This window comes from Oncorhynchus mykiss, chromosome 30, assembly GCF_013265735.2.
Source record: "Oncorhynchus mykiss isolate Arlee chromosome 30, USDA_OmykA_1.1, whole genome shotgun sequence".
Taxonomy (NCBI): domain Eukaryota; kingdom Metazoa; phylum Chordata; class Actinopteri; order Salmoniformes; family Salmonidae; genus Oncorhynchus; species Oncorhynchus mykiss.
The window spans coordinates 19,477,176-19,538,378 of NC_050570.1; the positions used below are offsets into that span (position 1 = coordinate 19,477,176).

Sequence of the window (61,203 nt, forward strand, 5' to 3'; positions counted from 1 at the left end):
TTCATCAAAACAACATTGACAGTAAACACTATGGTATAGTTATTGAAGGGAAATATTCTGATCACCTTCATGAGTCACAAATACCAGTAAACTGCCAATGAGGGCAACCTGTAGTAGTACAATTAGGAAAGTGTGGGAGTTAAAAGGCTGAACGGAAAAGCGTCAACATCTAGGCCCATGTGGGGAGAGAAAAAAAATCTATGAACGGGTTAAATTTCAGTCATACGAAGCTTTGAGAAGTAGAAAATATGTGAAAATTCCTCCGCCGCGGCGACAGAGAAAAATAAAAGTCGAAAAGTGGAATTCTAAAACAGTTCCACAAGTACAAACACAAAAATATCTCAGTAATCAATTTGTAATGCGATGTTGGTTTGGTGAGTGTCAAAGTGTACTTTCAAATGTGCCGACACTCATATATATATACTGCTCAGATAGATCCTCCTCTGTAACTTCTGCGGATGAATAGATTTTCCTCTGAGTGACTTCAGCGACGAGGTGAGGAGTGAAGAAACGGAATACAGTCTTTTATAGTAAAATAGAAACAAAAACGAAGATTTTAAAGTAAAAACAGACGGGGACGAAACAAGGGGAACGGGGCCTTTATTATTTTAACTCCGTAATAATATTGTTCTTGACGACACATTTAGAAGTTTAGTTCACCTAACTGGAGACAGAGCTCAGCCTCGCGCTGGCGACTCTATGTGGATTTTACAGAAAATATGGGCCAATTACCCGTTTTCTCTTCGGGCAAAGTATTAGTCATCGTCGTCTGCTGTGTTCGTCTTTCTTTGGGTAAGTTACTGAGATAAGTTTTGCTTTTGATACATTTCTATGACCTAAATCGTATGCTCTCGCTAATTACTTAGCATCTGTGCTGGCATGGGGCGAAGCATCTGCACAAGCTTCTGCATAATAACAGGGGCTGATTAGGCGACTTTTGGATCCAAAGTAACACATATAGACGTTAATACTTTGTCACGTGCCTCTTAAGCATCAGTTTAGTAACTTTGTAACAAATAAAGTAGTCAGTAGCAGTTCGCGACAAGGTGAAGAATGGAAAAAAGTTACAGCACAGATGTACTGTTTTATTTGGCAGTTTATTATTTAGAGTACATTGTATACGTCTATCTTAAATCTAGTGTAACCGACAGTACACACACACACTATCAAGTAAGATTTGTGGATGGTGTTTAATTACAAATGATATTTAGTTGCCACAATTTAGTTATTGACACCTATGCTCGATGTCTCGCAGCGCTGCCCAGATGTTAGTTAACCAGCGCGCTCGCCCAATATATTTAGGGTGAAAGGAATTCAAAATGGTTTTGTTGTGTTAGCTACAAATAAATATATATTTTGTAATTTGAGTTTGATGGAGTATAGATTTGACGTTTTTGTTATTTTTTTGTTCGTTTTGGGCGTGTTTTTAATGCTTATTGCTGATTGGCTACTTTTGGCTCATATTTTTTTATGACAACATAACTCATATTGATGATAATCACAATTATCATATTATGATAATTGATAATCACAATTATCATAACTCTAATACAGTACTTTTAATCGTTACACAATGAATAATTGGGCTAATAGCAATGATACCATACTGAAATTGTTACTATTACTATCTGCTCAGCACTATTATTGTTCCTTTGTGATAGTTCGCAAATTCAACAAAGTACTGCTACAGACTCAAAGTCATAGCACAGAAATGGTGGTTAATAATAAAACACATTAATTCCAGCCAGGTAAGGGACATTAACATAAAAGTGATTACATGAGCCATGTTTCTGCCTCGACCTCATGTATGCATGTGACAATCATTTCTCACGTTTGGGACAGAGGCCTGACACAAAAGAACACAAGAAAACGTAAAGCTGCTGCATGCAGGAGAAGAAGTGGGTGGAATGTTCCTGTTGGTGTTTCACATTCCTCCCTCTTTCTCTCTCTCTCTGACCCTCTCATGCTTTCTCTCCCTCTCACACACACTCACTCACTCACCCAGCCACTCTTACAGCATAGAAATTGGCTTTTGCCTCCCTATTGTGTCAGGCAGATGATGTCCCTTGAGGATGAAGCTTCTGACTTTTTTTGTGGCACATGACTTGGTGCTGCCTGCCTGACTCCACTGCATGGGTCCATGGCTGCATGTATTTACTCAGTCCTGACAGCATGCCTGTGCAATGAAAAGCCCAGTGATTGTGCCTGTTACTGCATTGCTTGTTCTGCAGTCTGACCCATGCTGGAGCCTGGTGTGAAATGTGATTTATCTGTGACATGCTGCGCCCTCCACGTGGAACAGAAGCTTCTGTTTATTGACCTGCCTGCATTACTGAACTGCTGAGCACTGGCTCTCCACAATGCCGGTGGAGGGCACAGTGGTCGGAGCATCAGTTAATCCCAGCTCCGTCTGCCTCCAGACAATTTTAATATTGTTCTATGTTTGTTGATTCTTCTTCCTAACCCATTCTCCTCCTCCAGATAGGTTTTTAGTTGAGTAGAGCGGAGGCGATCTGATGGAAAGGGGGGTTTGGTGTGGTTAATGTGAGGTGCTGCTGTGAAGAGTGGGGGTGATTTACACAGGGTTGTGACTGCACTGTTGAGCAGATTAGCAAATGAACAGAGCATTAAGATGTCCTACATTCCTGCCCCAGCAGAGCTCAATAATCCTGGGGCCATGAGGGCAGAGCGCTGGTGCCCATGTCCACGGCGCTACACTACACCCCAGCACTGCAGTGTGAAGGCCACTCTGCCTGCAGAGGATGGCCCTCTGTATACACAGATTTAGATCAGGGGTGATAATTCTTCTTCCTAATTGTAACAGCAAAGTTATCATCAGGACTTTACTGTTGCGATTGGAACGGGGCAATTTGTAACGTCACCTTCCTTCGCTGTATGTGACATACTAGTCCAAGTACAAACCCAGCTTGTTGTTGATGCTGCTGTTTTTGTGGGCCACAGACATAAGTAACCCTCGGGCAAAGTCGTTTAGCTTAGTTTCTGTGCATGCTAAGTCAACTAGGAGTAGTACTGTTGACCAATCACCGACGAAGGGGCGTAGACTTCAGTTACCGAACTTCGACTTGCCTCAATATGTTTTTTTGTGTGCACAAACTGCTGAAAAACAACTGCCAAAGACAAAAATTAACCAAAATATCACACAATTTTGGCATAATATATATATATATATATATATGCGCAAACTGTTTCAATTTGGAAGCATACGGTAAGCTTTAGCCCCAAATATATTAGCCTATGATATTAGTGCACATAAAGACCAGGGAAGTTTCTATATTGATTTTTTTTTTTTAAACGTAAGGTTCTGCAACCCAATATTTATTTATTTATTTATTTATTTAACTTATTTTTTTGTACTTTTAACCTTTTCTTTCCCCAATTTTGTCCAACTTAAAGTTACATTCTTGTCCCATCGCTGAAACTCCCGTAAGGACTCGGGAGGCGAAGGTCAAGAGCCATGTGTCACACTGCTTCTTTGACACACTGCTCGCTTAACCCAGAAGCCAGCTGCACCAATGTGTTGGAGGAAACACCATACAACTGGCAACCGAAGTCAGCTTGCAGGTGCGGGCCCGCCACAAGGAATTGATAGAGCGTGATGGGACAAGGACATCCCGGCCGGCCAAACCCTCCTTAACCCGGACGACGCTGGGCTAATTGTGCGCCGCCTTATGGGTCTCCCGGTCACGGCCAGCTGTGACACAGCCTGGGATTGAACCCGGGTCTGTAGTGATGCCTCAAGCACTGCGATGCAGTATCTTTGACCGCTGTGCCACTCAGGAGACCCCTGCAACACTTTTTAACAATAAAATATAACAACAATAGCTTAATTGTCAACCCAACATGCATGACAATCACTGGATTGGTTGCACATGAGAATATTTAGAATCACAACATGAAAAGATGAAACAACTTATTTCTTGAATACCATCTCAGTAGACTATTTGTGCTTTTTAACAAATCACTGCGAATTATGTTATAAGATGATACTCATTTGTTCTATTTTGTGACGCTGTGGAAAAAAATTGGTGCAACCAAATCATGGGCTGGTGCCACGTACTGAAAAACTTAGTGCCATCAGGGGAAAATGTTAGTCTGGAGCCCTGCCATGGCAACTGTTTGCTTGTCGTCTGTTAGATATGGCTGCACTGTCGGAACTAGAAGAACATGCGTTTCGCTACACTCACAATAACATCTGCTAACCATGTGTATGTGACCAATAAAATTTGATTTGTTTTGCCAACGGATATGGGCTATAGCAATTCCAGGAAACTGGGTTACTTCCTCAGTTGGTGCGAACAACTTCCTGTCCTCTTCAATATGGGACTAGAGCCTGTGCTTGGGGACGCCCATTCTTGTGCACTCTTTGTCAGTCCGTCACTCATTCCCTCTCCGCAATCAGACTCAACTAACAGAGCCTCCCCTCCCCAGGGTTTTGTAGTGGTTTCAGTGACAAAGCAGTGGTGCGTGTTGAGGGAGGAACCAACGTGTGCCAGCCAGCTGTACAGCCAAATGCCAAGGCCCATGACCCTGACTAGACATACTCTTTGTTTGTATGTCCTTGATATGTTCTTAAAATTGATAGAGAACAACAAACATCCACAGAGACCAAACAAGAGAGAGGGAAAGAGAGCGAGCGAGAGATTCACTTCCATTTCTACGAATGTGGGGATTCCATTGTCTAGCCCACACAGTCTTGTCTGACCGCAGTCACACATGCTCCTGCTCACGCCACTACACGTGTGTGTCTGGCCTACTAGCCTGGCCTGAAGGACGATGAGTATGTTTTAGTCATCTCATCTGTGTGTTAAATACCATTTCCCCTTCCTCTTCAACCATCCCCAATTTCCCTGTTTTCCTTAGCCGCCGGGTTCTTATCATGTCTACAATCCCAAGAAAATTCCCCTAAACCAGCTTTCACTGATAGAATAGGAGAGCCTCCATTAGGGAGAAGAAAGAATGTCAGTTGTAGTTACAAATGGCTGGTAAAAGTTATTTGTCAGCGGGGTCTGTGACACGTGGTGGTATTGTTTGTTTGCTTGTTGGGTCTGTGTGTGAGCGGTGGGGCTGAGCTGCGATGGGGGGATCCTCTCCTCCCTCCCACCCCAGCCTCTCCCCCCACCCTCTCCCAGAGCCAGAGCCTGGGCTGGTGGCCTGCTTCAGAATGGAAATTGAGTAATTAGTGTTAGCCTGTCCCAAATCCTGTGAGATCATTACGCCTGGCGTTGTGACAGCGTGCGTGTATGTGGACTGGAGCTCGTCAAACCAGTCAGGGGAAAGAGATTTCTCCTCTGCTTACTCGCTCACTCTCTCACTATCTCCTTCTCACCCTTTCTCTCCCTGTTGCTCTTTTTAGCACTCCTCCTTATACGATTTGGATATCCTTATACTCAGTTGCTCATTGTCTACTGTCTTTATTTACCCCTGTATATTTTGCTTCCTCCTGCTTTCTGTCTATTTCTCTCCTTCGTGTCTAAAAAGTTAAATTGTGTCTGGCTGGAGCAGTTTTTTTTCTGAAGTATTTCCTATTTAATGAGCCAATGTCAGTAGAGAGAGAGTGAAACCCCAGATGCAAACTTCACTGTTCAATCATGTGCATATTTTTGGCACCTCTTTTTAACCACAGTGACCACCAATGAGACGGCATAGGAAAAGTATGTCTGCTTCTAGAGCTTCAAAATACATTTTAGGCCTAAGTACTGTATATATTTTCTTGACATGCATTTTCATGCAAATATCTCATTAATAATCAATGCATAGCCTATTTATGCCAAAAGGCTAAGCTATGTGCATTAACCGCATATCACAAGTTAGCCTTGAATGATATGGAGATGAAAGTGAAGGATCCAGACAGGGAGTGACCTCCGTATGATCTATGATGTCTTACTGTCTCGCAGCATGAGTAATGGGGGGTATTATGTTTGTGGTCAGTCATCATGCAAAGTCACACATGATATCACAGCCTAGCTGTATGCAGCACAGCAGTATATGGTGTGATATGTCAGCTGATATTTACTGGCCTTATGAGATGTGTCTTGCCTCAGGTCTTCCAGGCTCATTCTGTTGCTCTAAATTGTAGTGTGGTTGTGTTTAAAACCATTGTTCCTAAATTTGATTTTAACCAATATCCGCTATGATTGACTGAGTTTATATCTGTGATTCTTGAACCTTGGAGTCTGATTCCAACCAGCACTCGGTTGTTGAAATGACTAGGCTTGTCCTTTACAGTCAAAGTTACTCCAGATGTGTGTGTGTGTGTGTTCATGTACTTCTTCCTTTCAGAGTGGTGCATACAATATGCGACGGTCTTGTCACAGGAAGTAGTGTTAATGCTGAGCACACTTCCTGTGCATTGATGATGTGGCTGTCATGTGAGGATTGGCGTTGCTGTGAAGTCATTTGACCTGCCCTTTCTTCCAGGAAAGAGCGCTGTGTTTTGGGTTTCCCAAACTCGGTGCTGGGGCCCCCCCTGGTTGATTATGACAGTGAACCCCAGGCTAAGATTCAGACTAAGTTAAATCAAACATCAATGGAAAAAAGAGAACATTTATTTTGTTCTTAAAACAGGCTGGATTGAATGGGCCTTAGTTTACCCCCCCGCCCCCACACACACACCATTCTAGGAGCTAATGATTTTCACAAACACATGTTATTTTCCTTCCTGTTATTCATATATATATTGGAAGCCCATTGAACGTTTCTTACCGTAATGCTAACAAAATGTGCACAAACTAATAGCGAAATCACAAAGTCAACTAACAAACTAATTGCAAAGCCGTGCAAATCCAGCTCATAAAGTTGTACAAGCATAGCTAGTAGCTACCGAATGTTATTTTTAGTGAGTGTGGACATTTTACAAGTGAAAGTGAATGAGAAATTGTACAAATGAACAAGTTGTGATGCATGCTTTTCTGAAGGAATAGCAGCATGTGTACATGGAACAGAGGGGAGAAGAACGGAGGAGGGGGAGATAACGCTAGTAGGAATCACAAGAAAAAAATTTTTAGCTTTCCAGGCAACTCATCCAGAGCTCTTTGACTTCTGGCAGAAAGCCATTATAAGATTGCAAACATTTAGTAGTGAATTTTTTTATTTATTTTTATTTCACCTTTTTTAACCAGGTAGGCTAGTTGAGAACAAGTTCTAATTTACAACTGCGACCTGGCCAAGATAAAGCATAGCAGTGTGAACAGATAACAGAGTTACACATGAAGTAAACAAGTCAATAATACAGTAGAAAAAAAGAGTATCTATATTGTGTGCAAAAGGTATGAGGAGGTAGGCGAATAATGACAATTTAGCAGAGTAACACTGGAGTGATAAATGATCAGACGGTCATGTGCAGGTAGAGATACTGGTGTGCAAAAGATCAGAGAAGTAAATAAATAAAAACAGTATGGGGATGAGGTATGTGAATTGGGTGGGCTATTTACCGATGGGGATGAGGTAGGTGAGTTGGGTGGGCTATTTACCGATGGACTATGTACAGCTGCAGCGATCGGTTAGCTGCTCAGATAGCAGATGTTTAAAGTTGGTGAGGGAGATAAAAGTCTCCAACTTCAGCAATATTTGCAATTCGTTCCAGTCACAGGCAGCAGAGAACTGGAAGGAAAGGCGGCCAAATGAGGTGTTGGCTTTAGGGATGATCAGTGAGATACACCTGCTGGAGCGCGTGCTACGGGTGGGTCTGGCAACGAATATGTAGCGAGGGCCAGCCAACTAGAGCATACAGGTCGCAGTGGTGGGTGGTATAAGGTGCTTTAGTAACAAAACTGATGGCACTGTGATAAACTGCATCGAGTTTGCTGAGTAGAGTAATGGAAGCTATTTTGTAGATGACATCGCCGAAGTCGAGGATCGGTAGGATAGTCAGATTTACTAGGGTAAGTTTGGCAGCGTGAGTGAAGGAGGCTTTGTTGCGAATAGGAAGCCGATTCTAGATTTGATTTTAGATTGGAGATGTTTGATATGAGTCTGGAAGGAGAGTTTACAGTCTAGCCAGACACCTGGGTACCTATAGATGTCCACATATTCTAGGTTGGAACCATCCAGGGTGGTGATGCTAGTTGGTCGTGCGGGTGCAGGCAGCGAATGGTTGAAAAGCATGCATTTGGTTTTTACTGGTGTTTAAGAGCAGTTGGAGGCAGCGGAAGGAGTGTTGTATGGCATTGAAGCTCGTTTGGAGGTTAGATAGCACAGTGTCCAAGGACGGGCCAGAAGTATACAGAATGGTATTGTCTGCGTAGAGGTGGATCAGGGAATCGCCCGCAGAAAGTCCAACATTGTTATATACAGAGAAAAGAGTCGGCCCAAGAATTGAACCCTGTGGCACCCCCATAGAGATTGCCAGAGGACCAGACAACATGCCCTCCGATTTGACACACTGAACTCTGTCTGCAAAGTAGTTGTTGAACCAGGCGAGGCAGTCATTAGAAAAACCGAGGCTACTGAGTCTGCCGATAAGAATATGATGATTAACAGAGAAAAAAAGCCTTGGCCAGGTCGATGAAGACTGCTGCACAGTACTGTCTTTTATCGATGGCGGTTATGATATCGTTTAGTACCTTGAGCGTGGCTGAGGTGCACCCGTGACCGGCTCGGAAACCAGATTGCACAGCGGGAAAAGGTACGGTGGGATTCGCGATGGTCAGTGATCTGTTTGTTGACTAGGTTTTCGAAGACCTTAGATAGCAGGATGGATATAGGTCTGTAGCAGTTTGGGTCCAGGGTGTCTCCCCCTTTGAAGAGCGGGATGACCGCGGCAGCTTTCCAATCCTTGGGGATCTCAGACGATACGAAAGATCGGATGAACAGGCTGGTAATAGGGGTTGCGACAATGGCGTCGGATAGTTTCTGAAATAGAGGGTCCAGATTGTCAAACCCAGCTGATTTGTATGGGTCCAGGTTTTGCAGCTCTTTCAGAACATCTGCTAACTGGATTTGGGTAAAGGAGAAGCTGGGGAGGTAGCTGCGGGGAGGGGGGGGAGCTGTTGGCCGAGGTTCCTGTTAGAGCTACAGGAAAAAAGCTGAAAAAGCTGGCCTTTGCTTTCCTGACTGACTGCGTGTATTGGGTCCTGACTTCCCTGAACAGTTGCATATCGCGGGGACTATTTGATGCTATTGCAGTCCGCCACAGGATGTTTCTGTGCTGGTCGAGGGCAGTCAGGTCTGGAGTGAACCAAGGGCTATATCTGTTCTTAGTTCTGCATTTTTTTGAACGGAGCATGCTTATCTAAGATGGTGACGAAGTTACTTTTAAAGAATGACCAGGCATCCTCAACTGACGGGATGAGGTCAATATCCTTCCAGGATACCCGGGCCAGGTCGATTAGAAAGGCCTGCTCGCAGAAGTGTTTTAGGGAGCGATTGACAGTGATGAGGGGTGGTCGTTTGACCGCGGACCCGTAGCGGATACAGGCAATGAGGCAGTTATCGCTGAGATCCTGATTGAAGACAGAGGAGGTGTATTTGGAGGGCCAGTTGGTCAGGATAATGTCTATGAGGGTGACCATGTTTACAGATTTAGGGTTTTACCTGGTACGTTCATTTATGATTTGTGTGAGATTGAGGGCATCTAGCTTAGATTGTACGACTGCCGGGGTGTTAAGCATATCCCAGTTTAGGTCACCTAACAGAACAAACTCTGAAGCTAGATGGGGGGCGATCAATTCACAAATGGTGTCCAGGGCACAGCTGGGAGCTGAGGGGGGTCGGTAGCAGGCGGCAATAGTGAGAGACTTATTTCTGGAAAGATTCATTTTTAAAATTAGAAGTTCGAACTGTTTGGGTATGGACCTGGAAAGTATGACATTACTTTGCAGGCTATCTCTGCAGTAGACTGCAACTCCTCCCCCTTTGGCAATTCTATCTTGATGGAAAATGTTATAGTTGGGTATGGAAGTCTCAGAATTTTTGGTGGCCTTCCTAAGCCAGGATTCAGACACGGCAAGGACATCAGGGTTGGCAGAGTGTGCTAAAGCAGTGAGTAAAACAAACTTAGGGAGGAGGCTTCTGATGTTGACATGCATGAAACCAAGGCTTTTTCGATCACAGAAGTCAACAAATGAAGGTGCCTGGGGACATACAGGGCCTGTGTTTACCTCCAAATCACCCGAAATCACCCGTGGAACAGAGGAGGAGTAGGATGAGGGTGCGGCTAAAGGCTATCAAAACTGGTTGCCTAGAGCGTTGAGGACAAAGAATAAAAGGGGCAGATTTCTGGGCATGGTATAATATATTCAGGGCATAATGCGCAGACAGGGGTATGGTGGGGTGCGGGTAGAGCGGAGGTAAGCCCAGGCACTGGGTGATGATAAGAGAGGTTGTATCTCTGGACATGCTGGTTATAATGGGTGAGGTCACCGCATGTGTGGGAGGTGGGACAAAGGAGGTTTCAGAGGTATGAAGAGTGGAACTAGGGGCTCCATTGTAAACTAAAACAATGATAACTAACCTGAACAACAGTATACAAGGCATATTGACATTTGAGACATACAGCCAGGCATAAAGTAATCGCAGGTGTTGATTGGGAGAGGTTGCTAAAACAACAGGTGAGACAACAACAGTTAATCAGCTAACACAACAACAGCAGGTAAAATGGCGATGACTAGGTAGAGTGGGTCAGATTAACTACACACAGAGCCTGAGTTTGTGGCTGGGGCCGACAGATTAAATAAACAGAATGGAGTACCGTGATTAATGGACAGTCCAGCAGGCATCAGCTATGTAGCCAAGTGATCATAGTGTCCAGGGGGCAGCAGTAGATGGAACAGGGAAGCCACCACTACGCTATCACGCGGGCGACACAGTGTTTAAAGTTAGTAGCCCGGGGCTAGTAGGAGCGTCTGCTCAGACGGAGGACGGTTGAAGGCACAGCGGATGGAGTATTCGTCGGCAGACCAGTCGTGGTGGTGCGGCGGAGGGCCGTGTCGACAGATAATCCAAGCCAGATGGCGAAAGTTTGCTAGCCGGAAGATGCGCCTGGCTCACGGCTAACTGGTGCTAGCTTCGTGGCAGTGGCGTTAGCCACAATAGCCAATCGGTAGCAGCGGTGATCCGGTGCCAAGGTCCAGAGTTTACAATAAGGATCCGGTGGAGTATGTGACGGGTGAAATGAAGTACACAATCTGCTTTATCTCCTAATGTTCTCCACAAATTACTGCAGGTATTCATTAATAAAGTAGATACAAAAACTTAAAATAAATAGTTTTGACGGTATTAATAAAAACATCCCTGTGGCTTTTTTTATACGATATACCGCCCAAGCCTAACTACCACCTGGTATGCATCAGGAGCACTTGAGTGCCGTCTCTGGTTGCATCCTCCCCACACAATAGAGGAAGTGTTTATTTTTTGAATCATATTTTTCTTAACCTTTATTTTGACAGGGAAGTCACGCTGAGCCTGAGTGCCTGACTAGCAGCCCCCCCCCCCCCCGGGTGCACGTATATATTGTTTTTTGCCCTAGTACTACACAGCTGATTCAAATCATCAAAGCTTGATGAAGAGTTGGTTTGAATCAGCTGTGTAGTGCTAGGGAAAAGACCAAAAGGTGCAACCGGAGGGGCAGCACTGAGTTTGGGAAACCCTGACGTAGATGAGCATTGTGGTCTCTATCAAGGCTCACTGATGTCTCTGTCTGCTGCATGTTCACTGGCTGGCCAATGTGGCTCTTGTAGTTTCCTATATTAATATGATCACCTGGGGTTGGGTGGCAGGAGTGGTAAGATGTGCTTGGCATAAGACTGAAAATATATTAGGATTTTTTTTAAATGCATGTTTTCAAGAGGATTCTGAATAAACAGATTGATCAAGGCCTATTGGAAATAATCACTAAAGTCATCAGGTTGTGTGTTCTTGACTGATGTGTTGTATTCCTGTCTGTTGCAGCTCTCCAGTGTCTGGATGCTGTTAAGCCGTGTGTCAACAATGCTACATGTGCCACCTTCACCAACGGGACAGGATACTGCAGGTAAGACTGGCTTGGCCGAGGAGAAACCCCTCATATGGTTGTTGGGTCCAGTGCCAACCCAAGGATCACTGAGTAATAACAATACTGGCAGCCCCACCAAAGAATACTTCCACCTCCAAGCTGTTTTTTTGTAGACATTGCGGGGGATCTCCCAAGTCGTACATTTTCAAAGGGGTCTTAATCAAGGGGTCTTAATCAAATGAATCAAGACTCTTCCACTGTATTCAATGGCAATGGTTCACTGTCTAAATCCAGATTGGGTATAGCTTTTTAATGTTCTGTAAATGTCTGCCGTTATTTCGGTTTGTCATGATATATGCCTAGTGCTTTTGACAGTGCTTGTAATTATACTTAGCATAGAAAGAACGGACACTCCCAATCTATACATCAATTATAGAAACACACAGCTGGGTCATGAACCTATCACGTTGCATGTAATGGGGTGTGAGTCACACTCTGTTTCTGTTCCCAGACCTGTGGAATCTGAAAAGTTTGCTGCTTCCGAAATAAATAGAAAACATCTAGGCTATAGTCAATGTTTTCAATTCAACTATAAAGCAAATATGTTTCCCTACAGGTGTATGGAGTCCATTATTAGGGCCCTATAAAGTCTGCTTTATTTTTTTCCAAATTCTGTTGTATCCATTTTTGTTTTTCCAGGTTTCATTTTTTTTTGGGGGGGGGGGGTTCGCTCTCAAAATCACACCCTTTGGATGTTTTAAGTGCTTAAACTCCAACAGGAGACCGCTTTTGGGGTCTGGGAAAAATCTAATAAATGTAGATGCTCTTTAATTCAACTGAGCACCAGCAAGAGACTTGTTTGGTTAGCCGTGTTTCTGTACCACACATGTAATTGCAGAGTTTGCTAAATAAATCGGCACTGGATAATCACATTTTATTGGCTACATGGACCGAATACAGCAGTTGTAGACTTTACCGTGAAATGCTTACTTACCAGCTCATCCACAACAACACAGAGTTAAAAAGTAAGACAAATATTTGCTAAATAAAATCATAGTAACAAAATAAGTAATCAATGCACAGGCATTCCTGTGCGTTGCCTCTTCAGAAAGTTGAAGGAAATACGAATCACTGAATCATTTTTGAATGTCTTGGGCAAATGTAATACATGTTGTAGTAAGTTGAATACATTATTTGATTTCATACTAAGCTGAATACATTTTTGAATGTTTTTGAATTCCGTTTTAATGTCTAGATTCCGTGATTCCGTCTGCGTTCTCCGCTTTATGTATTTTATAGGATCCTACATTGTGTGTGCCTCTGGTGTAGAACAAGACACTGACCTAAGCTAGGCCTAGCTTTCACAGTCAGTGGTTGTAATGAGAGCGAGTAGGAGGACAAGTGAGCCCAAGACAAAGAACACTGAACAGACCGCTTGAGTCACACACTGGTTTTAACAGTGACTTGTGTAACTGGCTGACTGCCCCAGAAGGACGTTTCAACATTTGAGTTTGTCCCTCGTCTCTATTATCTATTTGAATTAATTTAGTCCTTTGTCCCATATCGGGCAGAGGGTTGCTCCTCTTGAAGAGAGGAGTCTTTCTCTCTCCCTCCTGCCCGCCCGCTGGCTGACCTTAAAAGAGTCATTGTGTGAAAATCCCATTGTGTTTATTAGACTTCCAACATATTAAGGCAAGCAGTGAAAAAACAGTGCCTGGTCCATCCCTCTCAAGACATGTGCAATTATGGACTGTGCAGCAACCCAGGGGTCAGAGTTAATTGTAAAGACTACTGTTGTGTTGATATTCTGTCTTTAGGACAATGCTGAACACTGCCGGGGGACAAGGGAGGCAGGCTGAAATGTGCTCCAAAACAGATTGATGTCTGCCTGTTGGCTTTTGTGCAAAGGGAACAGGAGGATACAGAGAAGGAATTAGGGGAACATTCAGCTGATGCTTAGTAATGCTTTTTTTGTGGAGGTGACACCCAAGCACTCATTTCTGTCTGTCTTTTTGCTTACTTTGAACCTAATGAGAGAATTATGAGTCTGGGAGGGAGAGGCTGGCTGGCAGAGCAGGGTGTGTTTAAGCTGTTGAACCGGTGGGACTACAAGCCTTCAGCCAGGGTGTGAGAACGAGGCGTGTGTCACCACTGTGTGTTTGTGTGTCACTGTCTGTTGAGCCTGGGCTTTCGTTAGTGCCCAAGTGTACTGGTAAGTCACAGCAAAGTGTGTTGATCTTTATTTATTATTTGACATATTTGATGTGATAAACCCACAGAGGGCCAGGGAGACACGTGTGATAATCTGAAGGACACAAAAGGGCCACTTGATGTCTTGAGAGAAATTACATCAAATCCTTGAGTTATCAAAATTCTAGTAGTTTACTGGTAAACTTAAAAGGTTTCCAATAAAACATTTATCTATCTATCTATCTCTCTCTTGCTCTCTCTCTCTCGCTCAGGATAGATTTAGAGTTGGGCCTAGTACCTCATCACAGCAACCCTAGGGCAAGAGTAATGACATCCAAACCTTTTTTTCCCCTGAACAAGATCCCTTTGTCTACTGCAGTGCCATGGTGCAAACTGATTAATTTTCTCTCTCTTGACTGAACAGAGAAGGGGAGAGAGAGTTTGGTGTGTAGTAGTTGGTTTGATCTGACAGAGAGAATTTAGCTTGGGGCAGAGAGAGGAAAAAAGAGGGAGTAAAGAAAGGAGGATGCCTCTTTAGCAGTAATTTGAGGAGAGTATCTCAGAGGTGACTTGTCACTGATGAGAGGTGTGGGAGGGGAGGAGAAAGGAGAGGGACAGAAATGACCTGTCACTGCTCCTTCCGCATCACTCTATCAATCATCCCTCATTCCGCCGAGCTAAATGCCTCTGGACACATCTCACCTGGCGTCTTAATCCTTCGCTCTCTCTCTTGCTCTCTCTCCCTCACTTTATCCCCCTTTTCATTATTTCCACCATCTCTTTCTCTTCATTTAAACCCTCCACCCTACTTTTAGTCTCTCAGACCCTCAAATCCTCTGTTACCCCTTGCCTTTGCCCCACTGACTTAACCTCACCCCCTTTCTACTCATGTCTATATGTCAGTTCTCTTTCATCATGAGCTTGCCCTACAGAGAGCCATAATGTGATTTCCTATCCCCATTGAGCCTCCCATAGCCTCAGGTGAAACAGGAGAGAACCAGAAACTCCAGCACAAGGGAGGAGGGAAAGCTGAGTGGAGAAGCACTGCGTTAGCTTAATCTCTCCCTCACTCCTTTCACTGTAACCACTCCGTCTCCTCTACTCCAGCAGACCAGCACACACAACCACAGTAGCTCATAACACACACTGAGTGGCCAGGCAAACCCATGACCAAAACCTGAGTTAACAAAACCCTGTGATTTTGAAGAAACAAACCCAGGGTGTTGATTTTCCACCCAGTCCACTTGCCCACCACAGCTCAATGAGATGTACTGACAGAATGAAACCACACAGATAAGAGACTAAAGACAGGCCCAGGGGCACCTTGAGACAAGATAGTGGCTGGCCTGGCCCTGGGACAGTGGGGCAGGGAAAGAGCTGAAGTGTGGCTGGAACAGAGGGCTAAGAAAGGGGTCTGCCGTTGGGGGTGTTGGTGGATGTTCGAGTGGGGTATGACTAGGCCTGTGTGTATGGTCTATGGCAGGGGTCTTGACGGGGTGGAGACGAGACCATTCATCATTGTCAACTCACTAGATAGGGTCAACATGGCCTGCTGGCCAAGAGGGACTGTCCCTTTTTGTGTGTTTCACCCCTACACCCACTCAATCTGAAAGGGAGGAAGCCCTACAGAATAGTGGGGAATGTAACAACCAGATTCTAAACCCACAAGACACTGCAGTGACGAGCTGTGGTGATAATGACAACAAAGTAGGCTAACCCTGTGAAGTTCAAATGCCCAGTGGTTACATGCCAACATCTTTCATTGAAGTCCTCAGGCCTCCTAGAGATTCATAACTAATTGACACCACACAACAGAGGAAAGCAGATGGCGCATACAGAATCAAAATGGATTCCTTATTCCATCTGTCAGATCTGGATTACTTTGGAGTATTCTTTTAAATATAGTGTGCTATGTTACCACAGCCAAAGTCAGTCTCCACTCTCCGACAGTCTCTTTTTCTACCCTCTCCTGCCTTTCATTCCTTCTCCCTCATCTCTCTACAAGCCACACATTTTCTCTTCATTTCTTGCTGTTCGCAACTTCGCACCCCCCCCATCTCTTGTTTTTGCAGCCTTTCTTCTCTTTATGAAAGTGTTTGCTTCCAAAAATACTACTAACATTTCCTCTGAGTAAAGAGCATAGAAGGTATTGAGCAAAAAGGAGAGAAATTGCTTTATTGTAAAGAAACCAAGGAAGACTTTTCCTATTATACTGTGTCATATAGCCTAGATCTCATAAGACACACATCTCAAAATCTTCTCCACCTACAACATTATTTTTGGTTTTGAATTGAAACTTTCTACTGTAGAATATAGAGCACTATATTACATACTTGCACAAGTGAGACCACCTCCAGTCCAACCAGCCAAAGCGAATGTGGCAAGTGTGAAATGTGAGCAGGAGCACCTTGTTTATGCAGCCTGGTCTATGTGTGATGGCCGGAGGGAGAGGAGGAGATAGGGCTGTCCTTGACTAAAAACAATCTATTGGTCGAAATTTTAAACGTTTATTTTTCTATAAATAGACACACCCTATGTGTTTTAATAAAATCAATGATATGCATTGAGCTTGTCTGATGCTTTAAGCTTACTTGTTGATAAATAAGACATGCCTCAAAAGGGTGCCAGAGATCTAGATAACCAGAAGAAAAAAACCTGGCCCAACTATTCTCCTCCTGCTCCTGTTGGCTTTCAGATTCTGCCATCACTCTCCTAAAATTGCTGGTTGTCGGCAACCTTTCTCATGTGGAATGCCAATTTATCCTACCATTTCTACCCATCTGCGTGCCAGTTATGGTTTTCATATGCACATTTTCGTGAAACAGTTTCATTTAATTTATAACTTCTTCATATCTAAATATCATTGGCATGTGGTTAATCAAAATTCTATCCAGATCTAAATTAAAATTATACAAACCTAAAAAGTAACTTCCATTGCCATTTCCAACAATGTAAAATTAGCCTACATAAAGCCAACAAATAAAAACATTGCAACCTGCAGGTAGAAAATATCCTGATTTTAAAAATAAATATCCTATAAATCACATTGGTTACACATGGCCTGTCTGCAACAAACTTGAAACATTGTATCAACTATTTAACTTCTTGATGCACCCATCCCGTTAGCGGGATCATTTTCGTCAACATCCGCTGAATTGCAGAGCGCCAAATTCAAATTAAATTACTAAAAATATTACATTTTCATGAAATCACAAATGCAATATAGCAAAACACAGTTTAGCTTGTTGTCAATCCACCTGGCGTGTCAGATTTCAATAAAGCTTTTCGGCGAAAGCATACCAAGCGTTTATGTAAGGACATCTCTCTCAGTAGACAAAATATTACAAACCGCTAGCAGCCAAGTAGATAGGTCACGAAAGTCAGAAAAGCAATAAATTAAATCGCTTACCTTTGATGATCTTCAGATGTTTGCACTCACGAGACTTTTTCATTTTGTTCCATAAAGATTTATTTAATATCCAAAAATACCTCCATTTGATTTGGCGCGTTATGTTCAGAAATCCCCAGCTCGAGCGGTCACGACATCGCAGACGAAAATGCCAAATAGTATCCGTAAAGTTCATAGAAACATGTCAAATGTTTTTTATAATCAATCCTCAGGTTGTTTTTAAAATATATAATCGATAATATTTCTACCGGGACTAGCTTCTTCAATAGGAGAGAGAAATGTCTCCTCCAAGCTGTTCCGCATGCAAAACGCTGCTGGCACCCAGCCATCCACTGACGCAATGTGATCTTTCTCGCTCATTTTTCAAAATAAAAGCCTGAAACTATGTCTAAAGACTGTTCACACCATGGGGAAGCCATAGGAAAAGGAATCTGGTTGATATCCCTTTAAATGGAGCGAAGGCAGGCAATGGAACAGAGAGCTTTCAGGAAAAACAGCACTTCCTAGTTAGTTTCTAGTAATCTCTCCTCCTTCAGTCATCTTCTGGCGGTTGGCAACCAACTTTAAGGTGCATTACCACCACTAGCTGGACTGGAGTGTGGACCTCAGTACAGTTTTCTATCACCCATGTGGGTATATGTTCCTAAAAACCAATGAAGAGATGGGAGTGTGGACTTGCAGCACATCAAGTGTAAACATTTATTTATTTTAGAACCCCAGGGTATGCAGTCGCGCGTGAGCAGTTTGGATGAAATGCTTGAATAACATGGACACTACCGGTCAAAAGTTCTAGAACACCTAAGGTGTTCAAGGTTTTTTCTTTTCTTTAAAAAAAAAAAACTATTTTCTACATTGAGGACATCAAAACTGTGAAAAAACACCTGGAATCATGTAGAGACCACAAATCCAAATGTATTTTATATTTGAGATTCTTCAAATAGCCACCCATTGCCTTGATGACAGCTTTGCACACTCTTGGCATTCTCTCAACCAGCTTCACCTGGAATGCTTTTCCAACAGTCTTGAAGGAGTTCTCACATATGCTGAGCACTTGTTGGCTGCTTTTCCTTCACTCTGCGGTCCAACTCATCCCAAACCATCTCAATTTGGTTGATGTCGGGGGATTGTGGAGGCCAGGTCATCTGATGCAGCACACCATCATTCTCCTTCTTGGTAAAATAGCCCTTACACAGCCTGGAGGTGTGTTGGGTAATTGTCCTGTTGAAAAACAAATTATAATCTCACGGCATCCCATCTGGCTTGGGTTTAGTATCACTGCAGAATGCTGTGGTAGCCATGCTGGTTAAGTGTGCCTTGAATTCTAAATAAATTACAGACCATATCACCAGCAAAGCACCCCCAACCCATCACACCACCCCCTCCATGCTTTACGGTGGGAAATCGCATGCGGAGTTCCTCCGTTCACCCACACCGTGTCGGTGGTTGGAACCAAAAATCTCAAATTTGGATTCCAGATCAAAGGACAAATTTCCACCGGTCTAATGTCCATTGCTTTTGTTTCTTGGCCCAATCAAGTCTCCTCTTCTTATTGGTGTCCTTTTAGTAGTGGTTTCGTGGCAGCAATTTGACCATGTAAGCATGATTCACAGTCTCCTCTGAACAGTTGATGTTGAGATGTGTCTGTTACTTGAACTCTGAAGCATTTATTTGGGCTGCAATTTCTGAGTCTGGTAACTTAGAGAACTCTGGGTCTTCCATTCCTGTGGCGGTCCTCATGAGATCCAGGTTCATCATAGTGCTTGATGTTTTTTGCGACTGCACTTGAAGAAACTTTAAAAGTTTGTGAAACTTTATGGATTGACTGACCTTCATGTCTTAAAGTAATGATGGACTGCCATTTCTCTCTGCTTATTTGAGCTGTTTTTGCCATAATATGGACTTGGTCTTTACCAAATAGGGCTATCTTCTGTATACCACCCCTACCTTGTCACAACACAACTGATTAGCTCAAAAGCATTAAGAAGGAAATAAATTCCACAAATGAACTTTTAAGAAGGCACACCTGTTCATTTAAATGCATTCCAGGTGACCTCATGAAACTGGTTGACATAATGCCAAGAGTTTGCAAAGCTGTCGTCAATTTTGGCTACTTTGAATAATCTCAAATATAACATATTTTGATTTTAACACTTTTTTTGGTTACTATATGATTCCATGTGTTATGTCATAGTTTTGATGTCTTCACAATTATTCTACAATGTAAAAAAAAAAAGGAAAACCCTTGAATGAGTAGGCGTTCTAAAAGTTTTGACCGGTAGTGTATGTCTACATTTATTTTACATAATGGGAGCGGTGTGGTCAGCATGTTACTCAAGATTGACAGTAGCGCTCCAAACAAAAGACAATTAATAAATTGACAACTCTTAAAAGGAATTAAATAAGTGTAGCCTAGGTTGTGCGCTCTGCAAACATGTCCACTCCTACAATGACAACAATAAGACTGTAACAATAATATATTGAATGCAATTAACAGAAAGTACCGTAACCAAACAAACATTGTAAATGTGTGAATCAGACAGGTGTCTCGTGTGCCATAATTGTTTTGTTGATATATTTGCCACTGCTCAACTAAAAAAATCTCTATCGACCAACAGCCTATCGACAAAACAATTAACCAGTCGACTAAATGGGGTCAGCCCTACATCCAATCAAATTTTATTGGTCACAGATTTGCAGATGTTATCACTGGTGCAGCGAAATGCTTCTGTTTCTAGCTCTCACAGTGCTGCAATTTCTAGCAATACAATGACAGTAAAAAAATAATCAAAAGAGCAAGAAATTAGACATCAGAATATATGGACAGTATATGAATAGAAAAGGTGTGTACAGCAGTAGTTCTATAGGATGTCCATGACTAGAATACAGTACATGCATATCAAGTGGGTAAAACCGGATGTAAACATTATTAAATTGACCAGTGGTCAATGACTATGTACAGTGCATTCGGATAGTTTTCGGACCGCTTTACTTTTTCCACATTTTGTTATGTAACAGCATATTCTAAATGGATTAAATTGTTTTTTTCCCTCATCAATCTACACACAATAACCCATAATGATAAAGCAAAAACAGGCTTTTAAAAAACAAATATCACATTTTACATAGGTTTTCAGACCCTTTACTCAGTACTTTGTTGAAGCACCTTTGGCAGAGATTACAGCCTCAAGTCTTCTTGGGTATGACGCTACAAGCTTGGCACACCTGTATTTGGGGAGTTTCTCCCATTCTTCTCTGCAGATCCTCTCAAGCTCCCTCAGGTTGGATGGTGAGAGTTGCTGCACAGCTATTTTCAGGTCTCTCCAGAGATGTTCGATCAGGTTCAATTCCGGGCTCTGGCTGGGCCACTCAAGGACATTCAGAGACTTGTTCTGAAGCCACTGCTGCATTGTCTTGGTGTGCTTAGGGTCGTTGTCCTGTTGGAAGGTGAACCTTCACCCCAGTCTGAGGTCCTGGGTGCTCTGGAGCAGGTTTTCGTCAAAGATCTCTCAGTACTTTGCTCCGTTCATCTTTCCCTCGATCCTGACTAGTCTCCCAGTCACTGCCTCTGAAAAACATGCCCACAGCAGGATGCTGCCACCACCATGCTTCCCCATAAGGATGGTGTCTGGTTTCCTACATATGTGATGCTTGGCATTCAGGCCAAAGAGTTCAATCTTGGTTTCATCAGGCCAGAGAATCTTTTTTCTCATTGTCTGAGAGCCTGTAAGGCGCCTGTTGGCAAACTCCAAGTGAGCTTTACTGAAGAGTGGCTTCCATCTGGCCACTCTACCATAAAGGCCTGATTGGTGGAGTGCTGCAGAGAGTTTTCCTTCTGGAAGTTTTTCCCATCTTTACAGAGGAGCTCTGAAGCTCTGTCAGTGACCCAATTACTCATTCTAGGAAGAGTCTTGGTGGTTCCAAACTTCTTCCATTTAAGAATGATGTAGGCCACTGCATTCTTGATGACCTTCAATGCTGCAGAAATGTTTTGGTACCCTTCCCCAGTTCTGTGCCTCGACACAATCCTGTCTATTGGAGCTCTACTGACAATTCCTTTGATCTCTTGGTTTTTACTCTGACATGCACTGTCAATTGAATTTACCACAGGTGGACTCCAATCAAGTTTTAGAAACATCTCAAGGATGATCAAGGGGAACAGGATGCACCTGAGCTCAATTTGAGTGTCATAGCAAAGGGTCTGAATACTTAAGGAAGGTATTTCAGTTATGTTGAATACATTTGCAAAAATGTCTTAACCTGTTTTCACTTTGTCATTGTGGAGTATTGTTTGTAAATTGATGAGGATTTTTATTTGATACATTTTAGAATATGCTGTAACGTAACAAAATGTGTAAAAGGTAATGGGGTCTGTATACTTCCCGAAAGCACTGCATAGGACAGTAGTCTCTAACGTGCAGGGTAGAGTACCAATGATGGAGTTTAGGCATCAGTGAGCATGCGGGGGTCCATGAGAGAGTTGGAGAGGCAATCCCCAAGCCCTAACCCACGCTCCCATTGACAGGACAGGGAGAGGTCAGCAATCAGAGAGCCGAGGGAGAGGAGGTGCATTGACGGGACCGGGGCTCTCTAATGTGATCCAGCTGTAGAAACCTGACACCCCGAGAAGGGAGGGAGAGGAAAGCTGTTGCAAACTGCACTTAGAGAAGGACAGGGAAGAAGGTTGAGCGGGAGGGAGGGAATGAAAAATCCCACATGGAGGATAACAAAGAATCCTATAGATGAGTTTGGCTGCAGAGCCACTGAGTTCTTCCTGAGTGTAGAGCTGACTACTGGGTGGTGACTACTGGGTGGTGAGGAGCCGTATGGACTGTATTTGACTGTAGGGCCTTGTGCACTGCTTTGTCCAATTTCTTTTTGTGTTAATGTGTTTTATTAGTTTCTTTCAACATGCTTCAGCACATTGTAGCAAACAGACTACACAGGCCAACATGGTTTGTCTTATAAGTCATATTAGGTCCTCCTGTTTTCACCTAGAACCGCCCTGGGAATAATAATGCTGTGTGTCTTTCACAGCCTTGTTCTTTAGCTGTAGGGTGATTTTGGTTAGGGGCAATATTATATTAAATAGAGCATAACAAGCTGAAGGACAAGACATTTCTTCATGTCAACAGAAATAGAAATGATACAGAAATGATAAACCCAATTAAATGAAATCAAACTTATGTCATTTTTTTCTTTCAACACAGTTGAATTCAAGAGATTGTATTTTTTTGTTAAATATCATGTTCCCCTTTACTCATACATTATAGGTCTTCTGAAATATAAAACGATTACCTACATGGACATGGTCAGCTTTATTTGACAGGCTGCTAATGTGATCTATGTCAGGGGCCATGTCATCATTCTTTCAGAGGGTTGAGAGGTTGCCTTGGAGTAGAGTAGAGGGGAGTGTAAATTCCCAGGGTAGCACATATTGTTGTGATATCATTGACAGGCTGTGCTTAGTTGTGTGTGTTTTTGGGTGGGGTGAAGGCATAGTGTAACCAAAGACGAGGAGAGGAGTGCTGAGACGGAGAGGAGGGATGGAGGGATGAGATGGTATTATAGGGAAGTAGCCTAGTCATGCCTGTGGAGCATGTCCAATCGGAGAGAGGTGAGGAGGTCTGTGTTACAGATCTTTGAAGATCTGTTTTTTTAAGGTTGTTTGTGTGTGTGTGAAACAAGCATGTTAAATAAAACGGGTATGTGAATCCTCTGAAGCCTGGGATGATGTGATAAATATTAGGGTTACACTTATACACTTTCAATCGATCTACTCTGGAATTCTCACTGTCATGAATCATGACAGCCAGAGTTTCCCATGCTCTCTCAACCTAATATTTTCAAGCTGTGTTTGGGTGTAGTGCAGAATATTTATAGTACATGTGAGACTACATTTAAAAATGATTCCCATCTCCATTTCAAAAGATACAAATTATTCCCGTTTGTCATTCAATGATCTGTGAAATAAAAATGTATTCCTTTTTGAGAAAATTAAGTGTGTGTGTGGGAGGGAGGGAGGGAGGGAGGACGTGTGTCAGGGAATGGAATTTATTCAGTTCCAGCCATTACTATGAGCCTGTCCTCCCCAATTAAGATGTCACCATCCGCCTACGCTGAGCCCCTCTGGGGAGGCAGGTGTGAAGACCTATATCTGATAGTCAGCAGTTTACTCTATGGCTGAGAGTCTCTTGATAGTGTATTGGCAGTGTGCCAGACACACACTCCGGTGTGCTGAGAAGCATTAGAGCCCTGAGACCGTGTCTGTCTAGAGCAGCGTGACCACTGATCATGCTTCAACCTCGATCGGTCTGTGACCACAACCAGTAGACAGAACTTAAGAAAATAGACAATACAAAATACAATATACACAGACTTCGAGCTGACTACAGTACAAAATGACAATGTCAAACTGAGAGGGACATGTGAAGAAACAGTGAAAGTATGGGGCAGAGTGGGGGTTTTCATTTGTCCTTTTGTGCAATATTGTAATTTCCATTCTGCTGTTAGTCATGTCGTTAAATCACTTTACATAGGGCATTTCTTTTTCTGTTCTTTTCTCTATGTCTTGTGACTATCTAGTGATGGTGAGCTGGCCTTATGTCCTTGTTTTTATGTTTACAAGTATTTGTGCAACTTCACATAAGATTGTTCTTGTTTTTTGTTTTTGCCACTTGGCCAACTTCCGTTTAACACCACATCGTTGCATCCTTCTGCATTAAAAAAAAAAAAAACTTTACCTTGCTGTCACCCTTTCTGCTGCTCAGCTCTATTCAAATGATTTACAGTAGCTCCAGTGACATGAACATGAATAGTCCAACTATTCTGAACAAAAATATAAACGCAACATGTAAAGTGTTGGTCCCATGTTTCATGAGCTGAAATAAAAAATCACAGAAATGTTCCATATGTACAAAAAATGTATTTCTCTCAGGTGCACCTTGTGCTGGGGGACAACAAAAGGCCACTCAAATGTTTTGTCACACAACAACATGCCACAAATGTCTCAAGTTTTGAGGGATTGTGCAGTTGTCATGCTGACTGCAGGAATGTCAACGAGAACTGTTGCCAGAGAATTGAATGTTCAGTTCTCTACCATAAGCCACCTCCAATATCGATTTAGAATTTGGCAGTATTTCCAACGTGCCTTACAAACACAGACCACGTGTAACCACGCCAGCCCAGGACCTCCATCCGGCTTCTTGCTCACAAATGCTGGCATGCTGGAGAAATGTGCTCTTCACGGATGAATCCCGGTTTCAACTGTACCGGGCAGATGGTGGGGTTATGGTATGGGCGGGCATTAGATATGGAAAACAAACACAATTGCATTTTATCTATGGCAATTTGAATGCACAGAAATACTATGACGAGATCCTGAGGCCCATTGTTGTCCCATTCCTTTGCCGCCGCTGTCTCATGTTTCAGCATGATGATGCATGGACCAATGTCTCAAGGATCTGTACACAATTCCTGGAAGCTGAAAATGTCCCAGTTCTTCCATGGCCTGTATATTCACCCGATATGTATATTGGCCTGTATATTCACCTGATACCCATTGAGCATGTTTGGGATGCACTGGATCGATGTGTACGACAGCGTGTTCCTGTTCCCGCCAATATCCAGCAACTTTGCACAGCCATTGAAGAGGAGTGGGACAACGTTCCACAGGCCACAATCAACAGCATGATCAACTCTGTATTCCCAGTCATGTGAAATCCATAGATTAGGGCCTAAGGAATTTATTTCAGTAGACTGATTTCCTTAAGTTAACTGTACCTCAGTCTTTGAAATTGTTGCATGTTGCCTTTATTTTTGTTCAGTGTAGTATTTTCCCTGTATTCATTACATTATCCCACATACCCTCTCTGACTTAATGAGCTCCAGAAGTATTGGGACAGTGACAATTTTATTGTTGTTTTGGCTCTGTACTCAAGCACGTTGGATTTGAAATGATACAATGACTGAGGCTAAAGTGCAGACTGTCAGCTTTAATTTTAGGGTACCGTTTAGAAATTACAGCACTTTTTGAACATAGCCCCCCCCGCATTTTGCTGAGACTCAAAATTGAGCTCCGGTGCGTCCTGTTTCCATCGATCGTCCTTGATGTTTCTACAACTTCATTGGAGTCCACCTGTGGTAAATTGCCACTTCCATCTAACACCACCTCGTCGCATCCTTCTGCTTTTAAAAATTTTGAGAACTTGACCTTGCTGTCAACCTTTACCCCGCACAAAATAATCCAAAACACCAAAACAAATGACAAATGCATCCAACAAGTTTGCAGAGTCACACGCTTGATGTAATCGTTGTGTGCTATGACTATGGGACCAAATACTAAACTTTTGACTACTTTAATACACGTATCAGTGAATTTGTCCCAATACTTTTGGTAACCTAAAATGTGGGGACAATTTCTAAACGATTCACCCAATATGGATGGTTATATCCTCAAATTAAAGCTGACAGTCTGTACTTTAACCTCATAAGATTTGAAATGATACAATGACTAAGTGCTGGAGTACAGAGTCAAAACAACAACAAGTGTGTCACTGTCCCAATACATTTGGAGCTCGCTGTAAGATTCTTACGCTATGACTGATTTGTACTGTTGTCCACTATTGCTGCTCCTGTTCCTCTTTATAGTGTTTATAGTGTAATGTCCTGTCTGTGATGGATTGATGAGACAACTTTTATTGTCCTTTGTCTATAGGTGTGCCGCAGGTTTCCTGGGTGATTACTGCCATCACAAAGACCCGTGTCACCCTGGTTACTGTCTGAATGGGGGGAATTGCTCTGTGGCTGTGTCGGGCATCCCGGGCAGCCCTACCTGCTCCTGTCCCCTGGGCTACACTGGGCAGCACTGCCAGACCCCCCAGAACTCCACCTGCTACCCCAACAACCCATGTGCCAAACAAGGAGTCTGCACCCTGCTCTCCCTCGACAAGTACAAGTGCCAGTGTGCCCACGGGTGGACAGGTCAGCTTCTCTCTGACTCAAACTGTTGCTTAATACTGTACAAGCGCTCCTGATACGTGCTAAGTGCTGTGCAGTTCACTAGTCCAAATCCATTCTTTCCACTATGTTGTCATTTGTTTGGTGCATGTATTCAGGACAGTCCTTAGCTTTTGCATTGATCAGAAGTCTGTTTTGTATGTTATGGCCATGATAAGTAACCAAGGACATGAGGCACTGTAGCCTAGCTGTTAAGAGCGTTTGCCTGCTCCCCAGGCACCGATAACGTGGACGTCGATTAAGGCAGCCCCCTACACCTCTGATTTAGTTGATCCCCTTCACCATTATTTCCTATTTCTCTGTTATATAACCTTGGCTCACTCATCTCTTTTTCCACTACCTCTCTCCCTGTGTGTCCAGGCATGCGCTGTAATCGTGAGGACAGCTGTCTGTCAGGACCCTGTGCTAATGGAGGCACCTGCAGCTCTCTGTCTGGGGGCAAGTTCAGCTGTACCTGTCCTCCAGGTTACTGGGGTCCTCGCTGCCTCAACGACACTGACGAGTGTGCTGCTTCTGCCCCGGTGTGTCAGAACCAAGGGGCGTGTGTCAACACCCCCGGCTCCTACAGGTGTAACTGCGCCCCCGGGTTCACTGGCCGCCAATGTGAGACCCCCTACATCCCCTGCTCCCCCTCGCCCTGCCTCAACGGGGGCACGTGTCGCCCAACCTCTGAGACCAGCTACTGGTGCCACTGCCTGCCAGGTAAGAGAGAGAGAGAGAGAGAGAGAAAGAAAGATGGAGAAAGGCCTAGTGAGAGCAGCTTGTTGCTTGTTGCAATCAATGTTTGATTGAGGTCCAAGCACTAGAATCCTACTGGCGCTATAACACTAGACACTATATGTATTAAATCTCTACTGTTCCCAATGGCTCTTTGTGGGCACAACAATCAACTGTCAACCCTAGCTCATGTTATCTGTTTACAATATAACTTGTCATCACTATGTAAATGATACATTATATGACAGATTGCCAGCAAGATTGATAGTAGTGAAATACACTATATATACAAAAGTATGTGGAGACCCTTTCAAATTTGTGGATTCACCCATTGCTGACAGGTGTATAAAATCGAGCACACCGCCATGCAATCTCCATAGACAAACATTGGCAGTAGAATGGCCCGTACTGAAGAGCTCAGTGACTTTCAATGTGGCACCGTCATAGGATGCTACCTTTCCAGCAAGTCAGTTTGTAAAATTTCTGCCCTGCTGGAGCTGCCCCAGGCAACAAGCACTGTTATTGTGAAATTGAAACGTCTAGGAGCAACATCGGCTCAGCCGAGAAGTGGTAGGTCACACAAGCTCACAGAACGGGACCAGCGAGTGCTGAAGTGCGGAGCGCGTAAAATTCCTCTGTCCTTGGTTGCAACACTCACTACCGAGTTCCAAACTGCCTCTGGAAGCAACGTCAGCGTAAGAACTGTTCGTCAGGAGCTTCATGAAATGGGTTTCCATGGCCGAGCAGCCGCACACAAGCCTAAGAGCACCATGTGCAATGGCAAGTGTCGGTTGGAGTGGTGTAAGGCTCGCTGCTGTTGGACTCTGGAGCAGTGGAAACGTGTTTTTAGTTTATTAATTCGACCATTTAAAAAAAAACAACTTAAAAGCCATACATGCACATGAATAAAATCATCGAGGATAACACACAATAAAGTCTGGGACTAATTTCCATTGTGGTCCTCTTGAGACAAGATGGCTATACAAGATCGAACACAGTATGGCAGTGAAATAATAAAACAAAAACATAAAAGAAGAACATCTATCTCATCATTCCAGTTACATCATAGGGGTTATTCATATGGGCACAGAGGACATCAAACATATTTTTTCTTTATTTTAAAAGCTGCCCAGAGAGGACGTTGTTTTTATAGGCAGTGGCAACTCATTCCATTCTGAGGCTCCAGTATACAAGAAATTACCTTTCCCAGCATTCCTCCTGAACCTGTATAAGCACACATCAGCAACACCTGATCTGGTGCTGTGATTGTGTGCATCCCTAACACAAGGAAAGTAATCACTTAAATATCTGGGCGCAGGACCATAAATACTCCTGTAAACCAAACCTAGTCTAATCTGGGACACCCTAGCCTCAACAGGCAGCCAGTTTAGTTCCTGAAAGCAGCTCCTGCCTATGTGCGTACGTGGACTCACATAGGCAGGAGTGATGAATCACGCTTCACCATCTGGCAGTCCGGAGAATTCCAGGAGAATGCTATCTGCCCGAATGCATAGTGCCAACCAATGTTCCCTCAAAATGTTTGGCACTGGGCAAATTTCAGGTCTGTTGAGCGCAAGCTTTTAGCTTTGTTAGGATAGTTGCATTAAAAGTGACTAATTACGCTGATTCGATCCCATTTGCCACAGTAAAGGGAAATGTTGATAGTGTTAACAGGGAAAGCTCTACTGGTCACCAACCTTTTCTGAGTCGAGATCACTTTCTGAGTCAAAATGCAAGCCTAGGTCTACTGCTCAGATTTGTTTTTAACATAAAAAATGTACGCCTGTGCATCATTAACAAATTAAAAACAGTTCTGTAGCAATGATGTTTGTGCAGTAAGCTATAGACCCAATACATTATCACTGCATTCTGGCTTTGCTTGAATTGCCCTGTACGGACCATTTAAAAATATATATATTTCAAAATTTGAGGTATTCTATATGATCACACTAGTAATAAATACGTTGTTGTATTACTTGTGAGGCACAACTGAGTGAGCGTTTTAAATCATTTGCTTTTCATTTTACTGGGCTGATGATGCCTGCATCTGATGGTCGGTCAGTCTCCTCTCTCTTTTCTCCACTGACTCTCACCAAAAAGGGACACCAATCTCCAGCGGATGATGACAACTCCAGTCACACCTCATTATTTCTGCATGGACAAGTTCATGGTACTTTTATGAACAAAGAAAGTGAAATATTCCTAAAGATGAAAAAAGACCCAAGCTGCTAATAACAACTAGAACGCAAGCCTATCGATTTACACTTTCATACTCATTCATTACTGCTGCAGTGCTTGTTGTAGCGCTGAGTGGAAATGGGAAGAATGTGCATTTTTTGGCTTATAAAAGTCTTGAATACAAAGTGTTGACAGTAGAGGTCGACTGATTATGATTTTTCAGCGCCGATACCGATTATTTGAGGACCAAAAAAGACGATACCGGTTAACCGGACAATTTTCTATATATAATGACAATTAAAACAATACTGAAGGAACACTTTTATATTAACTTAATATAATACATAAATAAAATCAATTTAGTCTCAAATAAATAATGAAACATAAACATTAAATAATGCAAAAACAAGGTGTTGGAGAAGAAAGTAAGTGCAATATGTGCCATGTAAAAAATCTAACTTTTAAGTTCCTTGCTCAGAACAAGTTTTAGGTTGTAGTTATTACAGGACTATTTCTCTCTATACCATTTGTATTTCGTATACCTTTGACTATTGTATGTTCTTATAGGCGCTATAGTATTGCCTGCTTAATCTCGGGAGTTGATAGGCTTGAAGTCATAAACAGAGCTGTGCTTCAAGCATTGCAAAGAGCTGCTGGCAAACGCAGTAAAGTGCTGTTTGAATGAACGGTTACGGGTCTGCTGCTGTCTACCACTGCTCAGTCAGACTGCACTCTCAAATATCAAATCATAGACTTAATTATAATATAATAAACACACAGAAATATGAGCCATGGGTCATTAATATGGTCAAATCTGGAAACCTATCATTTATCGAAAGGGTGGAATCCCTAAAATTCTGAATTCTTGAATCAGCCCTAATTAATTGGACCACCTCTAGTTGACAGTGCTCAGTAAGAACTTAAACATGAAGTCATAAAAACAGCAGCTCTTTGCTGTATTCGTTGACAGTTTCTCTCTAGTCATGGTTTTAAACATTTTGAAATCTCACAGTATCAACTTTGCTGTAGATTTCTTATACCTGCTACATTACTGCAGACATGGTAACCTGAGCAATCCGATTGGCGAGAGGTAGGTCTAGAGTGCACAAGGCTTTATCGATGGGTTATTTACAGAAATGTTTGGCGATCGACTAGGAATGCTTTGGAGATATAAAAGCGTAAATAAATAAAAACAGTATGGGGAAGAGGTAGGTAAAATTATGTGGGCTATTTACCGATAGACTATGTACAGCTGCAGCGATCGGTTAGCTGCTCAGATAGCAGATGTTTGAAGTTGGTGAGGGAGATAAAAGTCTCCAACTTCAGCGATTTTTGCAATTCGTTCCAGTCACAGGCAGCAGAGAACTGGAACGAAAGGCGGCCAAATGAGGTGTTGGCTTTAGGGATGATCAGTGAGATACACCTGCTGGAGCGCGTGCTACGGGTGGGTGTTGCCATCCGTGAACTGAGATAAGGCGGAGCTTTACCTAGCATGGACTTGTAGATGACCTGGAGCCAGTGGGTCTGGCGACGAATATGTAGCGAGGGCCAGCCGACTAGAGCATACAGGTCGCAGTGGTGGGTGGTATAAGGTGCTTTAGTAACAAAACGGATGGCACTGTGATGAACTGCATCCAGTTTGCTGAGTAGAGTGTTGGAAGCTATTTTGTAGATGACATCGCCGAAGTCGAGGATCGGTAGGATAGTCGGTTTTACTAGGGTAAGTTTGGCGGCGTGAGTGAAGGAGGCTTTGTTGCGGAATAGAAAGCCGACTCTAGATTTTTAATTTTAGATTGGAGATGTTTGATATGAGTCTGGAAGGAGAGTTTACAGTCTAGCCAGACACCTAGGTACTTATAGATGTCCACATATTCTAGGTCGGAAACATCAAGGGTGGTGATGCTAGTCGGGCGTGCGGGTGCAGGCAGCGAACGGTTGAAAAGCATGCATTTGGTTTTACTAGCGTTTTAAGAGCAGTTGGAGGCCACGGAAGGAGTGTTGTATGGCATTGAAGCTTGTTTGGAGGTTAGATAGCACAGTGTCCAAGGACGGGCCGGAAGTATACAGAATGGTGTCGTCTGCGTAGAGGTGGATCAGGGAATCGCCCGCAGCAAGCGCAACATCATTGATATATACAGAGAAAAGAGTCGGCCCGAGAATTTAACCCTGTGGCACCCCCATAGAGACTGCCAGAGGACCGGACAGCATGCCCTCCGATTTGACACACTGAACTCTGTCTGCAAAGTAGTTGTTGAACCAGGCAATGCAGTCATCAGAAAAACCGAGGCTACTGAGTCTGCCGATAAGAATATGGTGATTGACAGAGTCGAACGCCTTGGCAAGGTCGATGAAGACGGCTGCACAGTACTGTCTTTTATCGATGGCGGTTATGATATCGCTTAGTACCTTGAGCGTGGCTGAGGTGCACCCGTGACCGGCTCGGAAACCAGATTGCACAGCGGAGAAGGTACGGTGGGATTCGAGATGGTCAGTGACCTGTTTGTTAACTTGGCTTTCGAAGATCTTAGATAGGCAGGGCAGGATGGATATAGGTCTGTAACAGTTTGGGTCCAGGGTGTCTCCCCCTTTGAAGAGGGGGATGACTGCGGCAGCTTTCCAATCCTTGGGGATCTCAGACGATATGAAAGAGAGGTTGAACAGGCTGGTAATAGGGGTTGCGACAATGGCGTCGGATAGTTTCAGAAATAGAGGGTCCAGATTGTCAAGCCCAGCTGATTTGTACGGGTCCAGGTTTTGCAGCTCTTTCAGAACATCTGCTATCTAGATTTGGGTAAAGGAGAACGGGCGAGTAGCTGTGTGTGTGGGGGGAGGCCGAGGCCGAGGTTGGAGTAGCCAGGAGGAAGGCATGGCCAGCCGTTGAGAAATGCTTGTTGAAGTTTTCGATAATCATGGATTTATCGGTGGTCACCGTGTTACCTAGCCTCAGTGCAGTGGGCAGCTGGGAGGAGGTGCTCTTGTTCTCCATGGACTTCACAGTGTCCCAGCCTGCAGCTAAGAGGGAACATTGGTGCCAACTGAAAAATAGTCTGTGGCTGTTTTTCATGGTTCGGCTTTCGTGTAGTGTAATTAGCCTAAGTATCATATCTGTCTTTGTCTCTCTCATCGCAGGCTTCAATGGTACTAACTGTGAGAACAACATTGACGACTGCCCCGACCATCAATGCCGAAATGGAGGGACCTGCATGGACGGTGTCAATACTTACAACTGCCAATGCCCCCCAGAATGGACTGGTAAGGATAAAGAATAGTCCATGGTTTTGTGTCTGTCTGGTTGGCTTTACTTCTTTGTTTCAGTTTTTCGTTCAGTGTCTGTGTTTCTTTGTTTGTCTGTGGTTTCTCTCTGTGTCCAAATTGGGGGAGTTTTTTTCGTCTGGAATGTTCAACTGTTTTCCCCCTACAGGTCAGTTCTGTACTGAGGATGTGGATGAGTGTCGCCTGCAGCCCAACACATGTCAGAACGGGGGGACCTGCAGCAACATCCAGGGCAGCTACACCTGTGTATGTGTCAACGGCTGGAGTGGCCTGGACTGCTCTGAGAACATAGATGACTGTGCTACGGCTGCCTGCACCAATGGCTCCACCTGTATTGACCGTGTGGCATCCTTCCTTTGTGTCTGCCCCTATGGAAAAACAGGTGTGGGACAAAGCCTGTCTATAGTATAGATATATACAGATATCTCTTATGGACAGACTGATGGATAAATAGAAACAGAGTGTATTAATCCCCAGGGTTTATCTATAAGCACAGAAAACACACAGGCTGACTGACTGTTGAGTATTCCCTACCAGGTTTGCTCTGCCACGTGAACGATGCCTGCATTAGTAGCCCGTGCCGGGACGGGGCGCAGTGCGACACCAACCCCATCAACGGCATGTTCAACTGCAACTGTGCCCCAGGCTACATAGGAAGCACCTGCAATGACGACATCAATGAGTGCATCATAGGTGAGGAGGGACAGATCAGAACACATGATACCTAGAGTGCTTTTGTAATTTGACTTATTCTTTAAGAAAAATCCTTCCTTTCCCTTTGGTACTTTCGTTACTCCTTTATAGTTATGTGTATCTAACCTCTCTCAGGCTTCCCCTCAGGTCCAAACCCCTGTGAGCATGGAGGATCGTGTGTGAACACAGATGGCTCGTTCACATGTAACTGTGCGAGAGGTTATGGTGGGCCGCGCTGTGAGACAGACATCAATGAGTGTGCGTCCAGCCCCTGCCAGAATGACGGCACCTGTCTGGACCGCATAGGAGACTACAGCTGCATCTGTATGGAAGGTGTGTGTGATCAGTGATTCCCTATCTCTTTATAATTACACACACATAGTACTGTTGTGTAATATTCTCTCTCTGTTTCAAGGATTTGAGGGAACACACTGTGAGATTGACATCAACGAGTGTGCCAGCTCTCCATGTCTGAACCAAGGGACCTGTCTGGATCAAGTCAAACGCTACGTCTGCCAGTGCCCTCTAGGTTCGTCTGCCTTTTTTTAATCAAATTAATTTGTCATAGTGTTTCAGAAGGTTTGTATCTACAGTATTTGAAGCTGGGTTCCGTCCCTGGCCTTTAGGATTCAGTGGGGAGATGTGTCAGATCGACATTGACGAGTGTTCCAGCACACCATGTCTCAACGGGGCTAAGTGTATCGACCGTCCCAACGGCTACGAGTGTGAATGTGCTGAAGGTACTAGACCGCCTTCACTATCTCAACTTTAATTAACGTACCTTTCTCGCGTTTTTAAACATGATGTCTAAACTAAAGCATTAATACAAGGAATCTTTAACTGTTACTCAATGTTTGGTTTCTCTCGCCAGGCTTCTCGGGGCCGTTGTGTAATGAGAACATAGATGACTGTGACCCAGAGCCCTGTCACCACGGGGTTTGTCGTGACGGCATCGCAACCTTCTCCTGTGACTGTGACCCGGGCTACACCGGCTCTATCTGCAACGTCCAGTTCATGGAGTGCCACAGCAACCCCTGCCAGAACCGTGGACGCTGCATCGACCTGGTCAACAAGTACCAGTGCAACTGTCTGCCTGGCACCTCGGGTGAGCAGAGACACAGAATGGGTGGACTATTTTCATTTTATTGAACAAAAACTTTGTAATAAGAGGAAGGCAACAAGAGAATGTTTGGACAAACAGAAAAATAAACTTACATCTGCTAAACCATTGCCTCTCCCAAAAATATTAAGTAAAATAATAGGGGGAAAACGATCTCGAATGGCATTGAAATGACTATATACAAAAGTATGTGGACACCCCTTAAAATGAGTGGATTTGGCTATTTCAGTGACACCCATTGCTGACAGGTGTATAAAATCTAACACAAAGCTATGCCATCTCCAAAGACAAACATTGGTACAAGAATGGCCTTACTGAAGAGCTCAGTGACTTTCAATGTGGCATGTTATAGGATGCCACCTTCCCAACAAGTCAGCTCATCAAATTTTTGCCCTGCAAGAGCTGCCCCGGTCAACTTTAAGTGCTGTTATTGTGAAGTGGAAATGTCTAGGAGCAACAACTACTCAACTGCGAAGTGGTAGGCCACACAAGCTCACGTAGAAATTGTCTGTCCAAACTGTTCCAAACTGCAACGTCAGCATAAGAACTGTTCGTCAGGAATTTCATGAAATGGGTTTCCATGGACGCACAGCCGCACACTTGCCTAAGATCACCATGCACATTGCCAAGCGTCAGCCAGAGTGGTGTAAAGCTCGCCGCCATTGGACTCTGGAGCAGTGGATGGCAGTCCGATGGACAAATCTGAGTTTACTGCCAACTGTAAAGGTTGGATGAGGAATAATGGCTGTTTTACATGGTTCGGGCTAGGCCCCTTAGTGTAATCGCCCCTTAGTTCCAAAACATTTTTTTGTTGTTGAATTTTACCCCCTTTTTTCTCCCCAATTTCATGGTAGCTACTATCTTGTTTCATCGCTACAACTCCCATACGGGCTCCGGAGAGACGAAGGTTGAAAGTCATGCGTCCTCCGATACACAACCCAACCAAGCCGCACTGCTTCTTAACACAGCGCGCATCCAACCCGGAAGCCAGCCGCACCAATGTGTCGGAGGAAACACTGTGCACCTGGCAACCTTGGTTAGCGTGCACTGCGCACGGCCCGCCACAGGAGTCGCTGGTGCGCGATAAGACAAGGATATCCCTACCGGCCAATCCCTCCCTAACCCAGACGACCCTATGCCAATTGTGCGTCACCCCACGGACCTCCCGGTCGCGGCCGGTTACTGGGCGCAAACCCAGAGTCTCTGGTGGCACAGCTGCAGCGCCCCTAACCGCTGCGCCACCCGGAAGGCACCGTGAAGGGGCATCTTTTTAAAAGGGGCATCTTAACGCTATACCATACAATGACATTCTATTCGATTCTGTGCTTCCAACTTTGGGGCTACAGTTTGGGGAAGGCCCTTTCCTGTTTCAGCATGACAATGCTCCCATGCACAAAGCGAGGTCTATACAGAAATGGTTTGTTGAGATCGGTGTGGAAGAACTTGATTGGCTTGCACAGAGCCCTGACCTCAACCCCACCCAACACATTTGGACTGAATTGGAACACCGACTGCGAGCCAGGCCTAATCACCCAACATCAGTGTCCGACCTCATTAATGCTCTAGTGGCTGAATGGAAGCAAGTCCCCGAGGCAATGTTCCAGTGGAAAGCCTTCCCAGAAGAGTGGAGGCTGTTTGGGCAGCTAAAGGGTGGACCAACTCCATATGAATGGTCCAATGAGATGTTCAATGAGCAGGTGTCCACATACGTTTGGTAATGTAGTGTACTTACATTTATAGTTCCTTCACTCTGACCTGTTTGCTAACAGTCATCGAAAACAAAAGCTAGACAGTCAGGGAGTGTCAAAAATGCCAAAAGTGATGTATAGAGCAGGTGCATTCAACCGGCGGTCTGCAATGCATGGGGGTCTGCATAACAAAACAAAAAAATGTTGTTGATGTGAAAAACGTGTTTATTTAAAATGTTCTATAAATATCTCTAGCAACAATAGAAAAACAAACGTAATTACATACAGTAGAAAATATATTTTATTTCTAATTACTTTTTTTCTCAACAAATTACATTCACTGGAGTATTTGACTGGATCACTGGAGTAAAGTCTACACCCACTGTATTAGGCGCATTTGACAAATAACATTTTATAACACTGCTGGTTAGCTCTCCTGACCAAGCCATGTGTTGGCAAAAATGTATGTCTAACCTTTGATTAACCAGCTAAATAGCTGATCTTAGTGAAAATGTGTTTAGTTACCTTTTTACCTTATTGGCTCTGTTAGTTTACACTTCCTCTTCCAATTACGTATGGACATCAAAACAATCTACCAAATCTATTCATTTTTAAATGTTGATCACTTCCCCTTTCCATTATCATTCACCTGATAATAAGACAAGACCTGTTAACTTATTCTATGATGGGGTTCCCTGGGTCGCCGGTTTGCCTGGGAGGGTTCCCTGGGTAAGAAAAGGTTGAAGACCTCTTGGGCTTCCGGACCTCAGTGAATACCCGAATGTGACCCGTGCTGCAAAATGAGTGTGACACCCCTGGGCACAGAGAAGGGAGAGAGGAGCAGCAGAGCACACCTTTAAGTTCATACGTTTTAAATTGTCACCAGAAGTGGCCTCGCAGTCATTCTACCAAAACAATCTCCTGGTGGGGTATCCCCAACCCCATTACCTTAGCCACCGCTGCTGAAAAAAGTCCCAGGGAAAACACTTATGTGTAAAACTCTGGTCTGTCTTGACCATGACCAAACTATAGTTTGTAAACTTTAGTAGACCATGACTTCATTGGTGTCATGTAGCCCCAACTTACACTGCTGCTCAGAAGGTGCTCTCAGCCCCAAAGCACTGTGCTGTGCTGCTCTGAACCTGAAACACCAGCAGTTCCTACTCCGTTCTGTTGTGTTCTGTGGTGTGGAAGGGGCTTCCTGCAGCTCTCAGCACAATGCACTCAGACAGGAGTGGAACAGTCATAAGGGTCGTCTGATCTCTGCCCTGCTGTGCCCAGCACGCTGCCGTGGCCTGGGGGGGATTAGTGCGGCCAGAGCACTGGTGCTTTACAGACACATACAGCCAGTCAGCCATCCAGTTAGCTAGCTTAGGTCACACACACTTTCACTCGCTCAGCTCTCTTTGGAACACACCTGTTAAGCATGATCAGCTAGTCCACAGCTCCCCCTGATGGAGGCCATTAGAACTGCATCTACCTTGTGTAATGGAGAGCCTTATTCAAGTAACTTCAAAATGCATCCTTCATTTCTTACATTAGACTCAAGACTAAATGGTTTTCTTCTCAGGGGTGAACTGCGAGTTCAATGTTGACGACTGTGCCAGTAACCCCTGTGAATACGGAGAGTGCCAGGACGGGATCAATGAATACAAGTGTGTCTGTGCTCCAGGATACACAGGTAAACACACACTTCTCCCTCTCATCTAATCAGAAGCATTTCCATGTTAATGACAGCCTGATTTTTTTCCAGTGAATTAATTTACTTTCTGAATTCCTTCTCTCACAGGTGCAAAATGTGATGTGGACATCCATGAGTGTAACTCCAGCCCGTGTATGAGTGGGGGTACGTGTGTGGACAAGGTAAACGGCTTCATCTGCCAGTGTCCCCCTGGCACCCACGGCCCCTTGTGCCACTCTGGCACCAACCACTGTGCCCCCCAGCCCTGTGTACACGGAGACTGTGTAGAGCAGCAGAGCGGGTACGCTTCTCCTCACCTTATCTCTCTATCTATCTCTTTCTTGAGTTACGTACTTCATGTAAAATAATATTCCTACCCCTCCCCTGGTCTCTATGTAGGTACAACTGTGAGTGTGATTCTGGCTGGGTGGGGCAGCACTGTGACCAGGAGAAGGATGAGTGCCAGTCCAGCCCCTGCCAGTATAGCAGCACCTGTGTGGACAGACTCAACGGATACTCTTGCCAGTGTCGCCCCGGATTCACAGGTCTGAATCGGGGTTTAATTTATCCTTTATTAATATACAGATGATCCCATTAAACTGCAGTACCTAACAGATACACGTGTTTTTCTGTTCACCATTTTAGTTAACATCCCTCTCCCCTCAGGTGTGAACTGCGAGTTCAACATGGAGGAGTGTGCATCAAGCCCGTGTGAGAACCATGGTACCTGTGTGGATGGAGTCAACACCTACAGCTGCCTGTGTGATCCTCCATACTCCGGTAACAACACCAGTCACACTACTGTACTATCCAGGATACATTCCCTCTGTTGGAGCTGAGTTGATTTGTACCGTGGCCATTTGGGATATTACCAATATTGCTATGTGTGTCCACAGGAAAACACTGTGAGGAGGAGTTGGTTCCCTGTGCGTCTCATCCATGTGAGAGGGGAGGTGTGTGTCAGCCAACCCCAGACTACACCTTTTACACCTGTCGATGTCCCAGTGGCTGGCAAGGTGAGTAATTCATAGAAAGAGAGAAAAGGTTTGTTTGTGTGTGTCTGTGTGTTGGGGGACATTTTCTACCATTCAGTCATTGCGTTGATGTTAATTGCAATGGAATGTTTGTGAATAGGCCCCCGCTGCACTGAGGATGTGGATGAGTGCAGGAAGAACCCATGTCAGAACAGGGCCCGTTGCATCAACAGCCAGGGAAGCTACGTGTGCAAGTGTCGACCAGGCTACAGCGGTCTCAACTGCCAGACCAACATCGATGACTGCTCCCCCCGTGAGTTATCACACATTTCTCTTTTACTTAAATGTTTGACTTAATTTGTATCAACACGTATACTGCTGCATATTGGGTACTCTCCATGAGCACCTTGTACACTCTCATCTCAGTAGTTAGTTACTATTCTGGGTCTTTTAAACTTCTTGTCCGACTCCAACCCTTTCTTTTTATGTCTCTCTCCCTCCGTCTCCCTCTCAGACCCGTGTCTGAACGGCGGTTCCTGTGTGGACGAAGTGGGAGGGTTCTCCTGTGACTGCCGGCAAGGGTTTGATGGTGAGCGGTGTGAGGCAGAAGTGGACGAGTGTGCCAGTCAGCCGTGTCAGAATGGAGCTGTGTGCCGGGACTACGTCAACAGCTTTGTCTGTGTGTGCCGGCCAGGTTTTGATGGAATCCTCTGTGAACACAACATCCCAGAATGCACTGAGAGGTGGGTTAAAAAGGACTGTAACTATAGTCAATATTGTAAAGGGTTTAACGTTGAGACGCACTCAGAATTATTCTTCAATGAGTTTCCTTTTTGATATGTGGATTGGGACGCATTTAGATGTATAGAACATGTATTGAAAATGAATTTCCTTTGCAACGCACAAGGAATTCCTATCTACCTACATATGTTCGACTTTTCATCATGCTTGACTACATCTCTTTCTCAATTTGTTTCTCCCTTCCTCTAGTTCCTGTCTGAATAACGGGACCTGTGTTGATGACATCAACACCTTCTCGTGTCGTTGTCGTCCTGGCTTCTACGGCACCTTCTGTGAGTATGAGCAGAATGAGTGTGACTCTCAGCCCTGCAAGCATGGAGGAACCTGCACTGACGGCCTGGGCTCCTACCGCTGCACCTGCCCTGTGGGCTACAATGGACAGAACTGCCAGGTAGAGTGTGTGTAGTATGGTTCTTGCCTAGTTCTTCATTTTAAAATCAATGCTAACATTTTATACTCACTTTTCTCTCCTTGCAGAACTTTGTGAACCTGTGTAGCCAGCCACTGTGCCAAAATGGAGGGTCTTGTTCCCAGTCAGAGACCACCTGGTTGTGTCACTGTCCTGTGGGGTGGACTGGCATGTACTGTGATGTCCCCAACATGTCCTGTCAGGACTATGCTGCTCGGAACGGTGAGCAGGCCTCTATAGTACCATTTCTTCATTCTGTCACCAGTGAAATATGAAACTTATATAGGTAAAGATAATGACCATTTGATGAAGATATATTACGCATAATGCGTCTCTGGTTAACGTGTCTTTGTGTGTGTCTTTGTCTCGGCCAGGTATCCAAGTGGAGTTAGTGTGCAAGCACTCGGGTCGCTGCGTGAACGTGGGTAATGCCCACCAGTGTCAGTGCTTGCCTGGTTACACGGGCAGCTACTGTAACGAGATGGTGGATGAGTGCCTTTCCAACCCCTGCCGCAACGGGGCCACCTGCATGGACTACCAGGGCACATATGAGTGTATGGTAAGTTGTGTATGAATGTGTGTCTGCGTGTGGGATCTAAGTATTCCACTGACTGTACTGCACCCGGGGAAACATCTAAAAATGTATTTTTCTGTTCCAGTGCAAGGCTGGCTACCAGGGGGTGAACTGTGAATATGATGTGGATGAGTGTCACTCTAATCCTTGTCACCACGGAGGAACCTGCATCAACCTCATAAACCGCTTTTCCTGCGCCTGCCCACCTGGCACTAATGGTAAGCAGATACCGGAAGATTCTCTTCCTTTATCTATCTCTTTCTGGCCCATTGGTTTTGCGTAATGTACAACTATAATTCTGACCTCTGAACTGATGGTCTTCACTCCCACTCTCCTCTCTCTCTCTTCTCCCCCTCTCTGTAGGTGTTCAGTGTGAGGTGAATGTGGACGACTGTGCTCCCAAGCCTGGCTCCTGGGAGCTTCGCTGTCTGAATGGGGGCCAGTGTGTAGACGGGGTGGGACGCTACACCTGCTCCTGCCCCCCTGGCTTTGCTGGGGAACACTGTGAGGGGGACGTCAACGAGTGTCTCTCTGGTCCCTGCCAGTCTCCTGGCAGCCTGGACTGTGTACAACTGGCCAATGACTACCAGTGCCGCTGTCGCTTGGGCTACACAGGTAGAGTGCCCCTCTGTATATGTTAGACAGTATCAAGTTACCTAGCTTACCCCACATTCATGCTGTATAACATGACATGTCTGTCTGTTGTCCTAGGACGCCGCTGTGAGTCCATGGTGGACCTGTGCCAGTCGAAGCCGTGCCATAACAGTGGCACCTGCTCCATGAACATGAGCTCAGTGCATGGATACACATGCATCTGTCAACCAGTAAGTCATATAACGTTACTCTACCCTTTTCAATGTTCGTTTTCCAACTGCCAGACTGCTGTGTTACTAAGTACTCCGTGTGCCAGCTTGCTGATCTTTCTCTCTTTGTTTTGAATGGATTTACAACTGCATAGAAATTGCATTGTGTTGTATAAAATGTATTTACCTCTAATGTAGATATGGAGTGAGTTTTTTTTCCTACTGCAGGGTTTCCAAACACGGTGCATGTTTTGGTTTTTGCCCTAGCACTACACAGCTGATTTAAGTAATCAACTCATCATCAAGCTTTGATCATTTGAATCAACTATGTAGTGTTAAGGCAAAAACCAAAATGTGCACCCATTGGGTTTCCGAGGACCGAGTTTGGGAAACGCTGACCTGCTGGCTTGTTTTCCAAACCACTAACCACTTCCTTCTCCTTATTGTCACGCTTGCTTCAGAGGGTGAAACAACACAGGTCAGGTATGACTGAGAACAGCAGTGTTCTAGGAAGATACCGAACTTAGTAGATTCTCCCAGCTTTTCTGACTAGTCAACTGCAGTAATGCATGTTAGAGATGTAAAACGGAGACCACAGGTATCTGTCTAGCCAGTCTGTTCACATGTCTGATGCCCACTCTGTCCCGACCCCTCAGGGCTTCACTGGCTTCAACTGTGGAGAGGTGGAGGGCTACAACTGTGCCAAGCTGCGTTGCCAGAACGGCGGGCATTGCCAGGAGTCTCAGGTTGGTCGTCCGCACTGCCGTTGCCAGCCAGGCTTCAGTGGGCCCCGCTGCGAGACCGTTCACAGCTGCCAGAACCGGCCCTGTCTGAACGGAGGCACCTGTATGAAGGACCCACTCTACCAGTACAGCTGTCACTGCCCAGCCCACTTCTCAGGCAGGCACTGTGAGAATGTCATCTTCGATCCGTCTTCCAGCACCCCCGCCTCCTGCCCCCACGTAGAGTGTGAGCAGCATTCTGGGGATAAGGTGTGTGACCCGCAGTGCAACAGCCATGAGTGCCAATGGGATGGAGGGGACTGTTCTCTACATTGGCGCCAGCCATGGGTCAACTGCACCGCCCCGGTGCCCTGCTGGGAGCTGTTCCGCAACGGCCGATGTGACCCCGAGTGTGACAACTCTGGCTGCCTCTTCGACAGCTTTGAGTGTCAGGAGAGCGCACAGTCTTACTGCAAGTAGGTACAAGAATGTGCAACAACATAAAGACATCAAATACACATGTACACTGAGTATACCAAACATTTAAGAACATTTATGAGTTGCACGCCCCCTTTTGCCATCAGAACGGCCTCAATTCGTCGGGGCATGGAATCTGCAAGGTGTTGAAAGCGTTCCACAGGGATGCTGGCCCATGTTGACTCCAATGCTTCCCACAGTTGTGTCAAGTTGACTGGATGTCCTTTGGGTCGTGGACCATTCTTGATACACCCAGGAAATTGTTGAGCGTGAAAAACCCAGCAGTGTTGCAGTTCTTGACACAAACTGGTGCGCCTGGCACCTACTACCATATCCCGTTCAAAGGCACTTCCATTTGTTGTCTTGCCCATTCACCCTCTGAATGACACACATACACAATCCATGTCTTAAAGCTTAAAAATATATTTTTAACCTGTCTCCTCCCTTTCATCTACACTGACTGAAGTGGATTTAACAAGTGACATCAATAAGGGATCATAGCTTTCCCCTGGATTCACCAATCTGTCATGAAAGAGCAGGTGTTCTTAATGTTTTGTACACTCAGTGTGTATGTCTTATTAATTACATTCAAATTTCAAAGTTTATTAACCCATAGGAACTTCTAGAGTCTTCTGAATTCCCTAACCCTCTCCCTTGTCCTGTATACAGGTATGATAAGTACTGTGCGGCTCACTATGCCAACAAGATCTGTGATAAGGGCTGTAACACGGAGGCATGTGGCTGGGACGGCCTGGACTGCTCTGGAGACACCCCTGCTGTGGTGGCTGACGGAACGCTGGTGATCGTAGTGTTACTGCAGCCTGAGGAGCTAATGGGAGACATGAGAGGCTTCCTGCGCTCCCTGGGAACCCTGCTGCACACCAACCTCCGTGTCAAGATGGACGACCAGCAGAAACCTATGTTGTATCCGTACTACGGCCTCGAGCACGACGGCGCCAATGAAGGACAGCCTTCTACCATGAAGCTTAGAGGCAAACGGGAGCTAGACAAGGAGGTTGTCGGGTAAGGAGATGTGTATTTATCCTGTCTCTCCCTCTTTCTCTGTCTCTCTCTCTTTCTCTACAAGATAAGATGAGGTGTGTGTATAGTCTTCCATGTTGGGAAGTAAGACTAACGGAATTTGTGTTTGCTGCAGGTCTAAGGTGTACCTGGTGATCGATAACCGTAAGTGTTCTGAGCGCTCCATGGACTGCTTCTCCAGCACAGAGCTGGCTGCATCCTTCATCGCTGCTGAGTACTTGAAATCTGAGCTGCCCTACCCTGTGGTCTCTGTCAACAGTAAGTCCCTCTCCTTTCTTCCCAGTGTGATTTCTGAGACACCTTTAAAACACCCTAATGGTTGTTACATCAGCACACAATTATCTTTGATCACAGACCTGATTAAACCCACTTATCATGTTCTTTGGTAAGAAATGGACACTCTGTTCCATGCTCTGAATGCAGAGCCCATTTCAGATAGCATCACCTACTTAAGAGTTCCATGTCTCCTCCACCACCAGGTGACCCTACGGAACCCCATAAGCCCCCCTTCCTGCTCTACCTGGCTGTGGGAGCAGCCGTCATCATCCTGCTCATCTTGGTGCTGGGCGTGCTGGCCGCCAAGAGGAAACGCAAACACGGCATCCTCTGGCGCCCCGATGGCTTCCTGGCCAAGAAGGATGACAAGAGGCGAGAACCCGTGGGCCAGGACGACTTCGGCATGAAGTGAGTGGAGAAAAGACAGAAGTTGCGTCTGAAATGGCACCCTATTCCGTGTATAGTGCACTACATTTGACCAGGGCCTGCATACGGTCAATATATATTTATTGTTTTATTAAATTACTGCACTACACCGGGAATAAAGACAAATGTGTACCTCTATTCTGTACCATACTCTAGTATGTTCAGAATGATTCAGAATGGAACTGAGACAAATGTTTGACTGGTGTACCATCATGTAGGGTGTAATTCTCCTGAGCCACACACTGACCTCTTTTTCCTCTCCTCCCTGCAGGAACTTCAAGACCCAGGATGGAGGGATGATAGATGGAGGCCAGAGGTGGATGGAAGAGGAGGCTCCGCCAAAGAAAGTAAGGGTGAGCGAGAAGAGGAACCCTTCTTGGCAGCCATTTTGGGTCAGAACGCTCACCAGCTACTGAGTCGTTCCAGGAAATAAGTGACTTTTGCCTCCCTTTGATATTTTAAGTAGAAATGTTGGACAAATATTGAAATCTGAAAGCCTTGTATATTAAAGGAAGTGCCCTTTTTAATATAGACTATATGTAAAATTAAATAAATCCGGGACATTTTGACATGTCCCTCTAAGCATCCTCTGACTTCTAAGAAGATTTTTAACCCTAAGCCCTAGTTATTTAGTTGTTTTAAAATAGTCATTTCTACAGGTTATTATTAATTTCATGTGATACGTGATTAATTTTAAGGTCAACCTTTTTATGTGAACTGAACTCTTGTTTCCATATGGTGAAAATATTCATTTATTTATTTTTTTAAATCAAAAGAGACATTGAACAGTCAATGTCCTAGTGTAAAAGCAGGTGAACTGGTTGTACTCTTTTTGTGGTGGAAAATTGAGCAAGTTGAGCATAACACGTCAACCATGTTACCCAGAGTTAGGTTTTATTTAACCTCTTGAGATTGGAAAACACTTTTTTTATGTGGTCTTTGACAGAAAGGTAGAATTAGGTGAAATCCACAAAGTTACACTACTCTAAAGGCACCTAATTGGCAGAACAACCTACTATACAGTGCCTTGCGAAAGTATTCGGCCCCCTTGAACTTTGCGACCTTTTGCCACATTTCAGGCTTCAAACATAAAGATATAAAACTGTATTTTTTTGTGAAGAATCAACAACAAGTGGGACACAATCATGAAGTGAAACGACATTTATTGGATATTTCAAACTTTTTTAACAAATCAAAAACTGAAAAATTGGGCGTGCAAAATTATTCAGCCCCTTTACTTTCAGTGCAGCAAACTCTCTCCAGAAGTTCAGTGAGGATCTCTGAATGATCCAATGTTGACCTAAATGACTAATGATGATAAATACAATCAAGTAATGTAATCAAGTCTCCGTATAAATGCACCTGCACTGTGATAGTCTCAGAGGTCCGTTAAAAGCGCAGAGAGCATCATGAAGAACAAGGAACACACCAGGCAGGCCCGAGATACTGTTGTGAAGAAGTTTAAAGCCGGATTTGGATACAAAAAGATTTCCCAAGCTTTAAACATCCCAAGGAGCACCGTGCAAGCGATAATATTGAAATGGAAGGAGTATCAGACCACTGCCAATCTACCAAGACCTGGCCGTCCCTCTAAACTTTCAGCTCATACAAGGAGAAGACTAATCAGAGATGCAGCCAAGAGGCCCATGATCACTCTGGATGAACTGCAGAGATCTACAGCTGAGGTGGGAGACTCTGTCCATAGGACAACAATCAGTCGTATATTGCACAAATCTGGCCTTTATGGAAGAGTGGCAAGAAGAAAGCCATTTCTTAAAGATATCCATAAAAAGTGTCGTTTAAAGTTTGCCACAAGCCACCTGGGAGACACACCAAACATGTGGAAGAAGGTGCTCTGGTCAGATGAAACCAAAATTGAACTTTTTGGCAACAATGCAAAACGTTATGTTTGGCGTAAAAGCAACACAGCTGAACACAACATCCCCACTGTCAAACATGGTGGTGGCAGCATCATGGTTTGGGCCTGCTTTTCTTCAGCAGGGACAGGGAAGATGGTTAAAATTGATGGGAAGATGGATGGAGCCAAATACAGGACCATTCTGGAAGAAAACCTGATGGAGTCTGCAAAAGACCTGAGGCTGGGATGGAGATTTGTCTTCCAACAAGACAATGATCCAAAACATAAAGCAAAATCTACAATGGAATGGTTCAAAAATAAACATATCCAGGTGTTAGAATGGCCAAGTCAAAGTCCAGACCTGAATCCAATCGAGAATCTGTGGAAAGAACTGAAAACTGCTGTTCACAAATGCTCTCCATCCAACCTCACTGAGCTCGAGCTGTTTTGCAAGGAGGAATGGGAAAAAATCTCTCTATGTGCAAAACTGATAGAGACATACCCCAAGCGACTTACAGCTGTAATCGCAGCAAAAGGTGGCGCTACAAAGTTTGAAATATCCAATAAATGTCGTTCCACTTCATGATTGTGTCCCACCAAAAAATACAGTTTTATATCTTTATGTTTGAAGCCTGAAATGTGGCAAAAGGTCGCAAAGTTCAAGGGGGCCGAATACTTTCGCAAGGCACTGTACATAATGGCATTGAGTCAGTGTCTAAAAATCTCTCCTCCTTTGCCTCCCTCTCCCCCAGACTGAGGACAAGCCCCTGCTGCCCATGGGTGTGGATGGAGGAGTGGACAGACGGGAGTGGACCCTGCAGCACCACAAGGCTGCTGACATCTCTCTCACTCCACCACAGACTGATCTGGAGGCAGACTGCCTGGATGTCAATGTCAAAGGACCAGGTAGAGTTTAAGATTGAATATGATTGGTGTCAATCAAGTGTAAGGATACCTAACTGAGAAGTGATTGCTGTGTGTTTTTTGACTGACCAAATGGCAAACAATATTTTCCAGATGGTTTTACCCCCCTGATGCTGGCCTCTCTACGAAACGGAGGGGCATCTGATTGCGGCCTGCAGGCGGAGGAGGAGGAAGAGAGCGGGGGAGATGAGCCGGGACCCAACGCCATCTCAGACCTCATCACCCAGGGTGCAACAGTCATGGCCCAGACAGACCGCACCGGGGAGACGGCACTCCACCTGGCTGCTCGCTACGCCCGGGCCGACGCCGCCAAGAGGCTGCTGGACGCTGGGGCAGACGCCAACGCTCACGACAACATGGGTCGCACCCCTCTCCACGCTGCTGTGGCAGCCGATGCCCAGGGAGTGTTCCAGGTGAGAGGCTAGAAAAATACTCATTGGAGCAGCTGAAAACTATTCCTCGTACTGCGCTCACATGGGCACCAGTTCAAAAATCTTATTGCAGTCTTTTAAATGTTATTTTGAAATCATCACTGTATGTTTAATGTGGGTTTATTTAATGGAAAATAACTTGAAATATACTGAATAAAAATATAAACGCAACATGCAACAATTTCAAAGATTTTTACTATGTTACATATAAGGAAATCATTCAATTTAAATAAATGATTTAGGCCCTAATCTATGGATTTCACTTTACTGGGCATAGGTGCAGCCGTTGGTGGGTCTGGTCAGAATAATCAGATTGTGATGTCATTCTGTGGGCCAAAAGCTCTATCCCACCTGAACAGATTGAAATTCCAGGTGTTTTTATATTTAAAAAAAATTTTTGGCTCTTACAATAAAAGGGCATTTTCATCATTTTTGTTTTAAAATTCATTGTTATTACAACTTCAGTGTGGAAATATCATTAATATGCAATATTCAGAAATCGTTTCGCCATATCCTGGTTGCTAAATTTCGAATAGTTTGCCTAATTTCAGTTTGTGACAAAACAAGAAATGTATAGTGTAGAGAATCATTGTACCATCTAAACCACTGTTAAATATATACTGAGTGTACAAAACATGACAGAGGGAAAAAAGTTTGACTGCACTGCCCCTTTAACACGGTTCCCCTCTCAGATCCTGATCCGTAACCGGGCCACGGAGTTGGATGCCAGGATGAATGATGGCACCACACCTCTGATCCTGGCTGCCAGGCTGGCTGTGGAAGGCATGGTGGAGGAACTGGTACATTGCCACGCTGACATCAACGCTGTCGACGACCACGGTGAGCACTGGCATTGTTTTTACATGTATATTGTATGATTTTACGTTGGTTTTATACAGGTAACCCATTGGGATTAGAGATTTGTTCTAAACTGAGATTACGTTGAGAGCAAACAACAAGCTGCACAAGAACTCACTACTGTAATGGTCCAGGTTACAGAGTGGCTCAGTGACTCGTGTTTGCATCTCAATGTGAAAAAAACTGTTTGCATGTTCTTTACAAAGAGGGCAACAGATGCTACTGAACCAGATGTCTGTGTCAGGGGAGAAGCTCCAGGTGGTATCTGATTTGAAGTACCTTGGCATCATACTTGATTCCAACCTCTCTTTTAAAAAGCATGTGAAAAAGGTCATTCAGATAACCAAATTCAACCTAGCTAATTTCCGATTTATACGAAATTGTTTGACTACAGAGGTAGCAAAACTGTACTTCAAATCTATGATACTTCCCCACTTAACATACTGCTTGACTAGTTGGGCCCAAGCTTGCTGTACAACATTAAGACCTATTCAGTCTGTCTACAAACAGGCTCTCAAAGGGCTTGATAGGAAGCCCAATAGCCATCATCACTGTTACATCCTCAGAAAGCATGAGCTCCTGAGTTGGGAAAATCTTGTGCAATACACCGACACATCTTGTATTCAAGATCCTAAATGGCCTGGCTCCCCCTCCACTCAGTATTTTTGTTAAACAGAAAACCCAAACAAATGGCAGCAGATCCACAAGGTCCGCCATGAGAGGTGACTGTATAGTTAGTTCCCTTAAGGAAAAGCACCTCTAGTAAATCCGCTTTCTCTGTGAGAGCTTCCCATGTCTGGAATACACTGCCATCAGACACACATAACTGCACCACCTATCATACTTTCACAAAATGTATGAATACATGGCTAAAGGTCAATCATATTTGTGAACATGGTCCCTAGCTGTGTATTGCCGCTTTCCATGTTGTCTGTAGCTTGTGAGGTGTGGAAACACTTTGTTGCTTTTATGAATTTTGTCTTGCTGCTTTTTGTTCTATGTTGCTCTGTCTGTATGCTACGTCTTGCTTGTCCTATGTTGCTCTGCATGTGCTCACTGCTCAATGATTGTCTATATTGTAATTGTTTTTAATAACCTGCCCAGGGACTGCGGTCGAAAATTAGCCGGCTGGCTAAAACCGGCACTTTTACTGAAACGTTGATTAATGTGCACTGTCCCTGTAAAAATAAAATAAACTCAAACTGTTCAGTAATACTTAAATAGGAAATGTTGTTTTAGTGATTTTCTCATTGAGCACTGCCATACAGGGCAATAATTAGGAAAGACCTTAGAACCTTACAGTCCCATCTGTGCAAAACATAGTTCTGAGATGTTTTTATTTTTTTTAACCTTTATTTAACTAGGCAAGTCAGTTAAGAACAAATTCTTATTTACAATGACTGCCTAGGAACAGTGGGTTAACTGCCTTGTTCAGGGGCAGAACAACAGATTTGTACCTTGTCAGCTCAGGGATTTGATCTAGCAACCTTTCGTTTACTGGCCCAACTCTCTAAACACTAGGCTACCTGCCCCCCCTATTAAGTATTGTTTTCAGAACTGTTTTGTAGTGAATTCTTCTTTCATAACCCATTAAGGTCCTCACCTTTTATAGGTACCTAAAGTGCAGATTATCAAAATCCTGAGACATTTGAAGATCTGTTTTTTTCAGGGGGATGCAATTGAACCTAAATAGAACCTTATGGCTATGACATGTCAATCTGGGTTCAGCCACAAGGTTCTTTCTGAATTAGACAGAAAACTGTAGCTATTTGAATACATGATACATTATAGAATAGCATTATTTTACCAAGACAGTCAAGACACATCAAATACATCAAGAAATGTAATATGATAATCAGACAAATGACTGTCATTACTGAATGACTATGTGACAACGTCATTTACTTGTTTTTTGCTTACGTGCCATTATTGCTGACTAGACTAGCCCATACATGGAGAAAGATGGCAAGAACGTGTGCTGATTGGTCTGTCTATTTGTTCAGGCTTGTGATTGGATTGCAGATAGAACCTTATAGTGGCAAGATAACTTTTTAGTTTTTCATTTTTCTCACTTAAAATTAACTATCAAACATTTGACGTCACAGACATATGAAGAACCATCTAAAGATGAATTGTGTGATTTTAACTATAAAAAAAAAAAAACTAAAAGTCAACCTTATAGTCCCATGGTTTCAATCTTGCTCTCAATGGAGCCCAGTTACCATTACAATTCCATTAAAGCTGGGTCATGAGTTTGTTGCGGTTTTGTCATTTGCATTTCGGTCATGCCATTACTTGAGGACCAACCTTCTCAAAAAAATAAAAAGTGGGCAGTCAAAATAGTTTTGTGCCATAACAGAGCAATTTGCATGTCTGTCTTTGACTCATATTCCTCTCTCTCTCAGGTAAATCTGCTCTGCACTGGGCAGCTGCTGTGAACAATGTGGAGGCCACTCTGGTGCTGCTGAAGAATGGAGCCAACAGAGACATGCAGGACAACAAGGTTTGTACTACCTCAGTTTGCATTTCACTTCTACCTTGTATTGCACATGTTTTCAAACCTCAAAAGTAGTCTTTAAGTCAAGCTACAGTGCATTCAGAAAGTATTCAGACCCCTTCACTTTTTCTATATATTTTTAAGTTACAGCCTTATTCTAAAATTTATTGAATACATTTTTTCCTTCATCAATCTACACACAATAATACCACATCATGACAAAGTGAAAACTGGGTTTTAGAATATTTTGGGAAAAAATCATTACAAAAATAACTTATTACTAAATTATTCAGACCCTTTGCTATGAGACTCGAAATTGAGCTCAGGTGCATTCTGTTTCCATTGATCATCCTTGATGTTTCTACAACTTGACTGGAGTCCACCTGTGATAAATTCAATTGATTGGACATGATTTGGAAAGGCACACACCTGTCTATATAAGGTCCCACCGTTGACAGTGCACGTCAGAGCAAAAACCAAGCCATGAGGTCTAAAGAATTGTCTGTAGAGCTCTGAGACAGGATTGTGTCGAGGCACAGATCTGAGGAATAGTACCAAAACATTTCTGCAGCATTGAAGATCCCCAAGAACACAGTGGCCTCCATTCTTAAATGGAAGAAGTTTGGAACCACCAAGAATCTTCCTAGAGCTGGCCGTCAGGGAGGTGACCAAGAACCCGATGGTCACTCTGACAGAGCTTCAGAGTTCTTCTGTGGAGATGGGAGAACCTTCCAGAAGGACAACCATCTTTGTAGCACTCCACCAATCAGGCCTTTGTGGTAGAGTGTCCAGATGGAAGCCACTCCTCAGTAAAAGGAACATGACAGCCCGCTTGGAGTTTGCCAAAAGGCACCTAAAGTATTTTCAGACCAAGAGAAACAAGATTCTCTGGTCTGATGAAACCAAGATTGAACTGAATGTCAAGTGTCACGTCTGGAGGAAACCAGGCACTGCTCATCACCTGGCCAATACCTTCCCTACGGTGATGCATGGTGGTGGCAGCATCATGTTGTGGGGATTTTCTTCAGCGGCGGGGACTGGGAGACTAGTCAGGATTGAGGGGTAAGATGAATGGAGTAAAGTACAGAGAGGTCCTTGACAAAAACCTGCTCCAGGGCGCTCAGGACCTCAGACTGGGGCGAAGTTCCACCTTCCAACAGGACAACAACCCTAAGAGCACAGCCAAGAAAACGCAGGCGTGGCTTTGGGACAAGTCTTTGAATGTCCTTGAGTGGCCCAGCCAGAGCCCGGACTTGAACCCGATAGAACATCACTGGAGAGACCTGAAAATAGCTGTGCAGCGACGCTCCCCATCCAACCTGGCAGCGCTTGAGATGATCTGCAGAGAAGAATGGTAGAAACTCCCAAAATACAGGTGTGCCAAGCCTGTAATGTCATACCCAAGAAGACTCGACGTTGTAATCGCTGCCAAAGGTGCTTCAACAAAGTACTGAGTAAAGGGTCTGACTACTTATGTAAATGTGATATTTACGTTGTTATGGGGTATTGGTAGATTTCAGAAGAGGCGGAAAAAGTATTTATTCCATTTTAGAATAAGGCTGTAATGTAACAAAATGTGGAAAAAGTGAAGTGGTCTGAATACTTTTTGAATGCACTGTATGTCCCATATTCTATCACGAGGATGATCTTTTATTTGCTTGGTACATGCCTTCATGGCTTGTTTCTCCTGTTGTGTTCCTTCAGGAGCAGACCCCGTTGTTCCTGGCAGCCAGAGAGGGTAGTTTTGAGGCAGCCCAGGTTCTGCTGGACCACTACTCTAATAGGGACATCACAGACCACCTGGACCGGCTGCCCCGCGACACCGCACAGGAGCGCATGCACCATGACATCGTACGTCTGCTTGACCAGTACAACCTGGTCCACAGCCCTCACAATGGCCCCAACCACATGGGCGGGGGACACTCTTCCTTGGTCTGTGGAGGCAATGGCGCTGGCTACATGGGCATGCGCCCCGGACCCCAGAGCAAGAAGAGCAGGCGCGGCGGGGCAAAGGTTGGAGGGGTGGGTGGGGCTACAGCAAAAGAGCTGAAAGACATGAAGGCCAAGCGGAGAAAGAAGCCAACGGGAGGAGAAGGGCCTGCAGTGGGAGGAGCCAGTGGCAACGGCACTAAAGCTGCAGGAGGGCTGTCGGAGAGCTCAGTCACCATGTCCCCTGTCGACTCCCTGGAGTCTCCACACTCATACATAGGAGATGCTGCCTCCAAAACGACCAACTCTCCTCTCCTGGGCAGCCCCTCCTCCAGGCCCCTGCTGCCCCCAGTCAGCCACATGCTGGGCCAGCAGCAGAGCTGGGTGGGCTCGAAGCATGGCTACGGTGGCCACATGTTCAACCTCCTCCCCCAGCAGATGGGCAGTGGCCACCCTAGCATGTCCCAGCACCATGGCCAAGGCCTGCTCACCCCTATGAATGTCACCATGAGCCGTGAGCAGCTGCCTCCCATTGTTACCTTCCAGATGATGGCGCCGGGGGGCGGGCAGGCCCTGCTGAAGCAGCCCCAGCCTGGGCAGGTGCAGTCCCAGGGGCAAAACCAGGGCCAGCCCCAATCTCAGCAGGGCCCTACTCACCTCCACTGCACCCAGGGCATGTTGTACCAGATGACCAACATGAGCCTCCAGCACAGCCTGTCTCACAGCCTCCCTCACCCCCACTCCCATGGCCTGGCCCACGGCCACGGCATGGTGCAGGATGGCCAGTCCCGCCAACAGCTCCCTCCCTATCAGGCTATGCAGAGCCCCGTGGATAAGTACCCAACCCCTCCTTCTCAGCACAGCTACGTAACGGCTGGCTCGGAGGGCACCACCCCGGGGTATCCGGCTCACCCGCCCAGCGAGCACCCTTACCTCACCCCCTCCCCTGAGTCCCCTGACCCCTGGTCCTCCTCCTCCCCCCACTCCAACTCAGACTGGTCTGACGTCACCACCAGCCCCACCCCCCTGGGGAACCCCCATGCACTGCCGCCTCTCCGCCACACACACATTCCGGAGCAGCTGCAGCCGCAGTCCCAGCAGACACAACAGAACCCCCAGCAGCCTCAGCGTGGCAACATGCAGGTGTTTGCATAGACAAGAGGACTCTATTAAAGTGCCCAACTCTTAAATGCTTTGTTGATCTTTGTAGTTACAACACTTAAACTCTTATCCATCACTTGTTTTTGTCTTATCGTCTCTCTGGTTACTGTAATCACTTTTACACTTCATTGTCACACGATTTTCTTCAATTTTGCACTTAAAGATAGTGTATAGTCTTGTATGTGTATTGTCAACTAAAACCAAAAACTGTTTAAGTACCTTTGACATTTAAAAGTGACGGATACTCAGAAATCAAACAAGGAACCAGAGCCAAACGGTGATCATGTAAGGAAAATGGACTGTTCAAGAAGACACCAAGACAGAATCGACATTGGATATTGCCTAACTCTGCTTCTTATTGTCATCCCTCTTGGGACGTTTCTTTGGGCTGAGACTTATTTTATTTAAAAAATTAAGGAAATAATTGCTCATTTAACATGCCTTCATTTTCATTCACTGTTTTATGTAGACTTCTGCCAAGGACATAGGGTTTCATTGAAAATTAACTTGGCTTTTTATATGATGGGTTATGTTCGCTTATGTTAAGATGTGTTCACTAAGCGAAGACTGCCTTATGGATTCGTATTATGGAATGTATCTGATTAGGATGTGGTGATGCTATTTGAGGGACTATTGTGTGGTTAGAAACACACACACAAGCTAAAAACATGCAGATACATCTCTTCAATGTGTGGTTCTAAGCTAAACTGTGGTGTAAATAGTTGTCATGTACACTGAGTATACCAAACATTAGGAACACGTTCCTAATATTGAGATGCACCCCTTTTGCCCTAAGAACAGACTTCTTGATACACACAGGAAACTGTTGAGCATGAAAAACCCAGCAGCATTGCAGTTCTTGGCACAAACTGGTGCACCTGGCACCTATTACCATACCCTGTTCAAGGACATTTGCATTTTTTGTTTTGCCCAATTCACCCTCTAAATGACACACATACACAATATGTCTCGAGGCTTAAAAATCCTTCTTTAACCGGTCTCCTCCCAGCTACACTGATTTAAAAATATTTTTTTTTAAGTGATCATAGCTTTCACTTGGATTCACCTAGTCAGTCTATGTCATGGAAAGCAGGAGTTCTTAATGTTTTGTACACTCAGTGTAAGTTCCTGTATTCTTTTTCATTATTGCCTTTGTTACAGTGTAGCCTCTGTCTCTCCCCTACACTTTAGGGAGGATGTCAGTTAGTGGGGGCTGTGGTGTTCTGTGTCAGGAGAATCTGTGTTACTGAAGAGTTTAAGATGTATGGTACAGTTATGGATACAAAAGAAAAGATTGACTGAAATACCAAATTAAAGAAAAAGGCATTGTTTGATGTTGCACTGTCGCTCTCATGTTCTCTCACCATGGGGGTTTCACTCTGGTGTGTGAAATAAGACGAGGACAAAGATGCTTTACATTATGTTACTAAGTCAATCACTTTGATAGAACAGTTGAGCGTTGAGGTACAGTATTTCTTCCAAAATCATGTAATCACTTTTTTGCTTAATTACAATCAGTGTATTTGTGTATCTTTTTTGTGATTCATAAACCAAGTCGTTTAAGATAAAAAACAATTGTATAATGAGTTTTTGTCGTCCTAATGTTTCTCATATGACCACAGCCTTATGTGAATGCTCTGTGATTACAGACAATCATTGATTGTTTCTATTTTGTAAATGAAACATCAATGTCTCCAAGACCAAAGTGATTCATTGCAAATCCATGACATTGGTGACTGTTGAAAGTGTTCTTTGGAAATGTTGCATTTTGGAGGTATTGTCTAATCAAAGTGGATTATTGTTACAATGTATTTGAAAGATTAATATGGCTTTGACAGAGCAAAATCCAAATACAGTCAATGATTATTGTTATACCTTTTATTTAACTAGGCAAGTCAGTTAAGAACAAATTCTTATTGTCAATGACGGCCTAGTGTTAACGACAGCCGTGGGTTACCTGCCTTGTTCAGGGGCAGAAAGACATTTTTACCTAGTCGGCTCGGGGATTCGATGTTGCAACCTTTCGGTTACTAGTCCAACGCTCTAACCACTAGGCTACCTGCCGCCCCGTCACACATGGTAAGGTATCATTTGAGTGCCTTTATGAGAACTACATACTAAAGTCCTTTCCCATTCCCCCTATCTGGCACTTAATATCCCCCACTACAAATGACTTCTGATGTACTATCCACATAATCAAATCAGCAGAGCTCGTGGAGCATGGTATTTACACCTAAATGCCGCATTATGCAAGGCTATGTTTTTTACGTGCTGTATATAAACAAGTTTTGTATGTTTATACTTTTTCTGCTAACCAAATACATACACGTTATATGAAGTAGCTTCCCCTCATATTTGTATGATGAGGAAAATATGCCTGTTTATAAAGAACAAAACCTGTCTGATTTGAAATAAACTAAACAAATGATACATATTATAGATCTAAAATGTCTGACTTTATTTCTGTATATCTGCCTATTGTGCACGTATGTGCCATTCTCATGGTAAAACACAGGAATTGTTTTTCGAAATAAATGAATAAATTGTTCAAAACAATGCAACCGATTTGTTTTCTGTATTACACTATGACATTGAACCAATTCCCTGATAAAGCAAATCAAGGGCATTAATATGGAGTTGGTGCCCCCCTTTGCTGCTATAACTTCTGGGAAGGCGTTCAACTATATGTTGGAACATTGCTGTGCGGACTTGCTTCCATTTGCCACAAGAGCATTAGTGAGGTCGGGTGCTGATGTTCCCACAAAGTTGCAGTCACACATCGTCTAGAATGTCATTGTATGCTGTAGCGTTAAGATTTCCCTTCATTGGAACTAAGGGGCCTAGCCCGAATCATGAAAAATAGATCCAAACCATTTTTCTTCCTCCACCAAAGTTTACAATTGGCATTGGGGCAGGTAGCGTTCTCCTGGTGTCCGTCGGACTGCCAGATGGTGAAGCGTGATTCATCACTCCAGAGAACACTTTTCCACTTGGCAGCGAGTCCAATGGTGGCGAGCTTTACACCACTCCAGCCGACGCTTGGCATTGCGCATGATGTTTTTAGGCTTGTGTGCGGCTGCTCGGCCTTAAAAACCCATTTTATGAAGCTCCTGACAAATAGTTTTTATGCTGACGTTGCTTCCAGAAGCAGTTTGGAACTCGGTAGTGAGTGTTGCAAATGAGGACAGACGATTGTTACGCACTACGCTCTTCAGCACTCGCCGGTCCCGTTCTGTGTGCTTGTGTGGCCTTACACTTTGTGGCTGAGCTATTGTTGCTCCAAGACGTTTCCACATCACAATTACAGTACTTGTTAACCGGTGCAGCTCCAGCAGGGCAGAAATTTGATGAACTGACTTGTTTGAAAGGTAGCATCCTATGACGGTGCCACATTAAGTCACTGACCTCTTCAGTAAGGCCATTCTACTTCGAATGCTTGTCCATGGAGATTGCATGGCTGTGTGCTCGATTTTACACACCTGTCAGCAACAGGTGTGGCTGACATAGCCGAATCCACTCATTTGAAAGGTTGTCCGCATACTTTTAGTGTAGCATAGCCGCTTCATGTAAAAGTGGAGAACACAGTAAAGACCTAATTAATCCAAGTATGTATACAGTAACTGCATACGTGGAATGTGTATGAAAGTGGGCATTGCGAAACAAGTGGGAGGCTCAACACCAGTGGGTGTGTCAAACTAACAGCTAATTGGGCAGATTGGTTGCCACTCAAGACTGTTTTATGTGGCTGCTTCCTTCCTTGTATCCTTTTAGCTAAGCAGGTTAGGATCATTAACGTGGCAGGTTAGGAATACTAACATGGCAGGTTAGGAGAATTAGGGTAGCAGGTTAGGAGAACTACCCTGGCAGGTTATAAGAATGAGGTTAAGGTTAGGAAAAGCATCTGCCCAATTAGCTGTTAGTTTTCAATAGACCCACTTGTCACTTATGGGCATGTGGCAGCACTGTAGGATGTAGATTCCAAGATGTGGGACGTGTGCAGGAGGACACGGGACAGAGAAATGCATAGTTTCGGTGAGAAAAGTTGTGTGTGTCATCTGTACAGGTGCCCATGTTGCTGGGGATCTGCGATGTCTGGTGCGAGGGAGGCAGGTTGAGGTGGCCAGGGTCAGAGTAGTGCAGAAGATGTCGTATGCCGAGACAGTGAATATAGTAGAGGAGTGTGGATCAAGGGTGAGGGATTCTGAGAGGATCCCTGTGAATAGTAGATATGTGCCAGAACAAAGAGGGATAGGCCAATGGGTGATACATTTCAGTAAGGTTGGCTTCCTGGTGTTCATAGCAATGGTCATCAACTGCCGCAGAGATGGAACGTAGTCACAGAAAATAGATGTTGTGGTGGCAGCTGCAGAGAAGTACTTGGAAGTACGAGGTTTGTATTCAGGAAAAAAAATATATATTTACAGAGTGTGTTGAGTGGTATTGTACCATCCTCTCATGTTGTTGGCCTGGGGTAGGGTCAGATAGGGTTACTGTCCTCTCAGGTCTTTGGCCTGGGGTAGGGTCAGATAGGGTTACCGTCCTCTCAGGTCTTTGGCCTGGGGTAGGGTCAGATAGGGTTACCGTCCTCTCATGTTGTTGGCCTGGGGTAGGATCAGATAGGGTTACCGTCCTCGCAGATTGTTGGCCTGGGGTAGGGTCAGATAGGGTTACCGTCCTCTCAGATCGTTGGTCTGGAGTAGGGTCAGATAGGGTTACCGTCCTCTCAGGTCGTTGGCCTGGAGTAGGGTCAGATAGGGTTACCGTCCTCTCAGGTCGTTGGCCTGGGGTAGGGTCAGATAAGGTTACCATCCTCTCAGGTCGTTGGCCTGGGGTAGAGTCAGATAGGGTTACCATCCTCTCAGGTCGTTGGTCTGGGGTAGAGTCAGATAAGGTTACCATCCTCTCAGGTCTTTGGCCTGGGGTAGGGTCAGATAGGGTTACCATCCTCTCAGGTCGTTGGCCTGGGGTAGGGTCAGATAGGGTTACCATCCTCTCAGGTTGTTGGCCTGGGGTAGGGTCAGATAAGGTTACCGTCCTCTCAGGCCTGGGGTAGGGTCAGATAGGGTTACCGTCCTCTCAGGTCGTTGGCCTGGGGTAGGGTCAGATAGGGTTACTGTCCTCTCAGGTCGTTAGCCTGGGTTAGGGTCAGATAGGGTTACTGTCCTCTCAGGTCGTTGGCCTGGGGTAGGGTCAGATAGGGTTACCATCCTCTCAGGTCGTTGGCCTGGGGTAGGGTCAGATAGGGTTAAAGTAGTGGAATAAGGGGGTGGGTTTTATTGTTTGCCCTTTTCTCATTTTGTATCAAAAAGTGTAAAGGATTTATCAAATCAAAATCAAATTTTATCTGTCACATGCGCCAAATGCAACAGGTGTAGTAGACCTTACAGTAAGGTGACCAGATTTGTGAAATGAAAACCGGGGACATTTCCAGTTCGGTGGTTAATATATCATTAAAATATCCAATGTAAAAAAGGGGGACAATTCCGGTTTCATGTATTTAGTCTAACAGGCACATTGTGATAGAGAAAACAACTATATTACAGAAACACTAGACAAGACAGAACTGTCCGATCTGAACAGCCATTCAGTGGTCCTGCTAGAATAAGAGCAGAAGACAACATGAGCAAAATGTAAAAAACAGACAATAGTATATGTGAAATACTTAACATAATAAAGAAAAAAGATGCTGATGAGATTGGTAACTACATAATATACTTATACCAACCTAATCTGTATATTTCTCAGAAGAATGTATTTTCTTCAGGATTGCTCTGTCTTTGGCCAGCTTCTTCATGGACTCCTGGCAGGGGAGGTTAAAGTTTGTCTTCACAATAAGCATGGCCTTGATGGTAGGAACAGTGAATCTATTTCTTGCTGCTGTCCTTAGATCATTCATTTGGGAGAACACTCTCTCGACTGGTGCATTACTTCCAGGTAAGCACATGACAACAGATGCTAATCAAGCCAGGTTAGTGTGTGGGATGTCGTTCTCTTTGAAGTGGGTAACCACCGTGCTCCATCTCTGACTAAGCGGTGTCTCAGATGTTTTCCATTCTTCAAGCGATCCCCCCTTTAGGAACTCTTGCAGGCCAGTAACTTCGTCACATCCTCATTGATGGTCACATTGGGGCATTTTTCCTGCAGTGTGGCTGCTGCCTTCTGGATTTCTTCACGCAGAGGTTGCCTTTTTAAAAGGAGACCATGTAAATCTTTTAGATGATCTGTGTGCTTTCCCCATGCTTGCAAGTAGTTCACAGCCATAGTGAAGAATGATTGGGATGTTTTGAGAAAGCTTTCTTTTTGACATGGCTCCATTTTCCTCTGCCTCTCTCAGAAATCCTCTGACCAAAACTGGAATGAAGTTTTCATCACGTCTTGCAGTCAATTTTGCCTCAACGTTTCTCAAAATTGCAGCGGAGTTCACAGCACAGTGGTCCTGGCCTCCAAGCATCTTGATCGTGTTACTGAATGCAGTCAAGTTTCCATCGACAAAGGCCAGCCAAAGTTCAGTCAGTGGATCTTCGAACATTGTTCGCAGGACAACAGGGCATTTGTCTTCAGAAATAAAAAGGATTTCAATGGCACATTTTCAGCACTCTTTCTAGAGCAGAGAGCATGGACATCCAGCGAACATTGCTGTGACCTAAAATATTATGGTACTCCTGGCCAACAAACTCACAAAAGCCCTTCAGTCTTTCTACTCTGACGGTGAAAATATGAACATATTCAAATATCTTTGTGAGCAGATACTCAACATCATATCCAAAGCTGTTCTGGCCGTGTTATGAATGAAAACCTAAGCCAATCACCTCCCACTGCAGAGCATTTTTGGTATTTGTTGTCTTCAGAGAATGTTTTCCAGGTTACATTTTTGGATGACCACCAGGACCTCAGCTGCAATTTCCTCTGCTGTTTCTCCATTCAATTCAACAAAATCAAGCAGTTTTGTTTCCACAGATGTGCTGCCATCATATATCTTATAATATCTGACTACTATTGGCAGCAGTTTTACATGTCCATGATTGGACGCATCAATGGACAGGGACACAAATTCAACTTGGTCTAGGTCCTGTGTTACCAAAGTAGTTGCCCATGGTGCTAACACGTTACTCACTATGGCGTCACATT

The 61,203-nt window shown here is 44.4% G+C and overlaps 1 protein-coding gene across 3 annotated transcripts; it reads left to right on the top strand.

Annotated features, from left to right (window-relative positions):
• The first annotated feature begins 251 nt into the window (after window positions 1-251).
• Window positions 252-56,628, top strand: LOC110521493 (neurogenic locus notch homolog protein 2). 3 transcript variants are annotated; one of them, XM_021599078.2, is made up of 34 exons: window positions 252-792; window positions 11,908-11,989; window positions 26,263-26,528; window positions 26,925-27,266; window positions 32,589-32,711; window positions 32,881-33,114; window positions 33,270-33,425; window positions 33,561-33,758; window positions 33,841-33,954; window positions 34,052-34,165; window positions 34,297-34,530; window positions 37,804-37,914; window positions 38,023-38,215; window positions 38,314-38,459; window positions 38,581-38,694; window positions 38,811-38,930; window positions 39,049-39,201; window positions 39,403-39,631; window positions 39,879-40,080; window positions 40,167-40,320; window positions 40,473-40,657; window positions 40,758-40,890; window positions 41,036-41,287; window positions 41,384-41,496; window positions 42,132-42,673; window positions 43,344-43,697; window positions 43,831-43,973; window positions 44,195-44,399; window positions 44,689-44,770; window positions 47,028-47,181; window positions 47,293-47,612; window positions 48,323-48,470; window positions 50,894-50,991; window positions 52,690-56,628. In XM_021599078.2, exons 1-34 carry the CDS (start codon window positions 720-722, stop codon window positions 54,067-54,069), a joined length of 7,467 nt encoding a protein of 2,488 aa, XP_021454753.2. In that variant the 5' UTR covers window positions 252-719; the 3' UTR covers window positions 54,070-56,628. The 3 variants fall into 3 exon arrangements, with proteins under 3 accessions (XP_021454753.2, XP_021454754.2, XP_021454755.2); XM_021599079.2 differs by having other exon boundaries at window positions 44,689-44,764; XM_021599080.2 differs by having other exon boundaries at window positions 33,573-33,758.
• The last annotated feature ends 4,575 nt before the right edge of the window (window positions 56,629-61,203 follow it).

What these genes read in the sequence shown, in the direction of transcription:
- LOC110521493 (XM_021599078.2), top strand. Translation starts at nt 720, where the DNA reads ATGGGCCAATTACCCGTTTTCTCTTCGGGCAAAGTATTAGTCATCGTC. An exon ending in CTCCGCCAAAGAAAGTAAGG is followed by an intron (nt 44,771 to 47,027) that starts GTGAGCGAGAAG and finishes CCTCTCCCCCAG; the next exon opens with ACTGAGGACAAGCCCCTGCT. An exon ending in TGTCAATGTCAAAGGACCAG is followed by an intron (nt 47,182 to 47,292) that starts GTAGAGTTTAAG and finishes AATATTTTCCAG; the next exon opens with ATGGTTTTACCCCCCTGATG.